The 71,476-nt window shown below is 42.9% G+C and overlaps 9 protein-coding genes across 9 annotated transcripts in view; 5 read left to right on the top strand and 4 right to left on the bottom strand.

Moving 5' to 3' along the window:
- Positions 1 to 292, bottom strand: part of MELLADRAFT_88328 (uncharacterized protein) — a gene marked incomplete at both ends in the record, with an annotated part of 995 nt that extends 703 nt beyond the window's left edge. The window contains one exon of the mRNA XM_007411750.1: positions 1 to 292. This exon is cut by the window's left edge and continues 539 nt beyond it. Within this exon, the coding sequence (XP_007411812.1) occupies positions 1 to 292 (292 nt within the window).
- A 6,912-nt stretch (positions 293 to 7,204) lies between these two features.
- On the bottom strand, positions 7,205 to 9,119 carry MELLADRAFT_88329 (uncharacterized protein; the record flags this gene model as incomplete). Its single annotated transcript, XM_007411749.1, has 2 exons — positions 7,205 to 8,535; positions 8,789 to 9,119. The coding sequence occupies 2 exons, from the start codon at positions 9,117 to 9,119 to the stop codon at positions 7,205 to 7,207; spliced, it is 1,662 nt and encodes a 553-aa protein (XP_007411811.1).
- A 9,940-nt stretch (positions 9,120 to 19,059) lies between these two features.
- On the bottom strand, positions 19,060 to 19,598 carry MELLADRAFT_107905 (uncharacterized protein; the record flags this gene model as incomplete). Its single annotated transcript, XM_007411748.1, has 2 exons — positions 19,060 to 19,111; positions 19,174 to 19,598. The coding sequence occupies 2 exons, from the start codon at positions 19,596 to 19,598 to the stop codon at positions 19,060 to 19,062; spliced, it is 477 nt and encodes a 158-aa protein (XP_007411810.1).
- A 2,888-nt stretch (positions 19,599 to 22,486) lies between these two features.
- On the top strand, positions 22,487 to 24,427 carry MELLADRAFT_88330 (uncharacterized protein; the record flags this gene model as incomplete). Its single annotated transcript, XM_007411603.1, has 5 exons — positions 22,487 to 22,953; positions 23,032 to 23,111; positions 23,168 to 23,577; positions 23,652 to 23,907; positions 23,976 to 24,427. 5 exons carry the CDS (start codon positions 22,487 to 22,489, stop codon positions 24,425 to 24,427), a joined length of 1,665 nt encoding a protein of 554 aa, XP_007411665.1.
- Positions 24,428 to 33,275: 8,848 nt separating this feature from the next.
- On the top strand, positions 33,276 to 37,332 carry MELLADRAFT_88331 (family 31 glycoside hydrolase; the record flags this gene model as incomplete). The annotated part of the gene is made up of 11 exons (XM_007411604.1): positions 33,276 to 34,044; positions 34,107 to 34,822; positions 34,884 to 35,124; positions 35,185 to 35,195; positions 35,269 to 35,370; positions 35,440 to 35,638; positions 35,721 to 35,964; positions 36,031 to 36,172; positions 36,237 to 37,112; positions 37,199 to 37,223; positions 37,307 to 37,332. The coding sequence occupies 11 exons, from the start codon at positions 33,276 to 33,278 to the stop codon at positions 37,330 to 37,332; spliced, it is 3,351 nt and encodes a 1,116-aa protein (XP_007411666.1).
- Positions 37,333 to 46,468: 9,136 nt separating this feature from the next.
- On the bottom strand, positions 46,469 to 46,969 carry MELLADRAFT_56506 (uncharacterized protein; the record flags this gene model as incomplete). Its single annotated transcript, XM_007411747.1, has 1 exon — positions 46,469 to 46,969. One exon carries the CDS (start codon positions 46,898 to 46,900, stop codon positions 46,688 to 46,690), a length of 213 nt encoding a protein of 70 aa, XP_007411809.1.
- A 9,118-nt stretch (positions 46,970 to 56,087) lies between these two features.
- On the top strand, positions 56,088 to 58,898 carry MELLADRAFT_88334 (family 31 glycoside hydrolase; the record flags this gene model as incomplete). The annotated part of the gene is made up of 8 exons (XM_007411605.1): positions 56,088 to 56,856; positions 56,919 to 57,634; positions 57,699 to 57,936; positions 57,998 to 58,008; positions 58,090 to 58,191; positions 58,259 to 58,457; positions 58,539 to 58,782; positions 58,850 to 58,898. 8 exons carry the CDS (start codon positions 56,088 to 56,090, stop codon positions 58,896 to 58,898), a joined length of 2,328 nt encoding a protein of 775 aa, XP_007411667.1.
- An 854-nt stretch (positions 58,899 to 59,752) lies between these two features.
- Positions 59,753 to 61,885, top strand: MELLADRAFT_48943 (uncharacterized protein; the record flags this gene model as incomplete). The annotated part of the gene is made up of 8 exons (XM_007411606.1): positions 59,753 to 60,283; positions 60,353 to 60,377; positions 60,459 to 60,650; positions 60,753 to 61,056; positions 61,137 to 61,208; positions 61,266 to 61,353; positions 61,433 to 61,456; positions 61,521 to 61,885. The coding sequence occupies 8 exons, from the start codon at positions 59,753 to 59,755 to the stop codon at positions 61,695 to 61,697; spliced, it is 1,413 nt and encodes a 470-aa protein (XP_007411668.1).
- Positions 61,886 to 63,826: 1,941 nt separating this feature from the next.
- MELLADRAFT_37139 (uncharacterized protein) lies at positions 63,827 to 66,848 on the top strand (the record flags this gene model as incomplete). Its single annotated transcript, XM_007411607.1, has 16 exons — positions 63,827 to 64,092; positions 64,162 to 64,195; positions 64,287 to 64,317; positions 64,389 to 64,442; positions 64,526 to 64,541; positions 64,604 to 64,703; positions 64,790 to 64,843; positions 64,979 to 65,054; positions 65,125 to 65,155; positions 65,226 to 65,300; positions 65,373 to 65,492; positions 65,582 to 65,784; positions 65,884 to 66,107; positions 66,183 to 66,343; positions 66,465 to 66,530; positions 66,620 to 66,848. The coding sequence occupies 16 exons, from the start codon at positions 63,827 to 63,829 to the stop codon at positions 66,846 to 66,848; spliced, it is 1,740 nt and encodes a 579-aa protein (XP_007411669.1).
- Positions 66,849 to 71,476: the final 4,628 nt, after the last annotated feature.

The raw sequence follows: 71,476 nt of genomic DNA on the forward strand, positions 1-71,476 counted from the left end.
CATCATCGACGGTCTTGAAGGTACCCTCTCTAGGTGGAGGTGGTATCTTGGTGTACGTTTTCGGCTCCGAGGAGGTGATAGTGGCATCTTGCTGCTCGGTAGAGGTAGGGGGTCCTGCGTCCTTGGTAGATGTTAGACTCGTGGTTTGGGCCGGTTCAGTAGGTGGGTTGGTGGTGGTTGCAAGCGAAGTCTCGCCGGTAGAGAGGGTGGCAGTTGTTGTGGTAGTTGTTGCGGTGGTCGTGGGAACAGAGGGGGGGGAAGTATCCTTGGTGGTTGAAGTGGAAGAGTCCATCGAAAATTCAATATTTTTCCTAGAGATGTTGTGTGATTGAAGGTGAGAGGGATTCTTGATGTTGTGGGATCGATGGGAAAGATTTTTCAAGTCTTTCACTCATTCGGTCCCTGGCGAAGCTGTGGGTGGTTACTTAAGTACATACATAAGTACATATATACTTAGGGGTGATGTAAATGACACATAGGAGATACGAACTAGTCCCACATGTGTGATTATATCTACATATGTGGGATTTGAGTGTTCCCACATGTGGAATTCAAACCTACATATGTGGGATTGATGGTACCATTTCTTCATGTGGGAGTTGAATTCCCACATGTGGGATCTCTGTCACACATTAATCCAAGAGGGAGGCGAACTTCAATGACTATTCTTGTGTCCCACTTGTGGGATCATGTGTTCCACAGGTGGGATCTTAAGTTCCACATGTGGGATCGTATGTTCCACATGTGGGATCCTGGGTGTCACATGAGGGACTATATGTCCCACATGAATGATAGAAATCCAAAGCCGCCCATGTGTAACTTTGAATCACTAATGTGGGACGCCAATCCCACATGAGGGACTATATGTCCCACATGGGATATCCAATTTCCCACATATGTAATCTCACATCTCACATTCACTAATGTGGGACGCCAATCCCACATGGGGAACTCTATGTCCCACATGGGATATCCAATTTCCCACATGTGTAATCTCACAGCTCACAATCACTAATGTGGGACGCCAATCCCACATGAGGGACTATATGTCCCACATGGGATATCCAATTTTCCACATATGTGATCTGACGTCTCACAATCACTAATGTGGGACGCCAATCCCACATGAGGGACTATGTGTCCCACATGGGATATCCAATTTCCCACATGTGTAATCTCACATCTAATGTGGGACGCTATCCCACATGAGGGACTATATGTCCCACATGAGATATCTAATTTCCCACATATGTAATCTTACGTCTCACAAAGACTAAGGTGGAACGCTAATCCCACATGAGGAACTACATGTCCCACATGGGGGATCCAATTTACCACATATCACGTTCCACATGAGGGAGCTTATGTCCCACATGTGGGACTCTGGTCCCACATGATAATCTCAAGTCACACAGGGATGGAGTTACAGGTCTTTGATGGGTTATAAGACGTTTATATGTCCTTTATTCAGCTAAATCAATGTTTTTTTCTTTGTGAATATGGTGCAGAAGAGGTGTTAGAGCAGTGTTTCGGTGTTCCTGAGGGTGTTAAAGTTGAAAATTTTCTTCAGCCGCCGACGCGGCAGGCGCGTCAGCGTGTCGAAAGGGAGGTCTTCGGCTTATCACCGATGAGAATGATACATTTTCCTTCGGCTAGTGTCCGAAGTGTCGGGTAGGCACAGGTGGAAAGAAGCTTTTCATTTTTCAGCGCTCAATCAACTCTTTGCTAGAACTCGTTTCTCAAATTTAATATTAGATCTTGAATCACACAAAATGGCCCTAAGGCAACAAATCGATAGAACAGCAAATAACATACAGCGAAGATTGACTAGAGCAGAAGCGGCAGCAACAGGCGCTCAATTAGAAGAGAGGCTAGTGACACCTAGAAGAGGTGATGGTAGAGGTAGAAGTCAAGCAAGAAGACGAGTAGAAGAGGAGGAAAGTGAAGGAAATAGGTCACACATACCACGACGAAGGTTAAATCAAGTAGAAGAAAGAAATGAAGAGGAAGAAGAAGAAAGTGAAGAATGGGGAGGAATAAAGGAAGTAGAAGAGGAGAACGAAGAAGAGTTGGAAGAAAAGACATTAGAAGAAGGTCCAACGTTGAATCATATAACAGAAAGGATTAAAAAAGGTAAGACTCACTCAAACATCTTCATTTCAAATCTCCCTATTCTTTCTCTCTTCGCTCAAAGCCAATATAGATTCGCAACACGTCAACTATGTTGTCACGCGTAATGGGAATAGCCTGGCCTGGCTTCGAATAGGTGCCCAGCCAGGGTCGGCTTACAATAGATACCTCAGCCTGGCCTGGCTTAAAGAATAAGACCCAGCCAGCACAGGCTTACAATATGTACCATAGAAGTCACAGTAGACATAGAAGAGTTGGCGCTAACGGAAACATGGTTTTGGTTGAATAGACGCTCGATGTGAAGCTTTGGTTGAATTGATCCAAGATGTGTACAATTGCAACGACAAAGAAAGCGCTAAACGCCTAACTGACCGTCTGAATAAAGAAGACCTGGACCGAGACCCAACAAACCAATACGTGGTTGACGATGACTTGTCAAAATCTTCAGATGACGAAGCAAATGTCAGATCCTTCCTAGTGGCGCAGAAGAAAATACCAAACGCACCTAGTGTAATGGTTGTCCAGGAAACAACGCTTGATAGAGAGGTAGACGCGAAACGACAAGACTGGTATCCCGGATGTGAAAGCCAAGAAGAGTCAGACAAGGCTAAAGCAATGATGACCTTGAAAAAAGGAAGCCTCACCTTATCTAACAGAGATATGATTCACAACGGAAGAGTATTCAAATCCGTTCCAGCGAAAATGGGAGACACCATCACTCCATTATCTCCTCACTTAACCGTTAAGCTGAAAGGCCTAAAATCATTCATACCTTTACCGGTGTTCGACAAAGAATTCCTGATTCGAGACCAAATGGTGTGGTCCTTATTACCCCCAAAGTCAGAAGAGAAATCAGAAAGAGAAAAGAGAATGTACGTAGGAGAAGGCCCAAAAGAAGAACTCACCATGGATTTTGAATCTTGGAGCGACTGTATGGAACTGTTCTGCATACATTTACAAGATCAAGATTGGAGCCCGGTGGCAGATAGATTCAAAAGCCATGTGGTAATCGTGAAGCAGTTGAGGAAAGACTTCGGGTGGATGGTGGCGTTACAATATTGCAGGTTGGTGAGGCAAGGAGTGATGCGGGAGACCATTGATAGCGCCCTCGGAAACTGGGCAGAACTGCAAGAACATCTGCTAGCACAAGCTAAGACAAAAGCTGAAAGCCATAACAAGAGACATTATCGATCCATTCTCTAGCTTCAGTAGGCTCATGTGTTTTTCCATTGATGTAGTTACTGGTATTTATGACCGCCTGATGGCGGTCAAAGGTAACTCACCCTGCGCTACCCTTGCCTCGATGGTGAGGGTAGCGCTGTGTGGGAGAAGCCGAAGGCCCGCTCCTCGAATGGTTTTCGGAAACCAATTTTCGAGCGCGTGCTGCTTTCAGCCTGGGCCACCCGCCCTCCATTTAGTTCCGAGATGGGTTGTCCGACGACCCCTCCACCAAGAATGGTTCGTGTGGTAACGTACCGTCCTTGGCCTGGAGGGCAACTCCCATCTACGGTATGTTATCAGGAGGTGGGTCGTAAGTTATCAGGAGACGAGTCACGGGGGTGGGGAAGGTGAGGAGGCTTGTAACCCAACAATACTGTATGCCTTACATTCATGCAATCCACAAGATTAGCTCCCAAGCTCATACAAACTTTATTGTGTCTAAAAATTCTTTTGTCGCCTCTACCTCTTCTGCTGTGAAGGTTTTCACGTAACGTTTATACGAATCTGACTTCCACCTTCCTGTCCTCTTCAGCTTCGACAAACTCGTCCCAAGCTTCGCTTGTAGCGATGCTCCTCCCACTCTGAAGGAGTGGCCGGACCATGTTTGTACGCTTGATGCTCCCCAGGCCTCTTCAATCAGTCGTATGAAGGTACTCTTCTTCAACAACTTCGTGTCTAGTTGAAATAGGAAGGTTTCTCGGTCGTCATTCGTATTCATCGCTATCAACCGGCGCATCGCCGCCACGGGGTCTAGTACTGACGGCTGTTCTTGTAAGTGTATTGTCTGAATTTCTCCAGGTTTCGCTGTTTTCCCCTTCCTCAGATGAATCTTCGCCCAACTACCTTTCCCCGATCTTCCAAACTCTACGTGCCTACGCAAGACAGCTCCTCCTTTTTTTGACGCCCTGAAGATTTCACCTAGCCTCATTAAACCCCAAAAGGCTACTATTGCAACACCTGCTACGAACTCGTGCGTTTTCGATCTGCCTTCACAGTAATCCAGCAGGGAGAACAGTTGTTGAACAGTGACTGGTTTCTTGCTTTCCGTAAGTAGAACTTCTTCTTCTTCATTCTTTGTAGCTCGGATCAAAAGCTTTACAATCGACTCATCCAACTTAATCTTTCTCACATGCTTTACTAGATGCCAGGCTTGAATGCCGTCTATGTACTTATTGATTGTTTTCGATGCGATCTTCCGTTTCGGTTGAACCCCGACTTCTATCCCCGAACGGCCTGCCCAAGCTATAAAACCGTACATATCGTTGCTTTGGATGTGTAAGCGGTCGTCGAAAATCTTTCCTTTTGATTCGATGTACTCGATAAACTTCGACAATCCCGAAGAGTACCCTTTTAAGGTTGATTTCGCCCAACTGCTCTTGGCCATGTGGGCTCCTGGTCCGGAGGCTGTTTGCAATGCTGCGCCGAAGTGACCTGGTGGTCCTGAGTTCTTTCGGATGGGTTGTCGTTTTGCTCGGTAAGGTGGCATTTTGTCAAGATTTATCGTATTTCTTTCGTTCGTAAGCTGACGTAAGGCTAGTTGTTTCCCTCGAAGTTGTTCTTAGTTGTTTCCCTTGAATTTGTTCATACGACTTGTCTAGTTTCCTACTTCGGGCATCGGGTCGGTTACTTACGTACCCCCCCTCTTTACTCTCCAGCGAGACGTCACGAGCTTGTCACCCACGTCAGTCTCGCCGATCACCCTTTCCAGAGATCGAGTGATCTTCGCAAGGATCACGACTCAACCTGCATCCCCAAGAAACCTATTGTATACGGTCTCGGCAACGTGCACAACTCCCGTGCACTTACAAAGGTGTCTGGAAGCCGCTACCTTACGCTCACAAGGGTCTTATAGTGTTGTTGTAGATGGCTTCCTGCTGGTCTCACAGGTCTCAAGATCTCATACTTTACATTATATTGGGGATCGCGACTTGCGAGTTTGGATCAGGTCTCTATTTGTAAGTCATTCGTAAGTCTGGTCACTTCTATTCAAGTTTGTACAATAAAGCGTTTCAAGTCTTCCGGGATCTCTATTTTGATCTCATTCCAAGCTTTCTTTGTTGAATCTAGTCCCCGAGATAAGGCATCCGCTGCGTTATCTGCAGATTTCACCCGTTTCGCTTCAATCGCGCTGTTATGACGAATCAAATCTTCTTGGATGATTTTCCATTCCCGGTTTACCAATGGATCCCTCAACTTCCCGTTATTCACTGCGCCCTCTGATACGGTGTTATCCGTTAGAGCTAAGTAAGTGTTACCTTCCACTCTCTTTAGCAACTTCACCATCATCCAACCTAACCTTATTGCCACTGTTTCCGCCCAGGCGATACCTCGTCTCGTGCCATCTTTCTCCACCACGTCCCATCCTCTTCTTAGCTTAAACCTTGACCAGGAGACTCCTACGATAATTCCTAGACCGTACGATGTCGAGGCATCCCCTACCCAACCTATCGTTTGTGTTACGGGTTGCGGGATCACTCGAAGCGGGTTTGCCGTTTGGAGTGTGGCTCTCCATATTAGTAGGTCTTCTCGCACTTCTTCCAAGATTTCTCGCAATGCAAACTTATGCTTCCATTGTTGCAACATCCTATAGATGGCTGCACAATACACTTTCATCTGTGGGAAGACATACGCTGCGTGTTGTAGCCGTCCAACTAGCTTTTCGGTCTCCTTAAAAGATTGTTTGCTGTCTTGTAAGTACTCGTTGATTTGACTAATTCGAAGTTTTATTTTCTCCTGCGGTAAGCTGACGGTTTTGTTCTCTCCATCCCAGACGAAACCTAAGTATTTCTGAACGTAAGTGAATTCTCGCCATTTCTCTTCATTCGTGGCTACCCCCATTCTTTCACTCGCTTTCACGATATCTAGCATGTTACCCGCCTCGGTGTCTTCAACTGGTTTGGCGAATAAGGTGTCATCGACCCAGCGGAAGCCTGCCAACATCTTGAATTTCTTTACCATCACTTCTTTCCAGGTCTCCGCCGCCCAACCAAAAGTACCACATCCTGCTATGCCGCCGAATTGAACCCTCGTATCCAGTAGGACCTCGTCATTAAAGTCTAACACCATCAAGAACCTCCACTGGTCTATCGCTACCGGTATTTGTCGGTAAGCTTTAGCCCAGTTGAATATCCCCAGCAATAACTTTCCTTTCTATGATATGAAAAAGATTGCAACCTTCTTAAAGTCATCCCAGGATGTTTCAAATTCTTCTTTATCTACGTTCTTGTTTACTGATTCAATATTTCGTACGTGTCTAGGGTAAGATAGATCGCTTATAGGCCTGAATGACCCATCGCCGTTCACTACTGCGCCTAAAGGATTGGTTCGGAAGAAACCTATCCGTTGGTAAACCTCCTCTTGTGGCCACGGACCATACATTCGACCTGCCAACAGCTCTTTAGTGAAGTTTTCCTCTATTTTCTCCTGAGCTTGTTTTGCTGACGTATGATTAGGTGGGCAATAGAACCGTTTCGAAGGTATACCTGCATTTACAATTCCCTGCGAAAATCCAGATTTAAACATTTTCAAGATGTGTTTGTATTTCTGAAATAGGCCTGTTGTTCTTAACTCCTCTTCCCAGACTTCGAGGTTCATTTCGTAGGACGATCTCTCCGGCCAGCTTTTTACGTCTTCTCCCCGGCAATTTAAGACAATAGGGTTAGTCAAACTTGAGTTTCCAACCTCACTTTAACCGTACATGCCGTCATCAGTTGTTTAAGAAGGTACGTTGGCATGGAGGATAGGATCGTGAGGCAAGGCAAAAGGCACATGGAGCGTGACGGGACAGGTCAAGGATCAGTACCATGAAAGGTAATGCATTTCATTCACATCATCCGGCCACGTGGGCTACAGCTTACGATCGCTTCCATCTCCCGTCATTTCCCTTCTTTTCGTGCCGCCTCTCAGGGCTTTTGCTACGCTCTTTCCTCTTTTCATCTCCCCATCGTGGGCCTCGGACATCACGATCTCGGTCTCTGTTCCACGGTTGAGCTCCTCTGTTTCTCTTACCACCACCGTTTCCACGATACGAACTTCCAGTTGCATGGCGATTAACACTGGTATGGTGATTGGGGGTGTACGAGGTGTTAAAGGTTGTACTGCTTGTGCTTGCAACCGGCTGAGAAGTCTTGGTCTGGTTGGTGTAAGGGCATATATTGGCTTTTGGACCATTTTCGGGGTAAGGATTCGTTCGGTAATATCGCTCATTATAGCTTTCGGCTTTGGTCTTTGCTTGAGCTAACAAATGGTCTTGCAATTCCGCCCAGTTCCCCATCGAGCTATCAATTGTTTCTCGCATTACTCCTTGTCTTACGAGCCGGCAATACCTCAATGCGACCATCCACCCAAAATCCTTCCTTAATTGCTTTACAATCACCATGTGACTCTCGAATTGATCCGCTACTGGACCCCAGTCCTGGTCTCGTAAATGTACGCACATCAACTCCATACAATCGCTCCAGGCCTCAAAATCCATTGTAAGTTCTTCTTTTGGACCTTCTCCTCCGTACAACCTCTTCTCCTTATCCGCTTTGTCTTCTGACTTCGGTGGTAACAGGGACCAGGCCATTTGGTCTCTAATCAGAAATTCTTCATCGAACACGGGTAAAGGGATGAAAGACTTGAGGCCTTTCAACTTCAAGGTCAGATGAGGCGATAAAGGTGTGATAGCGTCTCCCATCTTAGCTGGACCAGACCGGAATACGCGTCCATTGTGGATCATATCGCTGTTCGACAAGGTAAGTGAACCTTTCTTCGCCGTCATTAAAGCTTTTGCTTTATCTGACTCTTCCTGACTCGAGCATCCTTGGAACCAATCTACAGTTTCTTTGAGTGCTGACGTAGCAGTCGTTTTAATGATAGCTGGTTGATCTCGGTCTGCTGGGCCTTGTCGCTGGGTTTCACAAACAAAGGTCACGCTAGGGGCTTCCGGAGGTACTTTGGTTACTAGAAATGACCGGACGTTCGCCTCATCATCGGACGACTTCGATGACTCTTCATCCATCACGTAAGGATTTCCCGGCTCTTCTACACCGTCTTCCTTGTTCAAACGTTTTGTTAGGCGTCTTGCACCGGCGTCATCATCTCTATCGTAAGCGTCCTGGATCAACTCCACCAGAGCTTCTCTACGTGCTTCTGAATACGAAGGAATTGCAAAGGAACCACCCCAAATGTCAGCGTCCGTACCTCTACGTCGTGGAGGTTGATAGAAGTTTAAGCAACGTATTGTAAGCCCGCGCTGGCTGGGTCTTATTCTAAGCCAGACCAGGCGTGGTATCTACTGTAAGCCGATCCTGGCTGGGCTCCTATTTGTAGCCGGGCCAGGCTTTACGATCTCGTACGATCTTGTTGTGTTTACAAACGTTTCGCCATCATGAATGGTTGATATCGGATAGGAGGAGTGACAAATGGAAAGTTACATCAGTGAGTTATATCTTACCTTTTATTATTCTTTTCTCAATTTGATCAATATCCATCTGATCTGTTTCATCTTCTCTTTGTTCGTCTCCATCCACTTCTCCTATTCCACCCCATTCCTCGTCCTCTTCTGGTATTGGCTGATTCAATCTTGGCACATGCGAACATTCTTCTTCATCACTACCTTGCTCTTCTCTTCTGATGCCTTCTTGTTGCTCTTGACGTCTTCCTCCGTTTCTTCGTGGTGTTACTAGCCGCTCTTCTAGCTGTGTACCTGTTGCTGCTGCCTCTGCTCTTGTTAATCGTCTTTGAAGATTATTTGCTGCTCTGTCGATTTGATTTCTTAAAGCCATTTTCTTTCTTTGATTTCTTTCGTTTCTATTATTATTCACTTATGTGACTATTATGCAATTATTTTAAATTGAAATACGAGTTCTAGAGCAAAAAGGAGATGAGCGTCGACTGAAAGCTAGGTGAAGAAGTGTGCCAAGTGAGAATGTGTGATGAAGAAGCTTAGAGTTTGAAATCTCTAGATCTGAGATTTCAAATTCTCTCTTCGAGAACCTGTATGGTCTGTTCTTTCACGCATTCGCCCTTGACCTTTCACGTGAATGGACTATGCCACCACGGCGTGCCTTGTGGTGTCTTCAAACCAACCCGTACGCTGTGGGAGGTCTAAAAGCACACATATGCCCCTATAAAAACCAGGTCAAAAGGTCAATTACGAATAAACCCTCTGCAAGCAAGAGCCACTCACCTTACGGAAACCTCTACAACAACTCCAACAACAACAACAACACGGCGTTCAACACACACGCAAGTGGAAGTACGTACCAAGGAAATGGAGGGAACCGAAGGTCAAGAGGCGGAGGATACAAAAGCAGAGCTGGTTTCGAAAGTCGGTCAAACTTTGAGAGCCGAGGACCCAGATGGGGAGAGGAGAAAAAGAGAGAACGTAGTAAAAGCCCCGAGAGGCGGTATGACAAAAGATCAGACAGGAAATGGAAGCGTTCGTAAGCTACTTTATGTAGAAGGACAGAAATGAAATGTATTACCTTAAATGGTAGCTAACCAGTGACAATTTCCCCACCCTGAACCCTACCCTTGCCAATTTCTTGCCTTACCTATTGAATTGTGAATTGGTACCAAAGAGTAACACAATCACCCGTCCCTGATAGTACTAATGAGCAGATTCACAAAATAGTCTGCAATCAAAGAGGAGAAAATGTAAGAAGCTGGCCAGAACAACCATCATACGACATGAATTTAGAAGTGTGGAAGGAAGAGTTAAGAAAGGAAAACTTACTGGAGAAATATCAACACATGTTTAAGATGTTTAAGAAGGGGTTTACACAAGATATTGTAAATGCAGACATACCAAAAAAAAGATTCTATTGCCCCCCAAATCACACATCAGCTCAACAAGCAAAACAGAAAATAGAAGATAATTTCAAAACTGAACTTGAGGCGGGTAGGATGTATGGCCCTTGGACTCAAGAAGAAGTATACAAGAAAATCAGGTTTTTCAGAACGAATCCGCTTGGTGCTGTGATAAATGGTGATGGATCATTTAGACCCATAAGTGACCTGTCGTACCCAAGACATCTTAGAAACATTCAGTCAGTAAATGAAAACGTAGATGAGGAGGAGTTCGCTACCTCTTGTGACGACTTTAAAAAGGTGGCAGTTTTCTTCATTGAATATAAAGGGAAATTGCTACTCGGAATCTTCGACTGTGCCAAAGCGTATAGGCAAATTCCAGTAGTGGTTGATCAATGGAGGTTCTTGATGGTATTAGATCACTTCAACGGCGAAGTATTACTAGACACAAGGGTCCAATTCGGAGGCGTCGCAGGTTGTGGAACGTTCGGATGGGCTGCAGAGGCTTGGAAGGAGTTGATGGTGCATAAGTTTAAGATGTTAGCAGGTTTTTGTTGGGTGGATGACACGTTGTTCGTGAAACCGGTTGAAGACACGCAAGCAGGTAATATGGCCGACGTAGTGGAAGCAAGCGGAAGAATGGGTGTGGTTACAAATGAAGGAAAGTGGAGAGAGTTCAGTTTCAAACAGAAATATCTTGGTTTCAATTGGGACGAAGAAAACAAAACAGTAGGCTTACCTGAAAAAAAGTTGAAGTTAAGGATTACTCAAATAGAAGAATACTTGAAACAAGATAAGCAGTCCTTTAAAGAAACAGAAAAGATGGTAGGATGGTTGCAGCACGCCGCCTACGTATTCCCGCAAATGAAATTCTACTGCGCAGCAACGTATAGATTGTTACAGCAATGGAAACATAAGTACGCCTTACGAGACATCCCAGATGAAGTGTTGGAAGACTTACGAATCTGGAGAGAAACACTAATGACGGCAAATCCGCTCCGAGTCATCCCAAACCTGAAACCTGTACAATAGGGTGGGTCGGCAATGCTTCAATGTCGTATGGATTAGGCATTATAGTTGGAAAAAAGTGGTCCAGATTCAAGTTGAAAGACAATTGGGACAAAACTGACAATGAAGGATTGAAACGGGGAATTGCGTGGGCAGAAACAGTGGCAATTAGATTAGGATGGATAATGGTAAAAGGTTTGAAAGACGTAGAAGGAAACACTTACCTCGCGTTAACAGACAACACCGTGTCAGAAGGCGCGATCAACAACGGCAAGTCGAGGGATACACTGGTAAACCGCCAATGGAAACTCATACAGGCCGACCTATTAAAACACAATAGCGCGATAGAAGCAAAGCGAGTGCGCTCGAAAGACAACGCCGCAGACGCATTGTCGAGAGGCCTAGACTTGACAAAGAGGAAGCAGGATCAAATCAGGGTAAAGATACCATGTGATTTAGTAGAATTCTTGTGCCAAACTTGAAATGTAAATTGAAAGGTGACTTACAAAATATAACATAAAGTGAGTTACCTTAACAGAAGGGAGAGTGCCCACCTCGTAGAGGCGGGATTAAACATCGGTTCCATTGATATCATGGGCAAGTAACACCAAGCAGAAAGGCAGGTGGTGAAGAAGGAAGAAGAATTAAGAGGAGTATGTCGAAGTGATCGTCGAGAAATAAGGAACATGCCTCTAAGGCAGTCGTGAGAGCCAAACAAAACCTCGCGGGATACCAATAAAGAAATGAGACCAACCCGATAAAACGGGTCGGGAGAGGGCAATGACCCACCAATACTTAGGTCCCATACACAGGGGACAACATTAACAAACCATCTCAAATGCCTCCTTATCGAATGACCAGTCAACCCACCAGACACAACCCAATGTGATTACCAAAACTACCTGGTCACTTTGAGGACACATTTAGGAATGCTTTGAACGCAGGAGCACATATGGCGAAGAGTAGCTGGGCAACAACAACCTTGAAAGGCTATTTGTCAGGATTATCGAAATTTATAGAATACATAGAATCAGTAGGAAAGGTATTTGATGAACAATTAAGAATCCAACCAAATGACATCTAGAATTTCATAACATGGGCAGGACGCTCAGGAGTAATTAGCAAAGTTCAACCAAAAAGGAAGATTGTGTTGAAGACAATAGACAAGTATATTGACGGCATCCGAGTGTGGCACCTTGTGAAACATGTCAGGAAGATAAAACTAGACGATGCAATAATCAAACTGTTACTCAAGGCTACAAGGAAAGAAGAAGAAGGAGAATTACTCACGACACATAAGAATCCAGTTACAGTTCAACAATTATTCAAACTCTTAGACTACTGCAAAGGCCAATCAGAACATCATGAATTTGTAGCAGCCATCGCGTTAATAGCGTTCTGGGGTTTAATGAGACTTGGAGAGATATTCAGAAAGAAAGCAGAAGATGGAGCAATCTTGCGGCACCACGTCGAGTTTGGAAGGTCGGAATTAGGAGGTTGGGTAAAAATTCATTTAAGGAAAGGGAAAACGGCAACACCCGGAGAAATTCAAATTATACACCTCCACGAACAACCTTCGGTACTAGACCCAGTAGCAGCAATGAGAAGATTGATGCAGATGAATGCAACAGAAGACAGGGACAAGTTTTTGTTCAAGACAAAATCAGGAATTTTGAAGAAAGGAAAGTTCCTTAAGAGATTGGAAGAAGCTTGGGGGTCTTCAAGTACCCAGACTTGGTCCGGACACTCTTTCAGAGTAGGAGGAGCCTCCTTAAGGGCAAATTTAGATACAAAAGAAAAGCGGCTGAAGAAGTTAGGGAGATGGAAATCAGACTCACATAAGAGATATGTTAAAATTTTTACACTGAAAGAATGAGTAGATACAAAAGAATTCTTAACTGCAATAAAACTTCAGTAGTGTGGCCGTAAGAAACCTATTGCCAACAAGACGCTCTGGAAAGACGCACCGTAGATGGGGTTGACCGACAGGCCAAGGACGGTACGTCTACCCGCCAAACACCTTGGTAGAAGGGATGTCGATCAACCCATCCAGACACCTATAGGAGGGCGGGCGGGGTGGAAGCTGAAAGCGGCCCGCACTCAAGAAAGCTGGTTGTAGGAAACCAACTAAGTGGCGGGCCCAGGCTTCCCCCATATGGCACTGTCCTCACCACGGGGGCAAGGACAGTGCAAGGTGAGATATCACTACGTATCGCTGGAAGGCGGTACTATTGTGCACAATAGTAAACACATAGTAATTATGAGCCTTAATGAAAAAGAGAATGGATAGTATACACCATGAGGCATGAAATGGTGTAGGTGTCCATTCCTGTGAAATACTAAGGCTAACTCGTGAAAGTCAAATCTGTACAGATTCTCTGGTTAGGATTTGAAATTCTGAATTTCAACCTTAACCTTCATCATCTCCTCACACTCTTAGTCTTCACGCTTTGAAAGAAGCTTTTCATTTTTCAGCACTCAATCAACTCTTTGCTAGAACTTGTTTCTCAGATTTCCGTCCCTCCCACCCAATCTGAGACAAAGACGAGTTTGGTGATACCCACCCACCTACCCAAGCTGAAAGCGGCCCGCACTCAAGAAAGTTGGTTGTAGGAAACCAACTAAGAGGCGGGCCCAGGCTTCCCCCATATGGCACTGTCCTCACCACGAGGGCAAGGACAGTGCAAGGTGAGATATCACTAAGTATCGCCGGAAGGCGGTACTATTGTGCACAATAGTAAACACATAGTTATGAGCCTTAATGAAAAAGAGAATGGAATTGGTTCATCATGCTTATACATCTTGCTTTGTTTAGCTCCTCTCACATTTTCCCCTCCAAACCAATGATAGAGCATGAAGCAAAGTTCCAAATGTGAGCTTCCTTTCAAAACACATTTCTTTTTGCATCACTAAAGAAAGCTTTAATACTAATAATCAGAATTGTAGTTTTGCTCACGTATCATTAGTATGGAAAATAATGCTATCATATTTAAAAAAGAAGCTAAAGCAGAAATGGAATCAATGTGAGGTGAGTGGTTGATCATGAGACACTTCCATCATTCATATTCTGATTACTTTAACTTTCTGTTTGGATGAACTGCATCAAATCGTGATCAAAGAACTGGTGGGTCATCTTTGTATCACCTTGACAGTCACAATTATTGGTTATTGGTTATGATGATTATATTTGAAATGTTTTCACGGTTATGGTTCTCTGATTCATTATTTGATTTCTTTATTCTGTCTCAGTTATTTCATATTATCATCATTACATATGTTATTTCATATCTAACTCTCTCTTCTGTTGTTTGTTTTCACTACTTATACCTGTGAAGTTTTGCACCAAGAGTCAAACATCATCTGTTTTGATTCTTTTACTCATCATAAGCCTATCATATTGAAAAGCTTATTATCACGTGCATTACTCACAGGTAAGCTTGTTCTTTTTCATATTCACTTTATTTCTATCTTTCTCTCTTACTTGTGTTTGTTATGCAGTAGCTGTTGTGTGTTGAAGAAATAAAGATCATCTGTTTTGAATCTTTTACTCATCATAAGCCTATCGTATTGACAAGCTTATTATTACGTGCATTACTCACAGGTTATGAGCCTCTTACCCGGGTAATCACTTTAATTCTGCAAATACGTCATTGATTGGCACGATTTTTTTTGGAATCAAAAATTCATTCCTTTTTGAATGTCTTCATCCAATTCTGGGATTGAATCTTCTGAGCGTCAACAGTCTGCTTCATCTCCAACTGTATCCGCTTCTTCAGGTCATCCTACCATCGCTTCTGCTCCATCTCCAGCCGCATCTGATTCCTGCGATACTTCAACTATCACCTCATCATCTACGGCTGTTCCTGTTTCAGACCACCTGTGTAGCCTCTGCAAAGTGACACATATACCCTTAGCAAATGGCACTGTATAGACGACAGTCAAGCCGGACCTTTGCAGCAGAGCTCTCCAGCGGCCCTGGAGCGCTTTTTCTTGCCCCTCAACTCTCAAGTTGAACACTTTTCAACAATGACAGAACTATTATTTGGACAATATATAGCCATAGTTCAACTTTATCAACATTTCATCATCCTCAAAAATAACAACTCCACCAGCAAGGTGTCCAGGGCAAAAAAAACGCTCTGAGAGTACCTCAGAGCGCTCTGAGGCCTCTTCAGAGCGCTCTGAGGCCTCTTCAGAGCGCTCTGAGGCCTCTTCAGAGCGCTCTGAGGCCTCTTCATACCCAGAGCGCTCTGAGGCCTCTTCAGAGCGCTCTGAGGCCTCTTCAGAGCGCTCTGAGGTCTCTTCAGAGCGCGCTGAGGTCTCTTCAGAGCGCGCTGAGTGAACTTTCATACCCAGAGCGCTCTGAGTCCACACACAACCAAGACCCCACCTTCCACACCACCATTGCTGAGCACTTGCCAGCGGTTCGAAAGCCTTCTCGCACCTAACAGCTCTCAACTTCTCGAGTAAGGCCTCATGAACCTTCAACATCACCATCTTCGAGCATCCGCCGGTTCAAAGCATCAAATATCAAGACGAGAAAACTTGTGATTCACGACCTTCACCACACATCAACTCATGCCAGACTTCACAACTCTATATATCAAAAGGCAACTCATCAAATCTCAACCCTTTCAATTCATCAATTGAATCATTGAATCATCAACCAAACAGAATTTCATTTTTAACTCTTTCATTACTTAAGAACGTTACACAACAAGAATCAAAACCATTCCATCCTATCTATCAAGCTTCGATCTCTGGCTCATCTTCGCTATCTTCGCCAGCATCTCCGTATTCACGAACCTCCTGCTCCTCTACTCTTTCATCGTCATCAATGGCCTGCAACTCGATCAAATTATGCTCATCCACCTCGTCATCTCCTAGAGGTACTGCTTCAAGGATCTCAGCACGTGAGTTTGCCTGCCAGGCAATTCTACTTCTCAAAACCAAAGCCCCCCACTGATTTAAGACCGCTATTTTGTTTATAGCTTCAAGGCTGCTATAACGTTTTGTACGATTGATCAGCCCTAGCATACCTCCGCTCCAGAACATCCACACGCGAGTATACTTTTGCGTCAGGCGAGACAAGAGGGATTTTAGAACCTCTTTACTATTCTTCAACTGATCTTGGGCTGTTCCCTTTTTTATTCCAACTACATCGATTATCCATCTGTTTGCGATATTATCAGGATTTTCATCTGGTATCCGATGCAGAAGACTCAATGAGTTGTTAACGAGTAAGATTGGACCTCATAAGCACTTACCTTGTGAATTGAGAGCTGTTGCGAGCACTGACAGCTTCTCCTCAATATTAGCTGCCCACTTCACGGATTGTCTACACTCGCGTGCGAGTCTCCCAAGCTCATCACTTGCATGAGTCTTATCACGCAGTGCCTTGATGCCATCCTGGGTCTTCTTGTCAACTGCCCATGGTTCACCCGGATGGGTCAGCTGGCCGATGTCCCAGAACGCATCGAACACTGAAAGCCTTTGGATGTCTTCGAACTCGGGGCAAGCAATTGGATCAGTTGGAGAGAACTGCTCATTATACTGCAAAACATTACGTTGATAGGTCTCATATTTAGTTTTTAGAAGAGATTGTTTATCCCTCAAATTTTTCTTGGCCTTTTGTTGAGTTCGTGTTCCTTTCATACATTTTATCATCAGCCCCTCATCTTGACTTAAAATCAAAGTATTTTTAAATTTACCAGTTCTCTCATCACTCCTCTTTTGCATTTCAAAAACATCCACCTTAGCCCCGTATAACTTGGCTTTAGCCACTTGTATTCTGATGAGCTTGCGCCCTTTGGGGGCTTTCTCTGTCAACCAATTGTATGAAGATGAATAGAAGTTGTTAGTTGCCTACTTGAAGCGCCCGGCATGTCACGATAGTGGTCTCCCCCAAGTTCCCCGACCAAAGCCTCAATATCAGCGTCAATAATCTGTAGTGTACGTGGTAGATGAGCGAGTTTTGATCTGTCCGTGTCGGTGCGAAGGCTCACCTAGCTCCATCCGAAGAGTATTCGGTGAAGAAGAGTCTTCATGGAGCTAGGGCGTCTCTGACTACAAGTAATCCAACTACCCGTCTACAACCATACATCTAAGCCATACCTCTACATGTAACACCTTACAGCTGCTCCTCCAAAGATACCAACTTGTTCAATTTGACATTCAAATTTTGAGAAGTCTCCTTCACCAGCACCTGAAGTTGACATTCTCGTTGACGGTTCCACTGATCTGTTAAATACTCGTCAGAATATGTAGGATTATCCTTTTGTAAAGCATCCAAGTGTTGACAGCTTTGGCTATACAGGCTGTAACTGGTGGACAATCGCTGGAGTAGCCATCGTACTACATATTATTCCGACAAAATGTTTCAATATTTGACCAGTCAAAGAACAGTAGAATCATACTGTACCTGATACCTTACGTCCAGCCTCATTGATGTGGTGAGTTCGTAGCTCCAAAGCACAAAGGCGGTGGAATGCGGTGGAATACCTCAGAGCCCCAACCAAGGGGGCTAGCTTTGACCAGATCCTCTCTAGTCCTTCTCCATCCGAAAGGCCCCAGTCCTCGTTGAGTCGAGGATTATACTGCAATTGACACGACCATTGATGGACGTATGAATGGAACACGCTGGTTCCGAATTTCAGCTGATTATTAGCACGAGCACAAGTGAAAAAGTTCCGCTGTACAAATGAGCAGTGTGGTCAATAGATCACTCGTTTCAAGGTCTCAAGCTGTGAAAGTATGGACTCAAAACAAGTATTTACGTACCTTTATGATGCTCTTTTCCAAGTTGCATCCGATGTTGTATAGTATAGCAAACTTGAGCTTTTCAACAGTATCAGTGTCTTGACCCAATTCCTTGAGGATTTGATCTATCATGGATAGCGCGTAGTATCCTCTGTTGTATGAGGCAGGTTGTCAGCTCAAGTGAAGTACAAAGTTGATGGGCTAACACATACCGCTCGCCAGTCTGTATAATATTGATAAACTTGATGAGGTGGTCATGTCGGCATGCCATCCCCATCAAGCCTGTTTCATAAAACCCCTTCCAAGTCTGACGACCTCGGATGTCGTTTGCAGCAGTGTGCTGGTTACTGCACGGATCCTACATAGACAGAACAAAAAGTTAGTACTAGATACCAATAGTTATTTAAACAGGAGACAAATAGTTTCACAATAACTTCTTCTTCTCGGGCCGATTTACTGCCTTGACGAGGTACCTGTCCCATTCGGTCTTCCCAAATCTTGATTTGTTCGGGTTTGATGAAAAGCGAGGGGATTACCCCACTCTCACCTCTCCACGTGGCACTCGCAGCTGCATGCCGGCGATGTTGAAAATTGCCATCAAGGCAAATTATATGGTCTGGTTCGTTGGGACGTTTCCCAGGAACCTTCGGTCCGAAGCAGGGGGGGCAGTTTGATGCGAGCTTCTCGGCTGGCAAAAGACAAAGAGCTGAAGCAGACAATTCGTCTTCAAGACAAATCATCTCACGGTACGCATCAACTGCTTGCGTAAAGTTGTCACGTAGATCTCGGGTCTAAAAACCATCAAGGTCAGTCAACGGTGGAAGACATCATTTGAGAAATATGAAACCCTTACTTGTTCGGTACCAGGAACCAGAAAGAGAGGGCTCCCAAGTCCAGGAACTCATTGATTGCTTCTAAGAAAGGTGATAGCCGAACAGTGCAATATTTCCACATTGCATGATGAAACGCTAGCAGGCGAATCGAGAAGGCCGTCCGAGGCCTCACTGGTGTTCCGCCTATGTATCCTTTCCGTACTAATTTAACAATATCAACAGTACACCCACATCTTTCAAGCGATATCTTCTTACGACCTTGTTTTAATAGGAAAAAGAATCAGATTCCCGATAGAAAAAATTACTAGTCAGATCAATCACATCGACCTCGACTACACTCTTCTTCCAACTCGGGCATGCACATGCTATATTGAAGTCGTTGTTCCATGTTGCTTCATCCCCCCATTGACGAGTCTTGAGGGAACACCTCATGAAAGAAACAAATAGATCTGGAACTATCTTCTTCCAGTTCGCTTCCTTGATAAGAGTACGTTCTTGATAAGTTACGCTCTTGAAGTATGCAGATCGCAGACCGGGTGGGTGAATTTCAGTTGCATCGTTCACCGGAGTAATGTTATTAACTTCATCTGTCAGTTGTAAGTGGTTGTAAATATCTTGTTGCTGCTCATGCTCATCAGGACTATCCCTGTCATTGCGGGTTGGGGCATTCGCAGGGTTGTCTCGATTCGGCCTTTCTTCTAAGCCTGCGATTCTACGATGCGAGGCTTCCGCTTCGCGTTGTAGAAGCCGAGCTAGTCTTTCGCTGGCACTTCCAGGGGGTGGCCTGGCCGGGGCTGACTGCTCTCGCTGACGTTTGTTAGAATCTGGAATGAGGGATCCGGGTAGTACCATGATTTAGTTCAAAATGAAAATGATACATGAGGATGAGGTGCTTCAGAAATCGAGGATGAATGGTACTCGATTCAGATGTATCATTAATCAGTGTATACAAAATGACCTTGCCCAAAGCAGCCGGAAGATCACTATGAGCCAATGACGTTAAATTAGGTTATTTCATGTGACAACACCTGCCAACTAAGGAAAGTCTTGGTTGATTGAAAATGATAATCAAAGAAGAACCGCTGCCAACCATAAAACGGCTTGTGTTGAGAGTGTTAAAGAACACTCTTGTGAAGAGATAGACAGATAGGTTCTCACTACACAAAATGTCATCTTTACCGGGCGGTAAAGAAAACTACTGCCATAGAAAAGTCCTGAGGCAACAGGAAGAGAGCTAAAAATCTGAAAAAATATGCACCTTGTTCCTAGATGTTGGGGCGTCATGACGAGTATTTTTTTGTATTTTACAAACAGATATTGGTTAATGTACTAACAATAAAGGCTGAGAATCATCAAAAATCGACCTGTAACAATACCTGAAATTTGGCCCTTGACTTTGAAGACAGAATTTTGAAATCTTCTAACATCAATAACTTTTGCAGTTCTGAATCAAATCACTCGATTTGAAGTGCATTAAAAAGGTGAGCCTTTCCTCTACATTTTTCATTGAGACATCACATCTGTAGCTGGTCTACAAAAGATCCTACAGAGCTATACATGCAGAACTGTTTGAACATATGTAGAGTGTTAAATGACTAGATAGCACCTTACTAACATTATGAAGTGTGAAGGAGAATAGTTCAGCTTTTGAATGAACCAAAAATCGAGTTATTTGGAGCAGAATTGCAAAAGTTATTGAAGTTTTTAGACCACAAAATATTGTCTTCATACTCATGACCCAAATTTCAGGTATTGTTACATGTGAGTTTTTGATGATTTTCAGCGTTTATTGTTAGTACATAAACCAATATCTGTGTGTAAAATACAAAAAAATACTCATCATGACGCCCCAACATCTAGGAACAAGGTTCATATTTTTTCAGATTTTTAGATCTCTTCCTGTTGCCTCAGGACTTTTCTATGTCAGTAGTTTTCTTTACCGCCCGGTAAAGATTACATTTGGTGTAGTGTCTGTCTTAGCATCTCTCAAGTTGATGTGCGTCAAGCTCTACTATCAGATCTACTATCAGCGTTGCTAGTGATTTTAATCTAAGAAACAGGGCGCTGTCCTTAACAGCAATCAGTTGTGTAGTTGTGTAGCAGAAAGGTCAAGGCATGATAAAAGATATCAAAAACCTTCAAACAACTGTGCTGTTCTTATTTAATTTGCTCATGACTAAGACCATTGTTACTACAGTGACAATAAGAGTCTTCAGCATAGATAAAAGATAAAAATCTCCAAAAGGTATAACTTCTGAGAGTCTGAAAAGGCATAACCAGCGTAACTGTTATAAACTGTCACGTTGAAGAGACACTATGTTATTATTATATAACTTTTAGAGACTTGGTGCATCAGACTCATACTAACTATTCATGAGAGGGTTCAATGAGGTCCATATATAACTCAGATTCTTCAACGGAAGAATCAGCTGGATTCTTTTCCACTTTGAATCAATGTTATCTGTGTGTGATCATGATGAGATTTAATATTGGTGATCTGACCCCATTTTTTTTTCTTTTTTTTTGGCCAAAGTCAAAGGCATATACTCCCCCATCATGAAACCGGTTGATTTTCTGATTTTTATCAAAAATCGAAGAATTTTTCCTTATGCAGTGTCACCAGAAAAATAGGCCAAAATATGACTAATGAGGCCATAACTGATCATTGCGCAAGGTGAACACCTCAAACATGTATTTTTTCTAAAAGCCGTATAGTATAGAAACATCCAACAGCTTCAACTTTTGGGTTTGCACAAGTTTTGCAAAAGTTTTACTTGCAAAATGTCTTCCGGCAAATATCAATGACAGTGTGACAAAGCCACTACGTTTGCCCATTAGAAGGATATGTGTGGGGTGAACACCTCAAACATGAATTATTTTAGAAGACCTAAAGTATATAAATATCTAACAACTTCAACTTTTGGGTTTGCACAAATTTAGCAAGAGTTTTACTGGTGAAGTGTGTTTCTGCAAACATCAAAAACAGTGTGACAAAGCCACTGCTTTTTCCCGTTAGTAGTCCTTGTGCTGATATGGAGACTACCAAGCACAATAATTATCATATAATTAAAGCCCAAAAATCCGATACACCTTCAAAATGCTTGCTTGCACATGTTGTAAAAAAGTTCTACTTGTCCTGCATGTCAATTGATGGCTCAGTCGCTGTAGGTTTGATCAGTGATATATCTTTATCATGTATGATGAACATATATAACTACGTAAGGCACAATATCATTGTATGTCTAAGTTTAATTGTTTTCAAGAACCACACATGCCAATTCCTACTCCTTTCCAACTCATTGGCATTATATATTCCATTGATTGATGTGTTTTATAAAACTATATTCTGAAAGTGTGACGATGCTTTACCAGCCCTTCATTGCGGAACTTGATCTCTCTTCAATTGAAATCAATAGCTGGCCCTTGTATTGAATTTCGATGCTCTTCAAGATTATCCTTTGATTGAACCTTCACACCCGTCCAGTTTGATAACATACTATTGAAAAGTTGAAATTTTCCCTTGAAGCAGGTAGTTACATCTTAAATTTGAAATAAAGTGTATTGAAATTACAATCAGTATTGAATACTGCTTTTTGGAATAAGTGACTTTTAAATCGTTTTTTTCCCTCTTTTGAAAAAACACCCAATCCAAATCGTTCCGACCTGTTTCAACTCACTCTCAAAAAATTCACAACAACCTCATCAATCAAATCTTCCTCCTTGCTTCAAACAAACCATCAATGCCTTCTTCCACCCGCTCAAAAGCCAAACGTGGCTCTGCATCTAATCGTAGCTCATCTACTAAAAGCAAGAAGAAAACTCCTCAAAACAAAAAGAACAAATCAACTACTGCTGAAACGAACTCCAAAACTCATGATCTGGATGAAGACGAGGACGGAGCCAATGCCTTTCAAGACGAGGATGAACCCAATCAGGAACCCTCTGCCACCGCTAAAAAGTCCAAGACCAATCCGGCTATCTTTCAGTCTCGCTTCCCCGGTCTTGAACTTGACTCCTTTGAACAGGAACTCGATTCCTGGACTATTGTCCAGCTCCAGGAATCAATAATTCAACAAGACTCGCGCCGGAGTACTGCTCCAAAAGAGATAAAGAATCTTGTCAAACTCGTTCGAATGGAATTTGAAAAACGCATCCTCATGATTGCGTTGATGGCTGGGGTTCCAGAGATTGTCATCTGGAACTTAGTGTAAGTTCAATGCCTATCTCGACATGTCCTCATAATCCTTATAGTATTCTAGCTGATCAACCACCTTGTATATCTTAGAGGTATTGGGAAGAAGAAAGTCAAGGCCAACCCTTGGATTCGATTTCTTACCTTCTGTGTGAAATGTCTGGGACAGCAACGTAAGTAATACATTACATTCATTCATAAAACTGATATTAACCATTGCTTTCTCTAGTGCCTGATCGTGACAATAAAGATGCTTGGACCAAACGAAATCAGGAGATGGCGGATATCTGGCATTCACTGAACAAGGACCAACAGGCAATATTCAAAGATCCTTACTTCTTTGCCCTGGCCAACCTTCCCGACTACTCGAATGCATCACTAGGTGAAGATGACAAGCACATCAACGACGAGAACGACGAGAACGAAAACGGAGTGAACTTGAACCACTTCGACACCGTTACTCCTAGCCCAACAATTCACAAACTTTCTGACGAAGACAAAGCGAAATACAAGCCACTTTTCAAAGACTTGGTAAATGTTGAGAAAGTACATTCTTGCCACGGAAAGCCGGATCCCTCACCATCAATCGCAACCTTACAAAAACAATCTATGATTGCTGTTCGAAAGGCTCATCATGATGTAAGGTTTTCTTCCGGTTGATTGCTGCACCTGGTGAAGCTCAACAGCTTCTTACCACATTCTTTTGTTTGTAGTTCTCTGTTGTCTGTCAACAAAATCAAATATCGTACTATCTAACTAGTGCGAGCTGTGGTGGTCTCAACGGATGGTTGCAAACGTTCTCAAACAACGTGAAATTCGCTGAATGGGCATTGAATGTAAAACATATTCCTGACAAGTTTCGTACTTACGTACATGGATTAGATGCTGCCAAAGAGATCGAGGGGAAAGTCCCACAAGCGAGTGACCGTAGAAAAAGTCAACTGGGGTGTATGCTAAATGCATTGTTAAGTGAGTTGTTTTGATATATCTGACTCAATTGCTTGAATCACGACAATCTGACTTCATTAATGAATCAGAGCCTTATGGTCATGACACATTCCCAAAGCTCGATGATCCTGCTCAAAGAATGAACAGGAAAGGCTGGGAACTCAAAATTGTTCAGAAGTCCGGCAGTCTTCTCAAACCGGAGGAACTTCTTCGTGGACACCGAGGTGTAACAGATGCAATGGTTCAGGCCTGGATTAAGGACATCGAGAACGGGCTTTTTTTGATTGAAACAAAGGTTGCTGAAGATGGCAAGACATCTCAAAACGATCATCAAGACGAATCGCAGCAATCAGGAGGTCCTATGCAAGAACAACGCTCAAAACAAAAGAAAAAAAGGAGCGGTAAACATCAAAAATCAAAAGAGCCAACTCAAAAGCGACACAAAACAAATAAACAACCACTTGAGGCAGAAGACGATGATTCCGATTCAAACACTATGAGCTCTGACTCGTCAGAAGAAGAAGAAGAAGAATTTGAGTGAAGATCTACTGTCATATATGTGATTTGACCAGACTCAAGCTTATTACATCAAACAGTCAAAATTAACTCAAAGTTTACTTCATCAATGTTTCTGTCCTTTTCATGTATAATGGTCTTGTGGTGTGACCTCATCCAATGGCTCTCTTTGACATTTTCTACTTGCCCTTTATTATTGTTTTCCCTGGTTATTGTTGTTTTCTCTTTCTTGCAATGGAATCGGTAGATTACATGATGATTGGATGCATTTTATATCACTCGCAAGTGAATAGATGTTATGTTGAGGGGACCAAAGACCACAAAGCAATTCAGTAGGGAATTGTATGGCAAAATCGGCAGTACAAGGTGATTGTGCGTGTGATGTTTTTTGTTTGGAGTTGGCAAATAAGAAAGAAACGTCGTTTACTTTGTGTTTTTGTGATGTGTATTTACAATAGTTCACTTTTAGACACAATCCGGAGAGAAGTGCAAAGGTGGGATATGAGCCAAAGATTTGAGATTTGGTAAACCTGCAATCGTTCAGGTTAACATTCGATCGTTTGGTTTACTATGAACTGGGATGCCTTGAGAACTTGAGATTTGAAAAGGCCTTTTGAAATTGAGTCGATGAGATAGAGCTCGGAAGTAATGAGAGTGGTGAATGTGGAATAAGTTGCGTGAACTTCGAAAAGATGAGTAATTTGATTCTTTATGTGACTCACAGGTGTCATGCAAGAAGGCTCGAAGCGCTGACCAGTGCTCAGCAATGGGGTGTTGAAGGTGCGGTCTTAGTTTGTTGTGTTGGATGCTCGGAGATGGTGATGTTGAAGGGTAATGAGGCCTTACTCTGCCTTACGCAAGAAATTGTAGTACTCAGAGCGCTCTGGGTATGAAAGTTCACTCAGCGCGCTCTGAAGAGACCTCAGAGCGCTCTGAAGAGACCTCAGAGCGCTCTGAGGTACTCTCAGAGCGTTTTTTTGCCCTGGACACCTTGCTGGTGGAGTTGTTATTTTTGAGGATGATGAAATGTTAATAAAGTTGAACTATGGCTATATATTGTCCAAATAATAGTTCTGTCATTGTTGAAAAGTGTTTAACTTGAGAGTTGAGGGGCAAGAAAAAGCGCTCCAGGGCCGCTGGAGAGCTCTGCTGCAAAGGTCCGGCTTGACTGTCGTCTATACAGTGCCATTTGCTAAGGGTATATGTGTCACTTTGCAGAGGCTACACAGGTGTTTCAGACAATTCCGATGTCTTTTCTCTGTTGCAACCTGTTCCTAATTTGACTATGGCATCTGTCCTTCCTCCCGCAACGACTGAAGAGCGTATCAAAATTCTGGAGCTAGGTGATGGAAATTTTCCTCTCTGGAATAAATGTCTTCACTTCGCTCTCCAAACTAGGGGTCTCCTCAAATTTCTTACCAAGGATGCACCTCCTTCCGACACGGACGGTTTGGCTCTTTACCAACGACAACAAGGTCGAGTCATGAAAATTATTGTCACTTCACTTAATGCTGCAAACGACTCTTTGATTCACCTGACCAATACACCTAAACTAGCCTATGAAAAGCTGGCTAAGGCGCACGGTAGTAGCGGTGGTGTCTTGGCTGCAGCCACAATTTGTGAAATTGCAACGGCTCGTCTGGAAGTTGGCCAATTGCTATCCAATTTCATCACTCACATTAGGACTCTTCATAATCAACTAGCTCAGTACACTTCTGAAGATAAGGAGATTGCTCTCTCTCCCAAACTTTTGGCCATTTTTCTGTGTAATGGTCTTGGAAAAGATTTTGATTACATTATGGCACCATTTTTTGCGGATCTCTCTGAGTTAACTGCCCAATATGTTATGGACCAACTTGTTCTCGAGACTGCAAAACAATCTTTGACTGGTCAAACTTCTTTGGTCTCAGCTTTTAACGCAAAAACTGCTTCCAGTGTTCCGCCTGCTGGAAATCGTCGAATTGGGTCTGGACCTAATGATTTATGCAATCTGCCTAAACATTGAGGTCTTCCTCACACCAACAGAAATTGTCACGCTCAGAATGGCCAACAACCTTGCCCTAAACCATCTTAGTCTGTCTCTGCAACAGCTGCCTCTGCTATGGCTAATTCTTTATCAGAAGCTGAAATGGTACAGCGTTATCTGAGTATTGAAGCAGCTCATCAAGCAAAGAAATCCGCGCCACCTCAACCTATCAATGCGCCTACTTATGCTGTGACGACTTCGAATCAATTTAACGCACTTGATCCTGTTGACGATTTCCCTGATGAGGGTTTTGCGGCTCAGGCTTATGCTACTTCTGACGAACCTATGGCCTATGATGTCATTCTTGCTGATAGTGCTGCGACAAGAAACATCTGCTGTAACAAGGACATGTTCTAACATCTTAAATCAATCTCGCCTGTCAAGATTACTGGTATCTTGGGTCATATCGGCTCTATCATCATACCGGGGTTTTCTGAAGACAATCATTTGCCTATGGATATTTTGATTCCTGATGTGTTATATGTTGCTACTATGGTGGTAAATTTGTTGTCACTCAGTCAACTATGCGCAAATGGTGCATCATTTTCAGGTTCTGGTACTAGCATTACTATAATTTGTATGGCGGGAAATGGCTATTTTGTATGTGAGAAGGCTTCCGATGAAAGGTTGTGGCAATGCAAGGTTTGCCTTCTATCATCAGTCTCTATTTTCGCCGCATCAGCTGAGAGATGGCATGATTGTCTAGGTCATCTCCACTACGATGCTATCAGGCGTTCAATTTCAGATGGTTCCATTAAACTTTCTTCTAATGTATCCTCTCATCGATCCCCGTGTATCACGTGTCAGAAGTCCAAGATGTCCCGTCTCCCGCGTCTTTCTCAATATCCTACTTCTTCTCATGTTTTACATCGTATCCACTCGGATGTTATCGGTCCATTTCCTTCATCACTAGGGGGGGCTAAACACTTAGTTTCTTTTATTGATGATTGTTCTCGATATGCTACTATTTATCCCATCAAACACAAGTCCAATGTTTTTGACTATTTTGTCCGTTTCAAATCTTGTGTAGAACTCTTATTTGGTTCTAAGATCAAATTTTCACATACTGATAGAGGTGGCAAATATTGATCTTCAAATTTTTTGTCTTTTCTACATCAACATGGCATAAGTTTGGAACAAGGACCTGCGGAGACACCGGAGCAAAATTCAATATCTGAAAGGTACAACAGGAGTTTGATCAAACGTGTTAGGTGCAATCTGCATCACGCATCAATACCTACAAATCTTTGGGCAGAAATCGCATTAGCTACTGCCTTTACTCTTAATCAGTCACCCCATTCCTTTTTAAGTTTTTGGTCCCCTTTATCTGTGTGGAATTCACATATTCCTGATTCAGGTATTCATGGGCCAGATCCCTTGTTTTTAAGGACACTAGGATGCTCTGCAATTTACTTGGCTCCACGGATCTCCGGAAAATTGGGCTTAAAAGGCAGAGAGGGTGTGTTAATAGGCTATGAAATGGGGGCCAAAGCTTATCGTATTTGGGACCTTGAATATAAAAAGGTCGTTGTTACTCGTTCAGTTATCTTTAACAAAGACATCTTTCCTTTTTCCTCTATCTCCGCTCAATCCAGCTCTCCATCATTTATCATCATAGAAGACTCTGGTATTGATATTCCAGATGTTGTTACAAGTACTTCTTCTGTATTACCGATTACTCCTAAGCATACACATGACTCTCAGACTTCTCCTCCTGGTTCCGGCCTGGTTCTTAAACCTTTGCTACTCTCTACTGTTTCTCCTACTTCATCCTCTCCATCAACTGCTCAAAGACCTTTTCCTGTCTCTGGAACACCCCTCGCAACCGTCATTGGAGCTTTGACCGGTCGGTCCATCTCCTCATCATCAGAAGGCAACGTGGATTGTCCTACCAGAACAAAAAGTAAGCCTCAAAGACTTGGAAATTTCATTGGTCATGTAGGCACAGATTCAAATGATGAACCTACCTATAAACAGGCAATGGAGGCACCCAATGCGGATGAATGGCAAAAAGCTATGAAGGTTGAATTTGAATCGTTAAAGCAACACAATGTTGGCAAGTTAGTTCCTCGACCTATTGGTGCACGAGTAATTGGTGGTATGTGGGTTTTGAAGAATAAAAGAGATGGAAATGGAAATATTTTGAAGTATAAGGCTTGTTGGGTATGTTTCGGAAATTGCCAAATTGAAGGAATTGATTATAATGACACTTATTCAGCTGTGGGCAAAACCAATACTTTTCGAATTCTTGTTTCTATTGCTGCTTACCTTAAGTGTTCCGTTGTTCAATTTGACATCATCACTGCCTTTCTGTATGGAATCATCAAGGAGCAAGTCTATATCCAACAGGTAAAGGGGTTTGTAGAACCGGGTTTGGAAGGAATGGTTGTGGAGCTATATAAGTCGCTGTATGGTACTCGTCAGGGAGCTAGGGATCTCAGTGACAATTTAAGAAGCAAGTTGTTGGTTTTTGGTTTCAAAACATCAAAAGCTGACAATTGTCTTTTCACTTATTGATGAGGTTCTCACTTCATCTACTTACACATGCATGTTGACAACGGGTTTTTATCTCCACTTCTGATTCATTGATTGAAGAATTCCGTCGCCACATGCTTAAGTCTTATGAATTAAAATGGAAGACTAAGCCTAACTTACATCTTGGCATGCGATTATCTTATCATAACAATGGAGCAATTTCAATTGATCAAACTCATTATCTTCAAGATCTTCTGGAGCGGTTCGGTTTGGACGACTTGAATTCTGTAAAGCTTCCTTTTCCAGTCGGTCTCAAATTAGTACATGGATCATCTGAGGATGTAGCCGCTGCTGCCTACTTGCCCTATCAGTCATTAATCGGATCTCTCAACTGGGCTGCTATTAGTACTCGTCCAGACATTGCTTATGCTGTCAGTCAGCTGTCCATATTTAATTCTTGTTATACTTTTGCTCATTGGAATGCCGCTAAACACCTTGCTCGTTACCTCAAGGGATCTCTGACTCAAGGGATTATGTTTTGGGGTAGTTTACCTGCTGATATTAAAGGGTATGGTGATGCCGACTACGCGAATGATCCTCTTGACCGCCGATCAGTTACAGGTTACTTATTCACCTTTGGAGTTTCAATTGTGTCTTGGAGGAGTCGTCGACAAAAATCAACGGCTTTGTCCACCACCGAGGCCAAATATATGGCTATTTCAGATTGTGCACGCCATGCGTTATGGTTCAAAGCTTTATTTTGAGACTTAAATTTACCTGTATTGGTGGTCTCAATCTCTTCTGTTGGTGATGCTATTCAACTGTTCAACGATGATCAAGGAACAGTTGTTCTATCCAAGGAACCTGTCATCAACAATTGCTCCAAGCACAACAATGTCCGTTATCACTTTATTCGAGATCATGTCTGCCTCAAAAATATAATTACTTCTCATGTGCCTACTAATTCTATGCCTGCTGATTTCCTTACTAAGCCGCTACCAATCAATGCGTTTCGCCGCTGTTGTGAACAGGTCTCCAGTGTAGGGTGTCCGAGTTAGGGGGGAATATTGGTTATTGGTTATGATGATTATATTTGAAATGTTGTCACGGTTATGTTTCTCTGATTCATTATTTGATTTCTTTATTCTGTCTCAGTTATTTCATATTATCATCATTACATATGTTATTTCATATCTAACTCTCTCTTCTGTTGTTTGTTTTCACTACTTATACCTGTGAAGTTTTGCACCAAGAGTTGAACATCATCTGTTTTGATTCTTTTACTCATCATAAGCCTATTGTATTGACAAGCTTATTATTACGTGCATTACTCACAGGTAATCTTGTTCTTTTTCATATTCACTTTATTTCTATCTTTCTCTCTTACTTGTGTTTGTTATGCAGTAGCTGTTGTGTTGTGTTGAAGAAATAAAGATCATCTGTTTCAAATCTTTTACTCATCATAAGCCTATTGTATTGACAAGCTTATTATTACGTGCATTACTCACAACAATCCACATGACAAGTTTCCAATTGATTGTGATTGTGATTTTCAGCATACGCCTTACCGGTCAACGGTCCTTAAACCTAACGGTCAATTATGTGCTCATTTCCCTGAGATTATAGCACATCATAGGAATGACACAGAAGGTGACTTTTTACATTCTTCTATACACAATCAACTTTTAAATCAACTCATAAACTTCCTTATGCTTTTACATTATTTTTTTACTCAATTATGATACAGCTTGTAAAAATCAACAACATTGACCAAAAAACCATAAGATGATCCTGGTAGATCAATTCAAGCTGAAGATTAGAATGTGAAGATTCAGAACATGTATTTGAATTTCATAATTAAGCTTTAAATCAAGAATTATCTGAACTTTTAGATTTAAGAATCCCATATTTAAATCCATGTTTTGAATTGATGGTAGGATCACAACAAGTTCAGATTGTGTTGCAAGAGATGAGAGAATTCTCAATTTGTGGAATGCTTTAAATTTGATCAGCATTTATATCATTTGATAGGGTGGGTTTTTTTCCTATAGGATTATGTATGAACATTGTATTCCAAAGTTATGTGGATTGTGTTGACGTATCTATTCTTTTTGTTGATTGAAAAAGATTATTTGAATATATTCCTCAAGTTAATGACTTTGAGGAGATCTAATTGTGGATTGTTGACCTCTTGAATAATGCAATCATTGGTAAAGTGTTGCTTGTGAGAGTCATTAAATGAAGATGTGTGTGTATGAAGGCCATTAGTATATATGTTTCAGTCCAAGTACACTTGGAGGTGGTGTTACCCATTGAGATAATAAGCCTCAGCTATACCTCCTGATATTCTAGAACACTGCATATCACCTTTTCAAAACCAATCCCATGGCAAACTCAGTTTCAAAAATAATCATACAAAATGCCTTGTAGCTTGTACCAATCAATCACTTTACCAGTCAGACTAAATCAAGTTTGATTACCAATCACTTCTCATACAAGGTTCAATCTCAACAAATCACATCCTATACTAAGGAATTCATATTGAGAAAAACCACAAGAAACATATTAATCAAATTGTATACAATAGGTCATGATCAATTATTATATATGCAATATCAGCCATGTAGTATGTTTCATGCCTGAGCTAACAACTTATCTATTGCAGAGGACATTGTATCAAACTTTTAGGAGCTTAGAACAGTTCTTGAAATATAGTTTATGATTGAATCTTGACCTAATGACACCCTTCTTAGATGTGATGTTAATTATTCCTGAAAGTCAGATAATAACTTGATATTCCACCTCTCACCCTACATCACCATTTCAAGATCCTTTATATCTTGCCGTGTGTGTAGTATCAAACTCAGACACACAATAGTTGATGATTTAAGCCTTATACCCTATGTTCAAGTGCCATTGAACATATCTTGATTTAAAAATAATTGATGATGTTTCAGAATTACAAATTATGCACATGGCTTGAGCATTTGTCCTGATACATACTCCAATGTTCTATTACAGCCCTAGATTTAAGGGCGGGCGAGCCCGCCTAAGGTCTATAGTACTGTAATCTCAGATGAATCGAGCTGAAATTAGAGCATCCACTATCGTCTCTGTAAATGGCCTCGGTACGGTAAATTTTACTGAAATTTACCGTACCGAGCCTCGAAATTCCCAATCGTGGTCAAAATACAGATCTGTACCAACAGAATCGGTGGAAAATCGGTAGGGGTCCAGCAAATATACTGGACCTCTACCGAATTGGTATGTGGAAAAGTACTGGACTTTACCGAGGCGCACATCACATCCCACTCCCAAAAGTCAAAGTTTGACTACACCTCTGCCTTTGATTCTACTCTTGATCCACCTACATACACCAAACTTGCCATTCATCCTGATTCCCAGCATACCTATCACACATTGTTACTGCTGACCACTGTCACCAAGTCTCCCTGTTCTCAAATCATCTGTTTTCAAATCAGGTTTTTTGAATCGTTTGCTTTCAAATCTTTTTTCTCATATTGCTCGTTTTCAAATCGTTTTTTGAATCGTTTGTTTCAAAACGTCTGTTAGATCAGTTGTTTCTGAATCAATGATTCTCCAAACTATTGTTTGTTCTCAAACTGAGATGTCAACTCATGAGCAACCCCAAAAAGTCCAACTTGATTGAGATTTGCAGTTTTTTTACGGAGAGCGCGATTGTGGGACAGGGTCCATTCTGTACGGTACGTACCGTACAGAATGGTATATACTGAAACGATAGTGGATTTCCACCTTTCTGTACCTAATTTTACTGTACTTTGAAATCGGTACTGTAAAATTTACTGAACTTTTACTGTAACGATAGTGGATGCTCTGATGTAATGCTTTACTGTGCATAACAGCCGGGGCATCCACTTTTACTTCTGTTATGAAAGTCATTATACAGAGCGCATAGGTGTGCCACCGCAGACTCTAGTAGAACATATGCATTGATTCTCAATCGAATTTCTGACGCAACGACTTGCTTTTCAGAGGTGTAAGTCAGCTTGAAGCTTAGCACGATCATTGCCCTCCTCATTTTCCTGTCCATCGAGATGTATTTATCGAGCCGCAGCCAGTTATAGCAATACTCTTGATGCGCTACAGCTCACTGCTCGGGCGAAGATTTGCATTTCAGGTGGGTAAGTCCCTTCCTCGTGACGAAAGCGAGTCGACTACGTTTACGCTCGATTGGGAACGTGCTTAGCCCTGTTAGAGCGATTGGCTACTGCTACTATGATGACAGCTATTTAAGATAACTGGATCATTATCATTCACTCCCGATAACTTGAGTACCTCGCATTCTTAACGAAGATAGCCTGCCACGAGTGGATAGATCTATTTCAACAGCATGATCACCCTTCCAAAGCATTTATCTCTCCTCATAGTCATTTACCTGTGCTCGATCATCCTGCCAGCCCTTTCAGTGAGGCGCGGTGACTATAAAACATGTGATCAAGCAAGCTTCTGTAAGCGGAACCGTGCCCGAGCCACTCGAGCTCAATCTGCCGAATTTTCTCCTTCATGGCGATCACCCTATAGGATCGCAGAGCCACCAGTTTGGATGGCTGAAGAACGGACCCTGCGTGCTCTCTTGACCAATGAACTATATCCTCATATTAGTTTTGCACTCAATGCCAGCTTTGTGAGCGACAGCGAAGGCACGATGAGGATCAAAGTCGATCAAGTTGGGGGTTTACGTCAACGATACAACGAAGCTGATCGTTGGACTTTACTTCGACAACCTTCCCTGACGAATCAAGATGACTTGAAAATAAATATCGAAACCGAACAAACAGTGGTAGACTGGGGTCAGAGTTTAGAACACGATCATCTCTACCGGTTCTTGTTAAGCTACCACCCGCTTCTCGTCACGCTCTATAAAGATGGTGTACCTCACATTGTGCTCAATGAACGAGGGCTGTTCAACATGGAGCACTTTCGTGAGAAGTCAGCGGGTCAAGATCCTGCCGCACTTCAGGACGGCTTGAATATCCACGAATCCAGCGATGGTAAAGTTGCTCCTCCCATCGACCTCATTCATCCCGGTTTCAAAGATGTGGATGAAGAGGGGATGTGGGACGAGAACTTCGGAGGGCGGACTGACAGCAAACCCAAAGGTTAGTAAGGTCCAAGGCCTATACATCAACCCAGCTAACGTGGTCAGTTTAAATTACTATAGGCCCGGAATCCCTCAGTCTGGATATAACTTTCCCTGGCTATCAACATGTTTATGGTATTCCAGAACATGCTTCCCCACTCTCTCTGAAAACTACGCGCGGAACCGATTCGGCAAACAAGGAGGCCTACACCGATCCATATCGTCTGTGGAACTTGGACGTTTCCGAATACGAAGCCGATTCTGAAATGGCTCTCTATGGCGCGATCCCTTTCATGAAAGCTCACCGAGCTGGATCGACTGTTGCAGTTTTTTGGCTCAATGCGGCTGAAACCTGGATTGACATCGAAAAAAAACCGACAAAACCTGAAGTTATGAGAACATGGAAGCAAGGCGAAGCTCAGAAGAAAGCTGGTGTCGATCAAGGTCCCAATGCTATCACCACCACCACACATTGGATGAGCGAAAGTGGGATTCTGGACCTCTTTTTTTTCTTGGGTCCCAGCTCGAAAGATATCTTTTCTTCGTTTGGTTCACTGGTCGGCACTACCCTCATGCCACCTTACTTTTCGATTGCCCACCACCAATGTCGATGGAACTACTTCCGTCAAGAAGATTTATTGGATGTGGTGAGAAACTTTGATAAGCACGACATCCCCTTAGATGTCATCTGGCTCGATATCGAATACGCCGAGGGACACAAGTACTTTGTTTGGGACAAGAAAGCGTTCCCGGACCCTATGAAGATGATCGCAAATCTAGAAGCAACTGGTCGCAAGGTTAGCTGGACTTCAACCAACACTATTATATCCAAACTGCTGACGGTGGGTGTATGTTGAGCAGCTCGTTACAATCGTTGACCCGCATGTCAAACGTTCTTCGGACTACTACGTCTACAAGGAAGCTGTTGAGCTCGATATTCTTGTAAAGCTTCCAAATGGATCCGAATATGAAGGGCGGTGTTGGCCCGGATCGTCCAGTTGGACTGATTACCTCAACCCCAAGGCATGGGACTGGTGGGCTGGTTTATTCAAATTTGATAAGTACAGAGAGAGTACTATTAATGTCCATAACTGGCTAGGTATGTTCAATCCCTCATCTCCAGATTTTCAGGAGAACTGATGCATTTTTTTCTCATCAGACATGAATGAGGTTTGTACTTCATTGGCTTCCATTCTTGACATTGGAAATCTGGAACTCACATTTGCTTTAATTGGATAAAAAGCCGTCTGTCTTCAACTCCTCCGAAATCACATTACCTCGTGACAACATTCATTTTGGTGGATGGGAACATCGCGACGTACATAACTTGAATGGGATGTTGACTGTACGTGTCTACTGCTATGGTCATTTGCGTTGGCAGATAATCTCATATAGATCTTCCGTCTTCACTTAGCACAATCAATCTCACCGCGGATTGCAAGAACGGACGTCGCCGCCAATGCGTGGCTTTGTCTTGTCGCGGTCCTATTTTGCTGGTAGTCAGCGTTACGGGGCAACTTGGCAAGGTGACAACATGGGTACCTGGGATCACCTTAGAGTATCTATCCGGATTGTACTTAGCAACGCCATCTCCGGGATGACTTTTAATGGAGGTATGTCTGTGTATATACCTGATCCTACCAGTTGTGGCAGTGCCGCACAAAGGGGATTACTGATTGTTGCTCCCTGATCCAGCTGATGTTGGGGGATTTTTTGGCAATCCCTCAAATGAGATGCTGGTCAGATGGTATCAAACAGGGGCTTTCTTCCCATTTTTCAGGGCGCACGCTCACATTGACACAAAACGAAGGGAGCCGTATCTTTTTGATGAGCCATTCCGTGGTTACATGGTGGATATGATTAAACTTAGATATACACTCTTGCCAGTGTGGTACACGGCGTTCTTTGAGAACACTTTCACAGGGGTTCCAATGACTGTGTTAGTGCTTCCAACATCAAATTTTGTGGATCCATATAACCCTTTGGCTAATTTCTGGACTTTCAGCCCACAATATGTGATGTTCCCAGATGATGAAGGTGGATTTGCAATTGATGATCAGTTCTATCTTGGCTCTTCCGGATTACTTGTGAAGCCCCTTACGATAGAAGGCCAGACCAAAACGGATGTTTATCTTGCGGATGCTCAGGTGAAGTGATATTTGCTTGATAAAATCTCAAGCTTCCTTACCCTGATCTCACTCAACCTTTCAGCCGTATTATAATTATTTTACATACGACCTCTTTCTATCAAGCTCATCTCACAGCAAGAGAATCAAATTTCCGGCTCCGCTTGATACCTTGCCGCTCTTTTTGCGTGGTGGTCATATTTTGACCAGACGTGATTTGATCCGAAGGGCAGCGCCAATGATGAAAAAAGATCCTATCACATTAATCATTGCACTTGATAAAGATGGAAGTGCCCGTGGGACACTCTACCTGGATGATGGCGAGAGTCTCAATCATGAGCAAGGTCAATTCATTTATCGCTCTTTTGAACTTCAGAAAATCAATTCAAAGACTTTCAAATTGTCTTCTGGTGATGCGGTTGATATGGCTGCTTGCAATGCTCATCCTGGCTTGGCCAGAGCCTTGACAGCTTTCAGTCCCAACAATGACTGGTCCAAAAATAATAGCGACATACTCATTCAGAAAGTGATCATTTTGGGTTTACCAGCAAGGCCTACATGTGTCAAAGCTGAAGGTTCTGTCAAAGGCCTTTTTTTTGAATACTCTCCAGGTCTAAGCTCTTCCACAAATTCGGCCAAAGTAACTGGATTAGGCAAACGTGCAAGTGTATTAACAATCTTCAATGCTGCTGTTCCGGCCAATGGGGACTGGTCCATCATGGTTGACTCTCTAGGAACCATGGATTGTGTGCCATCAAAGATATTCCTGAGTGTTGATCCAATGATATCTCTTCAGTCCTCAGAGTGTCCAAAAGGATACTTTCAATGTAGAAATCAAGGACATACCCCCGCTTGTGTTCGTATTTCAAGAGTCAATGATGGAATTTGTGAACCTGAATGCTGTGATGGATCGGATGAAGCCAATAATTCTGAAGTCCACTGCCCCAACCGCTGTGCTGCTGTAAGTTCTGAGTACACAAATCAATTTGATGATACTCGTCCAATATTGATCCACATGAATGATTCTCCTGTCTTTCTTGTTCCTAGGTGCGTCACAATTCAAATCAAAGAGGTATCTGATTTCTTTTTCTCACCCCCTAAAATTGCACGCAATTTCTACTGATTGAAGTCGTGTTGCTCCCATACCTTGATTAGATGCAGTGGTGAAAGGTGAAGACTAAGATAAGCAGGTTTTTCTTTCTCCACCTGAGCCTTGGCTCATGCTGATGAGCTCCAGTCTTGGCCTTTTTTATGTGTGTAAAGATCTGTGCCATGGATATCAGACAACCAGGAGAGAATCATAGAATATGTGAAGCCCCCTTTTAAACACCTTGGCACTTTCTATCTTCTGGTCCATGTGATACCTAGATTTCATAATACTCTATGTTATCAATTTCTTTCTTGTCTTACACCCATCAGTGTTCTGTTCTCATCATCTTTATACTTTTCAAATGTATCTCTTTTCTTGACTTTGGATAGATCCTCACCAGATATGTTCTCTTGTTTTACCAACCCTCCCATCAAGTCCATGCATATTCTGAGTTGAATCTGACAGCACTCAATGGCTTTGACATCATTGAGTAATACCATTTCCTTGATTGGATCAAGCACCTTGTGGAGGGTGGTGTAGGTTTGTTTTGTCTAGAAGGATCAAAGGCAATATAGGTACCTCAAACATAGAAATCAACCCACATGTTTGCAATCAAGAATTCAGAATTGGAAATTGAGTTTTTCAAACAGTTTGATTGAACAGTCTTCCCACTTTTGTGCACACCAACTCTTGCTGGTTTGAGTTTCTCAAAGATTTTTTCCATCTTGTCTAGATGTAAGGACATCAAATATCATGGTGGGCTTCAACATGGAGAACTGTGGGACCCAGTGCAAAGGCTTCCACACAAAGCTTTCATTATATCTTCATGACTATGGCTGCCACAACATGAATATTTTTGATGATTTCCTGAATTTGCAAATAATCCAGTTGTGTCAAAGGAAGCTGTGAGCTGGATTGATTGGATTTCATTTCCTCCCCAAGACTTGCACAAAAAGTGCAACTTTGATTTTTCCATGGGGGGCTCACAATATAGGAACATACACTATATGTCTCCCAATGCTGTCATCTGGGACTTTTGCCTGTTATAATAGATGTAGACCTTATTCATCTTGCCTACATATACAAATTTAACATTTGTATAATAGGGAGAAGTTTATATACATGAAAGGATAAATTTTGAAGAATTGTTTGGAATTTGTGGTTGGATAAATCCTTGGTAGGAACTACATAAAGTTTAAGGCAATTGGAAGGGTTCAAAGGGTCATTCATATCAGCTTAGATTTCATTACACAGATAAGTGCACAGGTCATGCAAGAAGCTCAAACATTGGATGCTGAAATAGTGGTTAAGTAATTAATTAAAAATTGGCAGCTTCTCTGCTTGCAGGAGTCTTTGGGGTCAATAAGCTCTGGGCATGATGCAGTGATTGCTCACATTACCTTGTACAGACTGGTAGTGGAACCAAGAAAACCCGTATTGGCCTCTTATATGCTACAACTGAACAGTAGCAATCTTAAATCAGGTATTTACATGATTTCACTCTGGACTTGCACAATACTTGCCATGGATCTGGTAGTTTAATATGAACTACATACCCTACAGTGGTTATCACCAAAGGCCAACTACCCCGCGCCTGCAGTGTGAAATTTCAACTTTGAGGCAAATTATGTAACCCTTAGTAATTACACATTGCCCATTTTTCTGAATGTAATGGACTCAGGGGACCTATCTTAATCTAATTCTATGAGGACAGAGCTGTGTGAGCTAAAAAAAAATTTTTGGGATATGTAAATATGCTTATACAGGTATAGTAGGACCCTGGTATGCTCTTATGAGGGGTACTGATGTAAAAAGATGACTTTTGAGCTCCCATGGAGATAAGCCCCTTGCTTTACCCATACTCTCAGACAAGTTTAATCTTTCACATCAGCTGTATCGTACCTTTAAGCCGCTCTGGAATGGGCAGAAACCGGCAAAATCTAAGACACTAGTGCATAATCCCATGAAGCGTAATTACGCGGGACCTCGAAAGTAGGGCTGTGACCCGGTCCCGGCCCTGCCCGGCCGAAGGTGCCCGGCGATATTTTCAACGCTGGCGGTCCCGGCCTCGGGGCTCTGAAACCTAATCAGAATAGGGTGCAAAGCCCTGCGGGCGCCCCGGGCGCCCGGCCCGGCCGACTGCCCGATCCTGTTTTCGCCAAAAATAATATAAAAATTTCCCCTTTCCAAGGGTTTTTTACTCGTAAATCTGGGCCCGGCCCTGCCTGGACACCCAAGGCCTGAGATTCGGGCAGGCCCTGGTCGGCCCTGAGAAGTTTCCAGGGGACCTCGGGTCTACCCAGGGTCGGACTTGGCCCCGGGGCCGGCCACGAACTCTCAGGGCCGGGTCACAGCCCTACTCGAAAGTCATCTTTTACATCAGTACCCTTATAGGGAGCATACCGGGGTCCTGGTATAGTTCATGGGTTTTGATCTCCCAAACCATGGCTTTATACCCTCACTTTGCTCAGCCTGGCTCAGCAGTCAGCCACGCAACACATCGTCCCACACGCCAGCTTCCCGAGGAATGGTACGATGAGATTTGTACTTCTTTACAACCTTCTCAGCCTCAATACCTGAGTATCCTTGTCTACAAACATGAAATACATAGATGAGTTTTCAGAAGAACTTATAGATGAAGCTTGTATCGCTTACTGATCAGCGGAACGTTGGCAATCAATCTTGCGAAATTATTGTCGGATGTTTGTTAGTGAGCAGCTTTTTCGATCCTTTGCTTTGGCAAAGGTCTTGCAATTCATGCTCTCGTCGCGGAAGCCTGTTGAATGGAACATCGAGTTAATCAGTTAACGTAGAGGAGACCAACAGGATAATGTAGATACAACATGTGTAGACTTACGATGCTTGATGAATGACCAGAACAATTCAATTGGATTTAGTTCACAATGGAACTTCGGGAGAAACAGGCATATGTGACCAGCCTCTTCAATGATCATTTGTAAAAGTGGTTTTTCGTTGGCGAAGTCGGACTGAAGGCTGAGGATCTTTGAAGCACAGCAGTAATCTGTAATCTGGGTTCCAGATGGAGCTGGTTGGTCGGTTCTGAGCTCTTTGGGTAAGCATTGATCCTCGGTTAAAAAGTAACCATTTGCTTCGGCCTCTTGCATGAGACAAACTGCTCGCTTCTGAGCATCTTGCTTCAATCCTGATTGTTTGAAAGCTGAACATTTCCCAAGAAGAGCAGTCTCTCCAAAGGATTTGATATTTTCTTCGTAACATTGCCATAGCCCACGCTCTTCAAGGATAGCTCGCATACCTTTGGCTTTACCAGCGAGAACTGGATTAGGGTGGTCGGATGGAAACACCATTTGCTGAGGAAGGCCTCGTAGATGTTCAGGTATATTGGGATCATCAGAAGGGATAATTGTATCTTGTAATTGACCTTGTTTTCCACCTGGGTTGAGGGTCATGTTTTGAACTCGTAAAGCCTCCGGTCCATGGGCTTCATGAGCTGATGAACAGTCGAAAACAAAAACAGCCTGACACCGAGGGTGAAAGCGTTCAAAGATGGGAATTGCTCGTTCCTTGATTTGTTTACAGAGCTGCACCATGTCCCACCGTGGGTCACCTTTAGACCCGGGGAAAATTACAACAGTGGCGTCAGTTGTCTCTTGAAGTATAGCTGCTTCGATTGGGTTGATCTCCAGACGACCATGACTTTCAAGAATGAAGTCTGATATATGTATAAGTCGGCCGTTGCTCTTGGTTCAAAGCTCTGTGACACTAGGGGGCAGCCACGCTTTTTGATGTTGCTCATTGGCATGCACAGTAGATTTGTCGTGGTACACAAATACCGTCTCTCAATTGTTGCCCAGAACTTCAGGATCAGGCGGAATTGAAGTCTTCAGTTGATCTCCAACAAAGGTAGCCGACCTTTTACGGAGATCTTCTACTACATTACAAAACTTTCTCCAAGACTCGACTACATCTGGTCGCTCATGTCCATCAAAGTAGATGGACTTTTGGTAACTTTGGGGTTGGAGACCAAGTTTGTACAACCATTGGTAAGACGTTGCCGGTGCGATCTTTCCACTGAAGCCGAAGTGAGGTAAGACATATTTGTTTACATGATCACGGAAGATTCGAGGTGTGACCTGAATACAAACCAGACATTATTAGACATGTGACTTTTATTGATCAAGAAGCAGAGAAATAAGAGAGAGAGAAACAAACCTGTCCTGGTTTTTGTTCCACTATCCACTGGTAAAGAGCTTTAAACATTTGTTTTTTATCAAGCATTGAGGGATGGGCAGTGTTGAGCCCAGTATTTGATAATAATAATGATTTAGATTTCACAATGTGCTTAGCTTGGGCACGTATCCAACAAGCACGACTAACTCCGCTGCTGAAGCTCGGATTCTTTTTTGAAGTTGGTAATTGCCGAACGGATGATTTGGCAGCAAATTGTGAAGCAGTGATTTTGGGTGTCTTTCTCTTCTCCAAGGCAAATTCATATTGGAGTGCATTGAAATCTTGGAATTCATCAATCTCAAGAGCTGGGTACTGATAACGTGGGTTATTCTTTTGGTTAATCTGGCATTCCTCTGCTACATAATTTATTGCATCATCTGGCTCTTTAAACTGTTCATCTAAATAACCTTTCAAATCTTTTCCACCAGTTTTTTTTGATGATGATCGGTAAGCATCAACAGAACTTTCAATGAATCTTTTGTAATCGATTGTATCTTGATCTTTTTCAATATTCTTTTCTGCTGGTTCAGTTGTATCATGAAGATTTATCGCAGGTGTGCTTGGCTTGGGAACATTGGGCATCTCGGTGGTGGGTGTGCTTGTTGACTTGGCAGTCTGAATCCACCTTTCCATGCAGGAATTGTTCTTTCCTAGTGCTTTGATTTTATTTGATTTGTAATTACTACGAGTGGCCTTGGGAAGAGGTCGGGGGACAAGTTTTTTGCTGCTTGGGTTCTTCATGTTGGAGATTGGCTTCTTGTAGCCGTTCAGGATTCAACCTTAAGAATGCTTACGCTTTCAAGCCAAAGATTCAGATGCACGCTGTCGACAAAAGGCTGGCCAGAGCAGCTCACTGAGATCTTCTTTGCATGCCTCTTCATCTCAAGAGTCAGCAATGTTATAATCGAGGCATTGCATCACTTCACAGATTTGATTTCGAGTGTCAATTTCAGTGTTGGTGTCGGTGTCGCTGACTGGATCCTGGCAACCGTCTGATGTGGCCACAGAGTCATTTTCATTGTCCAAATCTGTGGTGTCACAGCGAGTTCTTTCAGTAAGGCGGCGCTGTTGTTGGGCTTTTTGAGCTTTGCTGAAAGCCATGGGAAGGGTATTGAGGTGGATCTCAAATCAAAGATCAAGAAGGTTAAGCTTCTTTTCCCCAACCAAAGCACAAACAAGGTGCATTCAAAAGCCCAGCATGAGATACATCATGTTCACTGACAATATGTGACGTGTGAGATTCAATCAAATTCTCAGATGGTTGCATTCAAAAAGCACAGCATGAGATAGCTCACGTTTACCACACCATCAAGACACACTTGTGAACAAAAATGTACAAAAAACAGCAGGGACTCAAACCCAGAGGCCACAACCATAGTCACTAACTTATACCACTCACTACATGCAAGGTGGTGACGCCATCGACCGCCCGCTTTTGCAAGACCCCCCCCCCTTGGGTTTTGTGCGGCGTCACCGCGACCCCGCATCCACGGGGTCAGCACTTTGCATGTAGTGACTAAGCCACAGAAGCATGAAAAGTGCCCTGGCAACGCAGGTGATGATTAGCCAAAATTTCGAAACCCCCTACGGGGGGTAGTTGAGCTTTGATGATAACCACTGTATTTTGGCTCAACCAATCTTCAATGTGTATTAGTTGTTTTCATGACCAAATCAACATGTCATATGAGTGTAAGGTATTACATGGGTTGTACATAAATCATGGCTGAAGACAGGTCTGGATCATTAATTGTCATTGGCCCTAGCTCCACAAAGATCTTTGGCCGGAGGTAGGTGAGTATCATTCCCTTTTTTTCATCTTTTCTCTTTTGTTATGTCCTTTTCACCATTTTTTATCAGTAGAGCGTAGGAACCAATTCACCAAAATCTTTGTCTGGAACTAGATTTTTGCTGGGAAACTTTAATTGGGTTTTAGTTCAGATTTGGAGCTGCTGCTCCTGAGCCTTGGAATCAGTGAAGACCCCTCATTGGAGTCTTACACTTTTTTAAACCACCATACATTTCAAAACTCAAATTATCAACTGGCCTTCAAACACCTTGAAAATTGATGATGATCTGACATCTGTGAGAAAATCAATAATTGACAAGTCATCAACTTTTTTTGAGGGGGTTTGTGTTACCTTCGAATATCACCAACAACCCAGAATCCTGCCTAGGCCAACAAAGACAGCTTATACAACACCAACTAGCCATTGAGACATTGCCAGCAGCACCATCCCCTCCCAGATTTAACTAAAGGCCAGAGGCTCCCCGTGACACACTGGACAGCAACTTCACCATACAAGCCACCATTAAACCAAGACCAATAGCCACATTGAAACCTGCCAATTTTCCTGAACCCTTTGAACCAGCAATTCTCCAAACACTAGAATTGTGGGATACAAAGTAGAATCTGGGCATGTGCCCGGCTTTGTGCCCGGAATTATTTTGGCAGTAAATTTCAATTTTCTGGGCAAAAGTCCGGGCCCAGAATCCGAATTTACTGCCAAAAAAAATCTGGGCACAAAGCCGGGCACGTGCCCGGCTTCTACTTTGTATCCCGTAAATAGTACAAGAATTATTCAACACAAGAATTTCATACCCAACCCTTAGACAGGGTGGTTTCATATTTAATCCACAAGCTGTGATGGAGAGCTTTCCAAATTATCAAGGCAAGGGCCGTGAAGGTCAGGACAACTCAGATAAAAAAGTCTTCAAGCGGAAATCTTGGCGCTTAGATCAGATAAAGACTGAATCCAGGATTTGGAAGCTTCTATGTCTTGCATGATGTTCTCGCGGCAGCTTCGGGTAGCGCAGGTTCAAGCATGGCAACACAGTCAGTAAACTGGTTCTTGAGATTTCAAAGCCCAGGCACCCCAACTCCTGTAGGAACTAAAGCCATATCCACTACTGCCAAACCCCAATGCAAGTTGGCCACACAGAAGCCGCTCCATTGACTTCAATTGTCAAGGAACCGACCAACATGGACAACAAATGTACCAGGTATGAATCCAAGTACAACTTGCCCCGGTCATCTTACACAGAAACTCCTTGGATTCACACAGGAGCAGAGGCAGTTGCCAACACACCTCACCAAGTCTGCTTTGATCATGCCAAAGCTGTACCAACACATCATTGCCAATACGCTGCATTGACGCAAAGATTGAGTAGTCCAAGCTTGTGACATCAAGCTATCAGACATGCCTAAATTCACTGGGCCAGTCAAAGATTCTGCGCCTCTCTTCAACTGACAACGGCTTATAGAACAATTTTTCAAATTGAAGCAATTACACATTGAGAAAGAACAGTTCATCATCCTTGGGACTATTGCAGTGGAACCTTGAGTGGGAAACTGGCTGAGAGGGATGGAAATTAAACTGGTACACTTAGAGCGCGTTCACTTAGCCCGGTTTTCTAGAAATCGGTTTCTAAGGGACCACTTTTGTACATGTACGAAAGTCTTTTTATAGTAGAATGCCATATTTCCGCATTTCAAATGAAGGACATCAAAAGTCGTTTGAAAAGTGTTCGCTTTGTTGACCATCTAAGGTCAACAAATCACAGAATGTGATCGGTGATGGTACAAACAACCATCACCAATCATGTCCGATTCTGATTCCTCCAATTCTAACTCGACGGCATCCTCAACCTCGTTTAGAAGGAGCAAACTGCTCAAACGGGTGATTCAAGCCGGCAAGGATTATCTAGAGACCGTGCAAAACACTGCAAAGATCCCCTGTTGCACGTCGAAACTTTGTGGAAATGAATATACGAAAGAGATATTAAACGGCTCTGACGTACGGTTTCGAGAGCTCTGTCGCATGGATAAGCTTGCCTTCAAGGGATTGATCAGAGCCCTTGAAGGCAAGCTCGTTGTCCACCGCAACAGGAGTGTCACGGTGGAAGAGTGAGTGATGATATTCTTATATATTGTTGGCAACTCAGGATCTAATCGAGTGGCTGGTGAACGGTTCCAACGCTCTGGAGCTATGATCAGCAGATACTTCAATGAAGTTTGTGATGCCATTGCATCACTCGAATCCATCTATATAGTTCAGCCACTCGCCAACGAGCTCTGTCCCAAGGAAATCAGGACAAATCCACGCATGACTCCTTACTTCGATAAGTGCGTGGGTGCTATTGATGGCACCCACATACCATGCATTGTTCCGGCCGATCGTCAATCTGCTCATCAAAATCGAAAAGGCGATCTCAGCCAAAACGTTTTAGCAGGCTGCTCGTTTAATATGCTGTTTAACGTTTGTCTACGCTGGTTTGGAAGGCTCATATGCCGATGCTCGAGTGCTGCATCAAGCACTCGAACAAGAACGCTTTGTTGTTCCAGAAGGTGACAAAGTTTTATTACACTGATGATTACTATTGCTCATACCTATTAATCTTTGGTTGATGTAGGCCACTTCTACGTAGCAGACGCTGGGATACGCGAACGTTCCAGGATTCTAAAACCGTATCGATCCGTCCGATACCATCTCAGGAGTGGAAACAATGTAATCTTGCACCACAGACGGCCAAGGAACTCTACAATCACCGTCATTCAGCGCTCCGAATCATTATTGAACGTATATTTGGCGTTAATAAGATGTGATTTCCTATATTAGCCTCAATGCCATCATTCCCTTATAAAACTCAAGTTAAGATCGTCATTGCATGTTGTGTATTACATAATATCATTCGGATTGAATCCGGAGAAGACGAATTCTACGAAGAATATGCATTAAAAGAGAGATTGGAAACTCGAATGGCTGCTGATTACGACAACCCCAATTGGGCTGCACCCACCCCTGCACAGCGTACTCAAGCAAATGATATGCGAGATCGTCTTGCAGGACAAATGTTTGATGACTACTTACATGCTGCTGCTGCTCGCCGACGTGTTTGAATATCATCTCTTAAATACTCAACTTAGCAGTTATCTTATTAACAAATCTTTATCTTAAATACTCAAATCGGCAGTTATCTGATTAATACTCAAATCTTATGAATCTCATCATTAATGTTTTAATATTTAAATTAGCAGTTATATTTTTAGCAGTTGCAACAAATGATAATAGTATCATACATGTATTTATATGTATAATTGAACCTATTAATTATATATATATAATGACTTGTACAACGCTTTTGCAATGAGAAGTGAGCTTAATAATGTAAAATGAAAATACAAAAAAAATAAACAAAGATAATCTGATAAAGTTTTGATGATAAAGCTTGAAATACTGTTACTTGTCCTGATAAAATTCGGATAACCCAGCTTCATTTATCAACCATTCCCACTGAAACTTCTTAGCCATGTGACAGAAGAAAGAGGCTGTGTCATCGTCCTTCAATTTATTTGCTACTTGAATGATATGTTCTGCCTTGAGTTCTTTCTGGCATCCACGGTTGAAGATGTCCATAGCCTCTTTTCGTTTTGGGTGTTGTTCTAACTTCATCCTAGCTATCTTAATTCGATCGTTCTCACCTTGCTCATCTAATTCAACAGCTCGATCGATTGCTTGGGAGATGAGTTTAGGTCCAGTGGTGCGAGATCGTTTTTTGGTTGATGTCGATGCGTCTCTGTCGACCGGAACCCTCTTGCTACGTACAAATTTCAACTCAGGAGTCTCCTCCTCCTCCTCTGCAAGTTGGCGCTGAGCAGCTTTTAGATGCCTTGCAAAAGGGTGATTCTATATTTGAAATCAAAAACCAGTTAGTACATTTTTTTAAATTACTTTGATTATATATAATGATGAGATCATACTTTTTTAACAACAGATTTACCCTTTTGTGATTGTGGGGGAGGATCGGCCTCACTACTAGCCCCATCATCCTTATCTCCAACGTCTTCATTGATAACAGGCGTCTCCTTGGTCTCGGTCTCCATACTGTCACTGCTTCGATCGGTAGCCGCCATCTTGATCGACTCGGAAGGTGATGCGATGGAGTCTGTTATGTTGAATGGACAGATGTCAAATTTGCATCCATCCTACTGAGTCAAAAGAAAAAAAAGAAATACCTTCTTCATCATCTCCGTCTTCTTCATCAGCCGCTGGTGGTTGTTTCTTTTTTTTGCTCTGAGTTCCTAATCCGTCGTTACCATTAGCTCGTAAGTGTTTCGGGGGCATGATCCTTGTGACAGCGTTATAAGCCAGAAAGCCGTTGTTCTTGATAGGCACGGCATCCTTATTCCCATACTATAACAACCATAACAGATGGGATGAAAACATCAATGACAATGAATGATTTATTATATAGAAGATGAAACGATGAAAGGATGAAATTCGAAAAAAAACAACTTAAGACTTTAATCCATTCCTCCCACCAATCTTTATCAGCATGCACTATACCGGTCGTGGTATCGGTCCCAGGACCTCCGGTAACACCAATTATCTTATCAAACGCCCGGTAAGTCCTCTTAAGCTGGGTTGTTGATGGAAAGAAAGTCGGTAGAAACAAATCAGGATCCATTTAGAAGAAAGAAAAAGGAGGAGAATACATGAAAGAATGAGATACATACGGTTTGAATATGGTTCTTTAAACGAGTCAATGACTCGTTAGTCTTCCATCGCTTGTTGTAAGCTTCGAGGACTTTCTTCCACGCCGCCGACTTGAGTCCTCCATCGTTTCCACCTCCAAGATCGACTTGATGACAGTACTCATCAATCAACCAAACAGTGCACTTATGAACCCAATTTCCACCACTGACTACAACTTCATCATCATCATCATCATCAGCATCTTGCTTCTCTTCAACTCCTTCTTTGATTTGATTTAATTTGTTCTTTTCATTTAATTTATTCTTATCTTTCACTATCTCTTTGATTTCATTTAATTGATTATTATCATTTGATTTCTTTTTATTTGTTGATTTGATTGCTTTCGGTTTAATTTGTTTGACTGCCAAAGCTGGTGTTGTTGTTTTTTTTGACTTTGTTTTTATCGGAACGATGTTGGTTGATGTTGATGGTTGATCAGTACCACTGGTGTTTGAGTCGTTATCGGACATGGCGGAGGTGGCTGGATGGGTGAGATGATTAATCGGTGAGATGAAAAAGATAGGACTGTTGATTGATGGTGAGAGGGTTGACAAAGTCGAAGAAGCTGAGCGGCTTTGGGGTATGGTTTTGGAGGTGAGGTGATGGGTTTGGATAGGTCTATGACCATCCGTACAGTGAAGAGGGACTTGTTAAAATTTTTGAACAAGTCAGAATGCGATATTAGGGGAAAAATCGAAAAAAATTCGGTATTACCGAATTGTAAAAATCGAGGTAAAAATTGATTTTTATAAGCATTCTGTACATTACAGAATGCTTGTAAATAACAAATCGAACGCTTTTTACAGAAAGCGATTTCTGTAATGTGTAAAATGTGATTTTCGACCAGAATGCGCTTAAGTGAACGCGCTCTTAGGCCGCGTTCACTTAAGCACTTTTTTGTGGAAAATCACATTCTTGAGTGTTGAGAAATCACATTCTGTGAAATGTGTTTGATTCCTTAATTGAAAGCATCCTGGAAATTACAGAATGCTTATAAAAAGACTTTTTTCATTGCTTTCCAAGAATGCGCTTGTAGCAAATTCTTCTTGATCAAAATCACATCCTGTGATTTCTATTCTTTTCCTTTTGTCACATCCTTTTTCCCAAGTTTTGAAAAAGTCACCATTCACCGTACAGAACCTGTCAAACCTGGCCAACTTACCATTCACCATCCCACACACCCCCCAAAGCCATCTTCCACATACTCTCACCACCATCACTACCCTTCTCATCTCATTGTGAATTGACTCATTGACTCCACTCAATCAACTTGACTTTTTGAATTTCCCTCCTCCAGACCCACCCTGAACAACACCTCAATCAATTTCAACTTGAACAAACTGCAATTTTCTCTGCACCATTTCTGAGTTGCTTGTGTTGATTTAATTGCATCTATTAAATTATATTTTTCTATCTCTTTTCAGATTGGTGCTCATTAATATGAACTTGCTTTTTTTATTTGAACGTCTGTTTTTTTGATAACTCTCAACAACTTTTACTTCCAGTGCCACCCATCTCTCTTGCCTGTCATCATCTTCATCTCATTCTTGTCAATCAAAATCAGTCTTTACCAATGTTGCCGTTCTGATGTTAGATTAAATTGTGTTACTATAGGATACTTTTCTATACCAAGTGGCTTATTGATGCAAGGGTCATCTCTTGAAAGGATTTAGAGTGGTTTCTTCATTGTGTTCTTTCTTTGACTTGAAAATGAGACAAGTTTGAATGTGAGTAGTTTATGAAGCAAGGGATCAAAAAACTAAGATCAAGGTGGTAGATGGGATCATAGAAAAGTGATCATACAATCACTTTGCTTTTCCATGATCCTCTCCTTGATGATTGAACAAGCAAACACTTTCTTGCTTCTTTTTTCACAAATTCTCACAAGATGTGAAATTTGAGATTTCAAAAAAACAGTTTTCTACATGTAGAGAAGCTCTCAAGCAAAATGTGATTTCTTGAAATCTGGCTTAAGTGAACACCACCTTACTGTCAGCCTATAGAGTAAGAAAACTCACGCCTTAAGAGCATCCGCTATGGTTCAGTAAATTTTTCAGTAAATTTTATAGTACAGATTTTGCAGTACAGTAAATTAGGTGCTGGAACGTGGAAATCCACTATTGTTTTTGGTAAGTGCTATTCTATACAGTAGATACTGTACAGAAATGACTGTGTCCCACTATTGTGCATTCTGTAAAAGAAACGGCAAACATGAACGCTCAAGTTTTGACTTTTGGTCATTGCTCAACTTGGGTTGACACCCCAACTTGAGAACAAACAGTTTGAACAGTATCATTGTAACAAGCAATCCAAAAAAAATCATTTGGAGAATGATCAATTTGGGAACAATTGATTTAAAAAACAAAAAGATTTGAAAACAATTGGTTGTAAGACGATTGATCTGAAAACAAACAATTTGAAAGAATTAAAACAAACAATTTGAAAACAGGCAGACTTCATAAAGCTGGTGAGCAGTACCAAGATGTGATAGGTATGCAAGTTGAGAGTAAGAATGTGAAGTTTAGTGTGTACATATGCGGATCAAGAGCAGAAAAAGGGAAGTGTAGTTGGACCTAGTTGGACTTTGAATTTTGGGAGTGCTGCGGCTCGGTAGAAGTCCATTGCTTTTGCAGATACCAATTTGGTAGAGGTCCAGTAAATTCACTGGACTCCTACCAATTTTCGAGTGATTCTGTTGGTACAGATCTGTACTTTGGACACAATTGGGGATTTTGAGGCTTGGTACGGTAAATTTCAGTAAAATTTACCGTACCAAGGCCATTCACCAAGACAATAGTGGATGCTCTAAGCAGACATAATATTAAAAATATTAAAACATAAAAAAATTCAAAAGTCACAACTGATTTACAAGAAAATCCTTACAACTCACACTCACGTCTCAACAGCAACAAAAACAATAAACAAAGGCCATTGCTATTTGCAGGCCACAAATAATCCATGTAGTCCCTGCCAAAACAACGCCTAAATGGGTGTTTCGCACAGAAAAGCACCTACATTTAGGATGTAGGCGCTGGAAACCATCAAAAATGACGCCTACATGTCAAAATCCCCATGTGGGTGTCTTTCGGTTATGCCTACTTTTGAATTTGACGTGTAGGCATAATTTTTGAGCGCCTACGTCTTGAAACCGGAATGTGGGTTTGATATTCAAGTGCCTACATTGAAAATACCACATGTAGGTGCTCAAGAAAAGCACCTACATCTGAAAAAAGTAATGTAGGCGTAAAATTTGAGCGCCTACATGTGTATTGAGGCATGGGATGACACCTACATGTGTATTGAGGCATGGGATGACACCTACACGTGTGTGCGTGGAACTTTGGTCCAACTGCTTGTCAATTTCAACTTCTATAGAGGACCCTTTGCTCTTTTTCCCCCTTTTCAAGATCTATAACACAGATTTTACTTGTATGAGACAAAAATTGCTCGTCATGTTCTACAAAACAGATGTGAGATAAAGTTATCATCCAGATCATAACTTTTGAAATCAATTTATATTGAATACCACCCACCTTGATCTCCTAATCAATGACACTGCAAATATAATGTGTTTTTCCAAGGTGAAAAATGATCACATTTATTTCACAAAATGATTAAAAATGCATCAATTCTGCATTATTAATCATTTTGTGCATTAAACTCAATCATTTTTCCCCTTGGAAAATTACATTATTTTTGCAGTGTGACCAACCCTCAAAGTGATAAGTACAAGTGTTTTGCCTCATCAGCCACCCACTTACGCCCAAATACGCGGGCATTGGGTCGGAGCCAATGAACAATCAATTTGCGCATTGGATCTTCAATACACTTGAAAGGTAAAGCTTGAGATACTTGCCAAACGGCGAGGCATTGGTTGAGAGTCCTGATGGAAAAAGTAGGCGCTGGGATGACAAAAGCAGAAAGTGAGCCTTGCTGGTTTTGCTGAAGACGCTGAGCACGCAGTTGTGAAACCGTGGGAGGAAGTTTGGCACAGGCCAACATTGCCTGCTGACAACAAAAACAGCCCACACTAGACTTACCAGGTGTGTTTCTGCCATCTGGGTCAGTCTTGAGGTTCAATTGTGAACTTCCGCTGATCCAAACTATCTTGCTGCACCAGATACAAGTGTAGGAGAGAGGTGGTCCTTCAGGTGGCTACAAACAATTTGAATGTCAGCTATGTTTCATACGATTGAAAGAAAGAAAAATATTGGAAGAGAACAAAATAGGATAGAAGATGGGAAACAAACAGAAGAAATTCATGTGATAGGGGAGATTGAACTATACACACATCTGGTTTGCCATGTTGATTCACTCCAAGTTTGGGTCTGCCAAAAAAATCATATGGGATGACATATTCTTTCTCAGCTGGTTGATTACGTTTTGGTTTTTGAATATGTTGATTGTCTTTGTCTGAATCCTGTGCTAGGTCCACTATGGGTGGTGCCAAAGGGTCCTACAGGGTTTCAATAATAAAAAACAATCATTACAATCAATTTGGACAACCAATGATCTGGATGAAATGACCTACATACTCTTTCAACCGACGTTTGACTGGTCTGAGCCCTTGGTCGGCGCGGTCGGCTGGTTGTATTCAAGTTACTTATCTCGCAATCTGAGACCAAGGCAGAGCGTCTTCAGTTTCAAGGTTGGTAGGTGCCGGTGGCCTAAATCGGGAAAGAACAAGATTGATGAAGTCATCAGAATCATAAATTCATGAACTTGAAACTAAATGAATGAATTACTTGTGAGCTGGTGGGAGCCCTTGACTGGCGCGGTGGACCCAAATTAACAACCGAGGTGCCTATCCCGCAATCTGTGACCAAGACAGAGTGTTCTCCGTTTTGGGTTTGGTTTGAGGTTCCAGTGCCCTATGGGATGATACACAATAAACAACATAAGTAAGAGAAATGATCAGTTATTGATTGATTGAGAGTTTGAAAAGATAAACTGACCTGGAATGATGGAACCAAGCAACTAGCTGGTAACCCAATATCTAGACCTCAGGCTCCAGGTAGTGAGGAGCTTTCACAACACCAATGAATGTGTTTGTCTCTCACATCCCTACCTAGTCCTAAGTCAAGATAGCCATGGCAAGAATCAGAAGGTGGAACAACCATACCAGGCTCTCATATAGCTGGTGTGACAATGCAAGACAAGCAACAAGGTGGTGCGACAGTGACATCATTGGTTTTGTAGCCAGGCAAGACAAATGAAGTGAGGGTAGATTGCTTGTTAGCCATGATCAGATGTGGAATTAAGAGTTGAGTGAGGTTTATTGGATTCAAGTTGGACTTGATGGTTATCAAGTAAGACAAAGGTAAATAGACAATCAGATCAACAATTATCAATGATTAAGAACATACCTTTATACCAAAAAGATTTGTTTGGTCCACGGTGGCAAGGGTACGAATTGATGGTTGGTATACAGTAATATTGAGATGCTTGGACATGGAAACTCCATGGCTTGAGATCTCTGGTGATAAATTAGATTGGTGTCGTTCAAAAGAGGTTCCTTCAAATAGGCATGGATGAAAAATAAAAACGTAAACAATCTAAAGCTTGAGTGGTGGCTTGCTGGATTGATGGTTTGCATGTGGTGAATGGGGCAGATTGTAGGTTAGTGTGGGGAAATTTGGGGCTGACTTTATCAGTGGAAAGCGCACCAGCCAAATTTGGGGCACCCCGGGTCTGAGCTTCTTGGGCAGCGGAGCGGCTGCGCTTTGCGCTGCCTCCCGCTTCTGTCTGTGCTACAAGCCAGATTTGGCAGCAGTAAAAACAGTGATTGAAAATTAGATGTACAATCACAAACCAAACTGGGAAAGTACCAAAAGCAACCTGACACCGCGGGAATCAATGGGTTCAAAACCCAATTGGAGAAAGTTGCAGTGACAGGGTCCGCAACTTGCTCCAATCGCTAATTGTGTTTGCAATGCGTTTGCAATTGTTTTGTTGTACATCATCAATACCGTCATGGTTGTGAGCTATCAGGCTTTGTGCCGTGTTCCAACCTTGTTCAATTTACCCCTTTGTAAAATATTAGAGCCTTGTTTTAAGATCAGACACGGCAAGTGTTGTCTCTTTTGAAAAGGTGACAAAACTTCTCAGGAGTACTAACCAAAAATAAGTACCCTTTACAGGGAGTATGTACCGGGGTCCTAAGCAAATCATTTCTTTTAAAACAATGTTAAATCACACCGGATACATCCTCTGGCACAATGTATCAAGACCATTTGGAAGTGCTATCACATGCCTAGCTGCTACTAGCTTTGAATGTGTTCTCTCGAGGGTGTACAGCAAACCAATTGCAAACGCAATTAGCAATTGGAGAAAGTTGCAGACCCTGTCACCGCAACTTTCTCCAATTGGGTTTCAGACTGATTGATTCCCGCGGTGTGATGTCAGGTGGACCGGAACAGAAGGGGAATGTTTGGTACTTATACAAGTTGCTTGCATATCTTTATATTTAGATGTTTTTGCTGGGTATGTTCTTATAAGGTGAGTATGTTCTTGACATATAAAAACAACATTGTTGAAGCAGATGGTGAAATCACACAATGGTTACAAATCTTTCAAACCCTAGTGTACTGACAGTACTGACCTATACAGAGTCAGTGTACAGCCAGTACAGCTAGTTTCTGTTCTGCAACCACAGGCCATGCAAATCAAGTTGTGTTTTTCCCTGTGCACATGTCCAAATCCCTGCAAAACCTTCCTTTTCTCCTCAGAAGCATGGGACGGGCCACCAGATTCCTTGACATGTTTCATCAGAAGCATTCTCGTCAAAAATTTCTAAAACCAAAACCCAACCAATTTTGTCAGAAGCATCTGAGTTTTGAAAGGTCAAAACCTGACATTTTTTGTCAGACAGGCTAGTAGCTTTCCACGGTCCTCCTGTGATACCCATTTTTCTGTTGATTGGATGGCGTTTTCAAAAAGCCAGCTATATATGATTGATTCCGCTGCCATATTGGCTCCATGATTGATTCATTGTGGTGAGCTAAGTGGTAGGTCACCAGTAGGAAGTGTGCGGTCCATAGAGGAGTATATGCTTGTATGTTGGTGGGATATATCATTATTCCCTTGGTGCTAGAAGATAGAAAGGCCACAAAGGCTGGTAGTTTACTATATTTGTGATTTGATCAATAGCCTTCTTCAGCTGTTCCTTGCTTGAAGTTAAGGAATTGATAGTTTTGGAAGAATTACTCTTCTTGGTTAGTCCTTTCGTTGCAGCAATATCCACCTTGAGGATGTAGTTGCCCATAAATTAGCAAATGTCTCCACCATTGTGTAGATTGTTGCAATCAGCTTGTCAAGATCTTCAATGCATCCATCAGCTGATTCAGCTTGCTTTGCTCCAATATTTGCTCAACAAAGGGATGAAAGGTACTTGTAGTAGTTCCAGCACAAATAAGCACTACGAGCTCCTGGAGATAGAGGTGAAATATTGGGAAGTTCAGAAGAGCAAAGCGGCTGCTTGGCATCAGATCCCGTACAATAGATGCAACATTTTGCAACATCCTCGGCAGTCGAAACATGAAAGTAGATTAACATTTGCAAATGGATGGATGGAATGCACGCATCCTTCAATCAATGAAAGGCAATTTTGTGATGGAACACTACGCCTAGATCCAAAAGGCGTAAGTTGTGTTTCTAGGGAGAAGTATCGGGGAGGGCTAACTTAACACGAGTCCTCCGCAGGTCCCATGACCACCACCAGGAATTGTACTGACATGGACCGTGACGATACATCAGACGAAGCGCTGTGAGTTTTGAAGTCAGTGGAATACTTTGAGTGGTGATGAATGATGATAATTAGATATGTAGCTGGCCAACTTAAGGTCTCTAGGTCTTGTGGTTGTACTATGTATATGTAGGTGCAAGTGATCACACATCGAAAGGTTCAAAGCAAACTTATTCTCACGACTTACTACTGGCATTGAACTTTTCGTTTGCGGTCGCTCTACCCAGGTGAGTGATTGGATAATATGATGAATGCTTTTCTAAGATCACTGACTCGATCTCATTTCCTTCTGATAGCTTGGGCAGATTGATTTACTTATGAAGATAGCCTCCCACGAGTGCATAAGTCGGATTTATCAGCATGATCACCCTTTCAAAACATCCAATTCTCCTTGTAGTCACTTACTTGTGCTCGATTATCCTCCCAGCTCTCTCCGTGAGGCGCGGCGATTTCAAAACATGCGATCAAGCAAGCTTCTGTAAACGGAACCGGGCCCGAGCCACTCGAGCTCAATCTGCCGAATTTTCTCCTTCATGGCGATCACCTTATAGGATTGCAGAGCCACCAGTTTGGATGGCTGAAGAACGGACCCTGCGTGCTCTCTTGACCAATGAACTATATCCTCATATTAGTTTTGCACTCAATGCCAGCTTTGTGAGCGACAGCGAAGGCACGATGAGGATCAAAGTCGATCAAGTTGGGGGTTTACGTCAACGATACAACGAAGCTGATCGTTGGACTTTACTTCGACAACCTTCCCTGACGAATCAAGATGACTTGAAAATAAATATCGAAACCGAACAAACAGTGGTAGACTGGGGTCAGAGTTTAGAACACGATCATCTCTACCGGTTCTCGTTAAGCTACCACCCGCTTCTCGTCACGCTCTATAAAGATGGTGTACCTCACATTGTGCTCAATGAACGAGGGCTGTTCAACATGGAGCACTTTCGTGAGAAGTCAGCGGGTCAAGATCCTGCCGCACTTCAGGACGGCTTGAATATCCACGAATCCAGCGATGGTAAAGTTGCTCCTCCCATCGACCTCATTCATCCCGGTTTCAAAGATGTGGATGAAGAGGGGATGTGGGACGAGAACTTCGGAGGGCGGACTGACAGCAAACCCAAAGGTTAGTAAGGTCCAAGGCCTATACATCAACCCAGCTAACGTGGTCAGTTTAAATTACTATAGGCCCGGAATCCCTCAGTCTGGATATAACTTTCCCTGGCTATCAACATGTTTATGGTATTCCAGAACATGCTTCCCCACTCTCTCTGAAAACTACGCGCGGAACCGATTCGGCAAATAAGGAGGCCTACACCGATCCATATCGTCTATGGAACTTGGACGTTTTCGAATACGAAGCCGATTCTGAAATGGCTCTCTATGGCGCGATCCCTTTCATGAAAGCTCACCGAGCTGGATCGACTGTCGGAGTTTTTTGGCTCAATGCGGCTGAAACCTGGATTGATGTCGAAAAAATACCAACAAAAGCTGAAGTTATGAGAACATGGAAGCAAGGCAAAGCTCAGAAGAAAGCTGGTATCGATCAAGGTCCCAATGCTATCACCACCACCACACATTGGATGAGCGAAAGTGGGATTCTGGACCTCTTTCTTTTCTTGGGTCCCAGCTCGAGAGATATCTTCTCTTCGTTTGGTTCACTGGTCGGCACCACCCTCATGCCACCTTACTTTTCGATAGCCCACCACCAATGTCGATGGAATTACGTCAGTCAAGAGGATCTATTGGATGTGATCAGTAATTTCGATAAGCATGATATACCCTTGGATGTCATATGGCTCGATATCGAATACGCTGAGGAACACAAGTACTTTGTCTGGGACAAGAAAGCGTTCCCAGACCCTTTGAAGATGATCGCAACTCTAGAAGCAACTGGTCGCAAGGTTAGTGAGGCTTTAACCTCAAGTATCACAGCTGACCTGCTGACCATAGATGTATGTTGACCAGCTCGTTACAATCGTCGATCCGCATCTCAAACGGTCTTCAGATTACTATGTCTACAAGGAAGCTGTCGAACACGACGTTCTTGTGAAGCTTCCAGATGGATCCGAATACGAAGGTTGGTGTTGGACCGGATCGTCAAGTTGGACTGATTACTTCAACCCCAAGACATGGGACTGGTGGGCTGGTTTATTCAAATTCAATAAGTACAGAGAGAGTACTGTTAATGTCCATAACTGGCTAGGTATGTTGTGTCTCTCATCTCTATAGGCTCAGGAGGACTGATGTATTGTTTCTACTATTAGATATGAACGAGGTTTGTACTTCATGAGCTTCGATCAGTGGCGTGCATATCGAAAATATCGAGCTTACATTTGCTTGAACCCCGCATGAAAAGCCTTCCGTCTTCAACGCACCTGAGATCACCCTACCTCGTGACAACATCCACTTCGGGGGTTGGGAACATCGGGATGTTCATAACCTGAATGGGATGTTGACTGTACGTGTCGGCCCCTGATGTGAGATGTGTTGGCGGCAAATCTCATACGTGTTTTACCTCTCCATAGCACAATCAATCTAACCGCGGATTGCAAGAAAGGACGTCACCGCCAATGCGTGGCTTCGTCTTGTCCCGGTCCTATTTTGCCGGTAGTCAGCGTTACGGTGCGATATGGCAAGGTGACAACATGGGTACCTGGGATCACCTCAAAGTCTCGATACCTATGCTGCTGAGCAACGCAATCGCTGGGATGGCTTTTAATGGAGGTGTGTCCGTCTATTCACCTGATCTCGCCTCTCGTGGAACCCGTTTGCAATTAAATTATTGATCATCATTCCGTAAATCAGCCGACGTTGGAGGCTTTTTCGGTAACCCTTCAAACGAGATGTTAGTCAGATGGTATCAGGCAGGAGCTTTCTTCCCGTTCTTCCGGGCGCACGCTCACATCGACACAAAACGAAGGGAGCCATATCTTTTCGATGAGCCATTCCGCGGTTACATGGTTGGTATGATCAAACTTAGATATACACTGTTACCAGTGTGGTACACGTCGTTCTTTGAAAACACTTTCACAGGTGTTCCTATGACTGTGTTAGTGCTTTTGACGTCAAATTTCATGGATCCGTAGAACCCTTTGGGCTAATTTCTGGACTTTCAGCCCACAATACGTGATGTTCCCAGATGATGAAGGGTGGATTTGCGATTGATGATCAGTTCTATGTTGGCTCCTCCCGGTTAATTGTGAAGCCTCTTACGGTAGAAGGCCCAGACCGAAACGGATGTTTATCTTGCGGATGCTCAGGTATAGTGATAATCACTAGTGAAAGTATCAAGCTTCATCAAGCTGATGTCATTCTACCTCGCAGCCATATTATAATTATTTCACTTACGACCTCTTCTGGTCGAGGCCCTCTTCTGGCAGAGAATCAAGTTTCCAGCGCCTCTTGATACTTTGCCGCTCTTTTTGCGTGGTGGTCATATTTTGACCAGACGTGATTTGATCCGAAGGGCAGCGCCAATGATGAAAAAAGATCCCATCACATTAATCGTTGCACTTGATAAAGACGGAGGTGCTCGTGGTACACTTTACCTGGATGATGGCGAGAGCTTCGATCATGAACGAGGTCAATTTATCTATCGCTATTTTGCAGCAGAAAAACTCGAATCAAAGACTTGGAAATTGTTCTCTGGCGACGCGGTTGGTACGGCCGCTCGCGATGCTCATCCTAACTTATCAAGCGCCTTGGCAGCTTTCAGTCCCGATAATGCCTGGTCCAAGAAAACTAGCGACATCCATATTCAAAAGGTTATCATTTTGGGTTTACCAGCAAAGCCTACATGTGTCAAAGCTTCGGGTGCCGCCGAAGGACTTTTCTTTGAGTACTCTTCAGGTTTAGCATCATCCATAAACTCCCCCAAGGGGACTGGGTTAGGCAAACGTGCAAGTGTATTAACAATTTACAACGCTGCTGTTCCCGTCAACGCGGACTGGTCCATCGTGGTCGACTCCCAAGGGACTGGATCTTGCGAGACAACGAGGGGTGTCATAAGCGTCGATCCAATGGTATCTCTTCAATCCTCCGAATGCCCAAAAGGATACTTTCAATGTCCAAATCAAGGACATATCCCAGCTTGCGTTCGGATATCTAGAGTAAATGATGGAATATGCGAACCTGAATGCTGTGATGGATCTGATGAAGCCGATAATCATGACGTCCAGTGCCCCAATCGCTGTGCTGCTGTAAGTTCTGAGTACACGAAGAAGTTTGATAGTCTGGTTAGGAAATTTAAAGCAGGAAATGGTGAACGGAAGAATTACATTCTCTTTGGGCAAAGAGAAAAGATTCGACTCCAAGAGCTTGTAAAATCGCTTGATGTCGAGTTGATCAGCTTAAAAGCAAAGGAACAAGACGCAAAAGCGGAAAAGGAAAGAGTCGAGCGAATTTCAGAAACTGAGGTAAACAAGCTGAAAGCGACTGAGCTCTATCGCAAAATGGTTGAGTATCAAAGTGCAATCAAAGGGCTAAAAGAGCAAAATGAAAAACTCAAGAAGGACCTCGATCAGCTCGATCACATTTTATCGGATTTGAAAGTAAGTGACTCGAGGTATTCCTTCAATATTCATACCGGTGACGGAACCTTCCATCTTGCTCGTCCCTAGGGAGGTTACAATCCAAATTACCAAGGTATATAGCTTTTCCCTCATCCTCCCAAATGACAGGAAACACCTTCTGATCGACGTGATATTGCACTCTTACGTTGAATAGACATGGCGGTGAAAGGTGCTGTGAAGGGTTACGAAGAGTGGAAAGTCACACCTGCGTCAAGCGGAGAGCCAGCACCTGAATTGGAGCAGAGTCAACTGAATAATATGGCAAACCAGGATGTGGTGGCTCTCATTACTAGCGCTCGAAACGAGTTGGGATTTGATCATAGCCATCTGGACTCCACATCTATCTGTGAGTGACTCAAATCCGCTTATAGACGGAACGGCCACTTGGCGCTCTTCTTCTCTCCAACAATTGCTGAATGGCGAAGACATTGATCACCGATTTTTCTAGTAGTCAACATGGAAGAATACTTGCCTGATTCACTCAAGCCTAGTTACGATAAGTTGCGCAAGTTTTTGGTCGATGCCATGAGTAAAGTCGGGATATTTCCCCATGGGTCATCTTCACAGGATAATGGCGAAGTTATCAGACCCGACGTAGCCAAAGCGAGGTCATTACATCAGGCCGCCGAATCTGCGGTCACGAACGCTCAAAAACAAATTGAAGAATCCAAGCAAAGTCTGATGAAAGACTGGGGTGCTGACTGGCAGTTCAAAAAATTAGATCAGACCTGTTTAGAGTACCCTTACGGAGAGTGCGTCATCCATAGACAGTACGATATCTTTGGCGATTGGCGTGACTGATTTTTGCCTTGACTTTCCTGTGGTTGTCTAGTTATGTTTATGAACTCTGCTTCTTCGGAAGCGCATATCAAAAAAATACTGGAGGTGGTAAAACGCTCCTCGGGTTCGTCATCAACTCATCCTGAGATCATACAATGATGCTTACAGCTTGGATCCACAGGAACTTTGTGAGTTGGAACACGGACGCGGCCAAAGGCTCCGATGAGTATTACGGCAAGCAAATGTACCTCAACGGGGCAAAGTGCTGGGTAAGGCGTCTACTGATTCACTATCTGAGCAAAATTTAGTGTTTGAGAGTCTGACACAATCGTAACTCTTGCCACGCAGAACGGACCTGAACGAAGTGTTAAAGTAAGTTCTTGACAAATATAGACAACATTCCAAATAGTTGATCAAAGATGTTTTTGTTCAATAGGTCGATCTCAAATGTGGAACGAAGAACCTATTTTACTCGGTCATGGAACCTGAGAAATGCGAGTATTGGTTCAAGATAGCTTCGCCAGCGGCCTGTCACGATGGGATTGATCCAAATACATCTGCTCAGGATGGCAAGCTAAATGACGATTGGATTGTAATGAGAGACGAGCTTTAGGGTGAAGAGGCCGCTAGAGTTTCGTCAAAACATAGAAGATATGTTTCAACTTCAGTGGTACATGTGTGATGTTTCATAGTCACTCTCTCATGTCGTTACTCGCACCTTTTTACTAAGCATTTACGGTAGACACAGCTATCTGACTGCGTATCAAATCATGAAAAGAAACCGGAGCACATAGATCAGTCATATTAGATCGAAGAGCATGGAAATCTGCTGCTTCAGGCGCGAATCTTCTCCCTGGGTTGAGTTATGAATTATACTGAAGAGCCACTTGTTGCCAATGGTCATGGAAGCTAGTTGAAGCTTACTGGGCCTGCTATGGATAGACGTGATGATGGCCTCGTAGCTATGCCATGAAGAACTCAAGAAAGCTTTTCTTGAAGATCACCGAAAAGTGATTTAATATGACCGAGCTGTTGTGCACTTGTGTGGGCTGGACCCAAAGTCAACATACAGGGTGCTTAGTCTGTGGATTCGTGGTTCGTTTTACAGTCAATCCAGAGTGAAGCTTAAAGGATCCAAGATTAATGTAGTTGATCTGTCAGAAGGCAAATTGCAGGCCTAACAAAAGTCTGTTTTATCTTCACATTGGGCCGGGTTCAGTCCTAGGAAGATTTCTGGGGAGGGTCACAGAGGGCAGAAGCCCTTGAAGAGGGTGTATGCGTGTTCATCTCAGCTAAACCAAGTCTTGCAAAGTCATGTTGCAGATGTGGCCATCTGAGGGGACACATGCGACTCATTTTGCCGAGGGGGTGAGAAGCTGTGCAAAGTAAGTTCCACTACACTTGCATTCAATGCAACCATGTTCGATTACAGCATATTTCGCTCATTGCAGCATCAATAGGAGCTTGACACACTTTGGCGCAACTCGATTTCATTGCCAGCTGCTAGGTCACTGATAAGCTTGATTGCCAACTACAGCTGTGACGCATCCCAAGTACATATCTCCTCGATCTTCAACTGCGATCCTCAATTTGGGGTCTGCCGGAGACGTGCTATTCAAAGATAGTCGTCATGTTAATCGCGTTGACGCAGTAAATCATGAAAACTGCGATACCACTGATAACGGTTATACGATGGAAACCATCCTTCGAACTCGATCTTGACGTCACACACTCAATGCACGAAATAGTTGAGCTGCCCAGCCTTCATGCTACAGCTGATGATTCCACACCGTCAAGTGAGCGATACAACTTCGAGCGTTGTGAGCTTGGACTTTCTGATCAAGAATTGGAGCTCAATAGGATGACCGGGTCAAGATTTGTTTGAAGACTGAGTTGGTCTTGTTTCAGAGACCAGTACAGAAACCTTGTTCACCTACTTGCTCGGCTGCTCTTTTGATTCGTTTGTAGCACTCCCCCCCACTCGAACACATCCAACATACCCCTGGGTTGTACCGATGTCCTGACAAATCCTGATATAGGGACCTCCGCACGTAAAGCGTAGGAGTCTCGTCGGCTGTGCCGTGACCTACAGTAATCGTCAGACTGACATCGTGGAGTGTCTATCTGAGGCTATCTCAGTATGCGGACAATTGTTGAAGACTTGGAGGCTTTGCCGAAATCCGAATAGACTAACTTGTGCTAGCTGGTGCCCCCGTAAGCAGACATACGGAAGCTGCAGTGTAGCTCAATTGAGCGCTCAGCGCGCATCTATACTATAAGCTTATCTGCCCAAACCTGTTTCGAAATCCCTTATCTATCTATCGATCGATTATTGCCTTTCTGCTGTAACGAACACGGGAAGGCTCGCTATCATCGGATGTGGTCACGTAAATTGTTTACTCCGATTGTCTAATGCGGCGTTCCACCTTTCCAGCGACACGTCTGAACGAAGTCCACATGAACTAATATCCTCTTGGAGGCATTCATCCGAAAAAAGCCTTGACTGTTATCGATGTACAGCTAGAATCGCAAAACAGCTCCTCACAATTGGACTTCATGCTTGTGTGATGAGATTATATATTGAAGCTCGTCTCCTTGCAACCGAGCACCGAACCCCACTTTTCATTCCTTTCGAATTACCTTCCTTTCTTTCTTGCTCCCCAGTTTGATTGTGCCAGTCGTACATACCTTCCGATCACTCTGTGTTCAGTGAACGAGTCTTCCCATCAGTTCTTAAGCATCATGACCATTTACCGAGGCAAACCCGGTGCAGAATTCAAGGAGAAGAATGACGGAATCTACGAAACAAAAGAATCAGCCTCTTGCCCTAACTTGCCGCCTGCTGAAAATGTGGTGTCTGGGGACGGTTCTGTTCGTCGTGGACTCGAGCAGAGACACATCTCCATGATCGCTATTGGTGGTACCATCGGCACGGGGCTCTTTTTGGGTATGGGAGAGGCGCTTCATAAAGGTGGGCCCGTAGGTCTGGTACTTGGGTACATTGTAATGTAAGCATCACTCTGATATATTCCCCGTGTATGTGGTTATCATTAATTCGAATTCTTCAAATGCTTCAGGGGCTTTGTAGTTTATTCTATGACGGTTGCATTGGTATGATTTGCCCATTTTCACGCAAATAAACAACGATTCGATTCTCACCGCCCCGTGGTCCTTATGATCCCTTTGAATTGATGTGCTCCAGGGAGAAATGGTCACAATGTTTCCGATCTCAGGTAGGCTCGAGTATTAGGAACCATGTGTGGGCGAGTTAACTAACCAAGACTTTGAATCCCGGCAACTTAAGGATCATTCACACATTATCCTTGCCGGTTTGTCGACCCTGCTTTGGGTTTTGCTGGTGAGCTGAGCCAAAATCCCCTCATCGATCAAAAAATATGATGAAGCTGAGGCAGAATTCCTACAATGCCTACCTTTTCTCAGTCGGATGGAACTACTGGTGAGTCTATCCTGATTCAGTCCAACATCTTTGCATCTCCTGATAGGCGATTGTTTGTGCAGGTATTCGATGACGATTGCTGTGCCCAGTGAAATTATTGCGGCTGCGATAGTGATGAACTATTGGCATATTCCAGTCCATACTGTTGTATGGTTGATATTTGTGAATCTCATGACTCATTTCGCACTCTTTTACCCGCATGAGGCGTACCTTGGCTGATGATCCTTCCAAATTGGACGTCTGGATAGTTTACTGTTACGTGCTGTGGTCTCAACTTCTTCGGAGTCAAGTGGTATGGAGAGGTCAGTTTAAATAGACTACTCAGATTGATAAGATCTATCTGTGTCTAACTTCTTATTTGCCATGCTTTAGTCGGAATTTGCCTGCGGTCAGTATCCTCAATCTTATCATGAAGTATCGCAACGACTCATACGAAGTCGATGCGTTTCATAGCCGCTCTGAAGGTGACAGCTGTCGTGGTCCTGATCATTGTCGGAATTGTGATTGACCTGGGTATGCTCATCTAACTATCATAATACGCCACCTTTTCTCACTGACTTATAGATATCTCCTCCTGATGCAGGTGGTGCTGGTCAGGATAGGATAGGATTCAGGTTGGTGGAATCATGTGAATTGACCGAAGAGGTACTTTTACCATTCTTACATTCGGATGTACTTGCAAAGAAATTTCATTACCCCTGGACCATTCAGACAGCTGAATGGTATACCAGGACCGGGTGGTCGTTTCTTAGCATTCTGGTACGTCAACATCTCATCCAAATCATTTGGGGTCGCGGTTCTCTCACCTGGACTTCATGGCACCATTCACAGGACCGTATTCATCCAAGCGAGTTACTCATTCTTAGGGACTGAGATGGTTGCAATCACTGCTGGGGAAGCAGCAAACCCAAGGAAGACTGTTCCTAAGGCCGTGACGCGTGTATTCTACCGGTACGTTGCAATGGAAGACAGCCATTAGTCCTCTTTACATAGGCAAATATCCTGACACTCGTTGCGCTTTCATCTTGGTACTGCAACAGTATTCTCGTGTTCTACATTGGTAGCACAACAATCGTTGGTCTACTAGTTCCATCCAACCACCCGGATCTATTGGGTGGCACAGGCGATGCGACCTCTTCACCCTTTGTCATTGCAATCAAAGGAGCTGGTATCCGTGTACTTCCCGATCTTATCAACGTTGTCATACTTGTGTCGGCATTCTCCACAGGAAGTTCGAAGCTATGTACGTATATTCACTTTTCTTTCTTACGGGGTACAACCTTCATTTGACCCCTCGCAAGCATAACTTGGATTGACCCTGGTTCCATCATCTCTCACTTAGATGGAGGCAGTCGTGTTTTGTTTGGCTTGGCAAAGGATGGAATGGCACCCCGGATCTTTGGGCGATGCACGAAGGCTGGATTACCAATTTGGGCGCTTGTTGCCACTTGCTCAGTCTCACTTCTCTCGTTCATGAGTCTTGATCAGAAGTCTAGCGTAGTCTTCAATTGGTTCCAGAACCTTTCCGCCATGACCGGTCTTCTCACGTGGTGGAGTGTACTGGTGGTACGTCATCTATTTCGAGAGACCGGCAAAAGTAGCCTTATTTACGAGTCTTGCGCTCTTACTTAAACCTCCCAGTCGTATCTTTTCTTTTACAATGGACTCAAAAATCAAGGCTTTAATCGAAACGACCTACATTACAAGGCACCTTTTCAACCATATATGTCTTACTTTGGCTTGATCATGATCTCATTGATCATTCTCTTGTGTGGATTTGATATCTTCTTACATGGAAACTGGTCAGTCTTGAGAAACTTTCATCTGATCTATAAATCCTTATAATGTCACAACGGAAAAACTTGAAAGTTGACACAGCCTTTCTTCACATTCACTCCGCGTCTCTACATTTGGTTTGAATAGGTCTCTATCAGAGTTTCTTGCGGATTACCTCACTCTTCCTATCTTCGTAGCCTTTTTCCTCTACTGGTAAGTATTCATACCAAGACTCCTTTCATCACATGCTTTGCCAGAGTATATCGCACAAGCAGCTCATTACATCTACTCTTTCTCTCCAGGAAAATTGCAAAACGCACAAAGAGGATCAAATCTAGGGAGATTGACTTTGTGACTGGCACTAGAGAGCTTGACGAGATGGATGCGGAAGAAAGATTAAAAGCTTTTGTTCCTGTAACCAAGTGGGATAAGTTTATAGATTGGGTAAGTCAACATTTTGAAATCTTTTTCATCATCTTAAATGACTTACATAGTCGTATTGACTCATTTTTCTCCTTTTGCCTCGGATGAATAAATTCCGACTTGTAAAAAATAGCTTCTTTGAACTGGCGTCCCGTAACTATTTTCTTTTGAGCAGAGAATCTCAATAAGAGACTTTTTAGCTTTTGCATTATATATGTTATATGTAACATCAACCTCATTCCTTACAATATATATTCCTCTCTAAATGATGTCCTCTATATCTGTGATTATCTTTTTTTCTGATATAATTTTGGTCATCTTGGTCAGTATTTATCTGCATATTCCATTGTGGTTTCTGGGCATTTAGTTTTTAGCTACGCATACAAAGTCTTTTCAGTCAGATGTCTGTTTAATTTTATTAGCTCAGTTGATAAGTCTTGAAAGCACTTCTTTGAACATGAGATCAGTCAATGGCAAAATTGGTCATACAAGTTAAGGAATAGCTGCCAAAGTGCCACCAATGGCCTAAAATTAACTAGAATTTATTGAGCTTGTCACACTTACGGACAGAATGGAGAATATGTATGACTGCATTTGTAATAAATTCATACCCAGATTCAAGGCTGCTAATTATTCAGTAATGCCCAGATCAAGTCAGATGAAGACTATGAAAATTACACCTTTTCATATCTTATCCCAAGTGTTAGTTTTACAATGTGATTGGGCTCTGATATACTGCAAAGGGTAGACTGTGAACCACATCATGTCAAGGTTTTTGTATTCAAAGTTGAACTTGATTGGAAATTCATGAGCTATCAGCCAACGGATTTGTGACTAGTGATTGATTGAGGGGAGGTAAAGAAAGACCTGTTCAATGGTACCAGCAGGTGGAAAAGTGTGGGAGAGTTGTTTAACAGACCCTTGAGCTTTGTCTGCAAGCTTGGGTATCTTGACTACAATGTGACTGTGATCAATTCAGGGGTCTGGTTGGTACAACAAGGTTTTCAAAGTTTTGACAGTGGAGAATTAGAGCTTAGAAGTGTGGTTACTTTGAGATATGGCAAAGCACCTGTGCTGCTAGAGTAAAAACAACCCTTCCATGCAAAATGCAGTATTTATAGAGGGAGACTCATGTTTTCATGAACCTGCACTGTCTGACGACCTGGCACTTGTGATGTTAAGTTTCCCCGGATAAATATGTCCCTCGAGCATCATGTGATACCTTGCCAGATGTGTTGGTTAGGAACTCAATTTCAATGCATAATATATGACCTCATTAGATCATCATACTTCAGACAAGTGGATAGCTGATAATCCCCCAAACAGCTTCATGGACACATTCCGGCCTGTATGATTCATTGCATTCCGCTCACAGGTGGACTTACATAGTTCTTTCAACTGGGTCTTGTGCCAAGTAGCAGGATCTCTTGGTCAGAACATTTCACACTGATAGAGTACATACTTTTTCACAATACCTCTCAGTATTCATTGTTATTGAATGATTTCGATCTCCACTTCAAGTCCTTCACGTGATCAGTGTAGCAGTTGTAGAAGTAGATGGAGCTAGGATTAAGTGTGTGCTGCGTGTAAAGATGGTAGGGAATTGTGTCAAGGGGGTAGTTAGGAAGTGTGAGAAGTGCATCCAAATCGGGAAGGTATCATGGGTGTGTGTGTTGGAAAGTGATGAATGAGGTTAACATTACTTCCCTTTTGAGAGTAGCCTGTTCCTTTTTAGTTTCTATCTTTTATGAATGTGTTTGAACCCCGTTGTCAGAATTTTTCACTTGTGTTCGATTTGTCTTATATTCCCGCTGCCTCTCGAGCTCTCTCTTCCTTCCTTACCGTTAGGAATTGAAAGCTCAAGAGTAAGTCGCGGTGTTCCTCTATAATCACTCTATTAGCTGTTTTCCTGGATAGTACTCATCAAATCTCTCTTTCTCGATATCTCGAATAGTTCCGTTTTTCTTTTCTCCTGCATCACTGCAGGTAAGGCGTTGATTCATCCGCCACTGTCCCTTTTCACTATTCGAGTTATCACATAGAGCTCATACCTTACACCTGTCTGTCCAGGTAATTAGTACTTCATATTGTTTTCAGTAGTTTTTCTATTTTTGCTTTGCCTGACCGTTAGGAATTGAAAGCTCAAGATTCCGTTTTTCTTTTCTCCTGCATCACTGCAGGTAAGGCGTTGATTCATCCGCCACTGTCCCTTTTCACTATTCGAGTTATCACATAGAGCTCATACCTTACACCTGTCTGTCCAGGTAAGGCGTTGATTCATCCGCCACTGTCCCTTTTCACTATTCGAGTTATCACATAGAGCTCATACCTTACACCTGTCTGTCCAGGTTTCATCATAGCTCTATTGCGTTGATTAGATCCCGCATTGAATTCTTTCATGGTAGCGAGAGTATAAAGATCCAAACTTTCACCTCGAGACACAACTTTTCATCATACTATCATACCTTCAAAGGTTTATGTCAAACGATCACGTTGCTTCATCACCAGACCCTTCGCTCACTGATTCCGAAACTGAACTTGAAGACTCTTTCTCATCGCTGTCCGAATCACGAACTGAAACACCAGGATCTGACGGAATGCCCGAAGCCACTGACTCAAAGACATTTGGCACGCCTATCCAGCAGTTTGTTCAGAAGTTAACGTCTCTTCTAGCCAAGTACAATATCGATACGAAGCTATCAGATGGCAACTTTCCTGTGTGGGCCACCGAAGTAAAACGTGTGCTCCTCGCCATTGATTATCAGAAGTATCTCACAAAAGTTGACTTCAAAGCTCCGTCACTTACTGATGAACAACACGCAAAAGTCAAACTTGTCATATCGATATGGTTGCTAAGTCTTATGGATGCTCACAACAAAACCCGATGCCAGACCATGCTCAAACTCCAAAACTGCAATGACAAAGCCGATCTTGACGATGAGAACGATGACGATGATGATGATGACATAAACTACGAACCTGCCTTGATTTGGACCTTTCTTAAAAATCACCACCAAAAGATATCAGAAGCCGGACTTCAAACCATTGAAGATGCGATCAGTGACATGAAGATTCTTAGCTCGGACTCGTTCAAAGTCCACTGTGATAAATTCAACAATCTCATCGCTGATTTCGTGAAATATAAAGGTCGTATATCATCTGCTTCTGCTGCTCGAAAGTTGATCAAAACGGTTAAATCAAGGATAAATGAAAACGTCTCAGAAAACATCTACAACTATGTAGTTCCACTTACTAGAGAAGGTGTGGTACAGTACCTTATCGACTACGAAGCTAGGAACGGGGGTTTCACCACGCCTGCCATTGTTGAAGCTAGTCAATCAACGTACTCCACGGCCGCTGCTCAGTCTGGGGGTGGAAACTATCGACGAAACAAACCTCGATGCACGGAAAACAAGTGTATATCCAGCTCTCATGACGATGACAAATGCTTCGCAAAACCCAAAAATCATGCTGCGAGGGACATCTGGATTGCTCAGATGGAGGCCAAGAGAAATCGTCCTCAGTACACTCGTCAACAATCGTCAAACTCTTCCTCTAATGTGACCGGTATCAAGCAACTGTCTCTCCCATCTGCCAGCGTAGCTGTAGCCTCCAACAACCCTTTTGCCTCTCTTCACATTTATCTTGATGAACCAGGAGAGATATGTGCCTCGGCTACTGCTTTATCCACCTTTGAATCGTCGCACACTGTCTTTGATGAAGATACACCTGCCGCTAATGTAGTAAACGACAGTGGTGGTCACTGGGCCCTGTATGACACCGGCGCCACTCACTATATGTTCAAGAATGATCAGCTCTTCACCTCTGCTTCAATGGTCAAAGTCGAAGATTCATCTAAACGACTCAAACTTGCCGGAGGAGATGCATCACTCGCCGTACACTCCACGGGAATGGTCCAACTGAAGTCCGGTTCTGGGAAAATGTTTGAACTTAATAACAGCTTATATGTTCCTGATCTTACTCAAAATCTTCTTGCTGGAGGTGCCATGTTAAGGAAAGGTGTTCAAGTCCTGGTTCATCCGAACAATCAAAACTGTTTCTCTCTTGTCTTTAAAGGGGAGGCTTTGTTCAACGGCGTATTTGCATCAAACAACCTGATGTATGTTTCACTCGAACCTGTGAGTCCAATCACTGACTCTACCGCAACCAACATCTCGGCTGAAGACTCTTCCAATCTTCAACATCGTCGACTAGGTCATCTGAATAATCGTTACCTTAAGATTATGTGCAATCACAAAAGTGCACTTGGACTGCCCAAAAAATTATCTCAGCTTGATGAATGTGAAACCTGTTCTCTTTCTAAAAATGTCAAAATCCCCCACTCATCCACTAGACCAAGAGCCTCACGTCATTTAGAAAATGTTCATGTTGATCTTAGTGGTATCATTAGAGTTAAAGGATTAAAGAATGAAATGTACTACACCCTCTTCTGTGATGATTTTTCCTCCTATCGCCACATTTACTTCATGAAAGACAAAACAAAAGAGACTGTATACGAAATCTTCAGAGCCTACATTGCTCTAGCCGAACGTCAAACCTGCAAAATGATAAAACAGTTCACCCTGGACAGAGGAGGCGAGTTCCTGAACGACCTCCTAGGGACTGAACTTCGAGAAAGAGGTATCACTCTTCATCTCACTGCTGCCCACACACCTGAAGAAAATGGTGTGTCTGAGCGCGGAAACAGAACTATCAGCACAAAAGCAAGATCCATG

Source organism: Melampsora larici-populina (genome assembly GCF_000204055.1).
Source record: "Melampsora larici-populina 98AG31 unplaced genomic scaffold MELLAscaffold_26, whole genome shotgun sequence".
In the NCBI taxonomy this organism is placed as follows: Eukaryota; Fungi; Basidiomycota; class Pucciniomycetes; order Pucciniales; family Melampsoraceae; genus Melampsora; species Melampsora laricis-populina.